The sequence below is a fragment of the Triticum urartu genome, chromosome 4A (genome assembly GCF_056163025.1).
Source record: "Triticum urartu cultivar PI428250 chromosome 4A, HENAU_Tu73, whole genome shotgun sequence".
NCBI classification, from domain to species: domain Eukaryota; kingdom Viridiplantae; phylum Streptophyta; class Magnoliopsida; order Poales; family Poaceae; genus Triticum; species Triticum urartu.
In genome coordinates this window covers 99,085,075-99,157,163 of record NC_141876.1, presented here as the reverse complement: position 1 = coordinate 99,157,163, position 72,089 = coordinate 99,085,075, and the positions used below count along the sequence as shown (strand labels likewise).

Here is a 72,089-nt window from a genome sequence, read left to right as displayed (position 1 = left end):
CGGTGCATCAAGGACATAATTCTTCTGTGCAGCAATGAGTATAAACCTCAGATCACGAATCCAATCCGCATCATTGCTACTAACATCTTTCAACTTAGTTTTCTCTAGGAACATATCAAAAATAAAACAGGGGAGCTAAACGCGAGCTATTGATCTACAACATAGATATGCTAATACTACCAGGACTAAGTTCATGATAAATTTAAGTTCAATTAATCATATTACTTAAGAACTCCCACTTAGAAAGACATCCCTCTAATCTTCTAAGTGATCACGTGATCCAAATCAACTAAACCATAACCGATCATCACGTGAAATGGAGTAGTTTTCAATGGTGAATATCACTATGTTGATCATATTTACTATATGATTCACGCTCGACCTTTCGGTCTCAGTGTTCCGAGGCCATATCTGCATATGCTAGGCTCGTCAAGTTTAACCTGAGTATTTTGCGTGTGCAAAACTGGCTTGCGCCCATTGTAGATGGACATAGAGCTTATCACACCCGATCATCACGTGGTGTCTGGGCACGACGAACTTTGGCAACGGTGCATACTCAGGGAGAACACTTTTTATCTTGAAATTTAGTGAGAGATCATCTTATAATGCTACCATCAATCAAAGCAAGATAAGATGCATAAAAGATAAACATCACATGCGATCAAAATGTGTGACATGATATGGCCATCATCATCATCTTGTGCCTTTGATCTCCATCTCCAAAGCATCATCATGATTTCCATCGTCACCGGCATGACACCATGATCTCCATCATCTTGATCTATATCAATGTGTCATCACATGGTCGTCTCACCTACTATTACTCTTGCAACTATTGCTATCACATGGCGATAAAGTAAAGCAATTATTTGGCGCTTGCATCTTATGCAATAAAGAGACAACCATAAGGCTTCTGCCAGTTGCCGATAAATTCAACAAAACATGATCATCTTATACAACAACTTATATCTCATCACGTCTTGACCGTATCACATCACAACATGCCCTGCAAAAACAAGTTAGACGTCCTCTACTTTGTTGTTGCAAGTTTTACGTGGCTGCTACGGGCTTTAGCAAGAACCTTTCTTACCTACGCATAAAAACCAGAACGATAGTTTGTCAAGTTGGTGTTGTTTTAACCTTCGCAAGGACCGGGCGTAGCAACACTCGGTTCAACTAAAGTTGGAGAAACTGACACCCGCTAGTCACCTGTGTGCATAGCACGGCAGTAAAACCAGTCTCGCGTAAGCGTACGCGTAATGTCGGTCCAGGCCGCTTCATCCAACAATACCGCCGAACCAAAGTGTGACATGCTGGTAAGCAGTATGACTTATATCGCCCATAACTCACTTGTGTTCTACTCATGCATATTACATCAACGCATAAAACCTAGCTCGGATGCCACTGTTGGGGAACGTAGTAATTTCAAAAAAATTCCTACGCACACGCAAGATCATGGTGATGCATAGCGACGAGAGGGTAGCGTGTTGTCCATGTACCCTCGTAGACCGAAAGCGGAAGCGTTAGCACAACACGGTTGATGTAGTCGTATGTCTTCACGATCCAACCGATCAAGTACCGAACGCACGACACCTCCGAGTTTTGCACACGTTCAACTCGATGACGTCCCTCGAACTCCGATCCAGCCGAGTGTTGAGGGAGAGTTTCGTCAGCACGACGGCATGGTGACGATGATGATGTTCTACCAACGCAGGGCTTCGCCTAAGCACCGCTACGATATGATCGAGGTGGATTATGGTGGAGGGGGGCACCGCACACGGCTAAGAGATCAAGAGATCAATTGTTGTGTCTTTGGGGTGCCCCCTGCCCCCGTATATAAAGGAGTGGAGGAGGGGGAGGGCCGGCCCTCTCTATGGCGCGCCCTAGGGGAGTCCTACTCCCACCAGGAGTAGGAATCACCCTTTCCTAGTAGAACTAGGAGCCCTTCCAATTAGTAGGAGTAGGAGGGAAGGAAAGGGAAGGGAAAAGGAGAAGGAAGGAAGGGGGCGCCCGCCTCCCTAGTCCAGTTTGGACCAGCCCATGGGGAGGGGTGCGGCCACCCTTTGAGGCCTTTCTCTCCTTTCCCGTATGGCCCATTAAGGCCCAATACGAATTCCCGTAACTCCTCGGTACTCCTGAAAATACCCGAATCACTCGAAACCTTTCCGATGTCCGAATATAGTCATCCAATATATCGATCTTTACGTCTCGACCATTTCGAGACTTCTCGTCATGTCCCCGATCTCATCTGGGACTCCGAACTCCTTCGGTACATCAAAACACATAAACTCATAATATAACCATCATCGAACTTTAAGCGTGTGGACCCTACGGGTTCGAGAACTATATAGACATGACCGAGACATGTCTCCGGTCAATAACCAATAGCGGAACCTGGATGCTCATATTGGCTCCTACATATTCTATGAAGATCTTTATCGGTCAAACCACATAACAACATACGTTGTTCCCTTTGTCATTGGTATGTTACTTGCCCGAGATTCGATCATCGGTATCTCAATACCTAGTTCAATATTGTTACCGGCAAGTCTCTTTACTCGTTCCGTAACACATCATCCCGCAACTAACTCATTAGTTGCAATGCTTGCAAGGCTTATAGTGATGTGCATTACCGAGTGGGCCCAGAGATACCTCTCCGACAATCGGAGTGACAAATCCTAATCTCGAAAACATGAGTTGCATAATCTCATAGTCATAAGAACATGTATAAGTCATGAAGAAAGCAATAGCAACAAACTAAACGATCAAGTGCTATGCTAACGGAATGGGTCAAGTCAATCACATCATTCTCTAATGATGTGACCCCGTTAATCAAATGACAGCTCATGTCTATGGCTAGGAAAGTTAACCATCTTTGATTCAACGAGCTAGTCAAGTAGAGGCATACTAGTGACATACTGTTTGTCTATGTATTCACACATGTATTATGTTTCCGGTTAATACAATTCTAGCATGAATAATAAACATTTATCATGATATAAGGAAATAAATAATAACTTTATTATTGCTTCTAGGGAATATTTCCTTCACTAACTTAGCTAAAATGGATCATTTTGGAGCTAACTTAGTTAAAATGGATCGTTTTGGTGCTAACTTAGGTAAAATGGATCATTTTGGAGCTAACCTAGGTAAAATGGATCATTTTGGAGCTAACTTAGGTAAAATGGATCATTATTGAGCTAACATGGGTAATTATGCCATTTTTCAGTTAATTAAGCATATTATGCCATTTTTGACATAAGTAAGCTAAGTATAGGTCATTATTGAGCTAACCTAGGTAACTAAGCATATTAGAGCTAACTTAGCATATTAGAGCTAACTTAGGTCATTTTGGAGCTAACTTAGGTAAAATTGATCATTTTAGAGCTAAGTAAGCTTATTATGTCATTTTGGAGGAAAATAAGCTAAGTATATGACATTTATGAGGTTACCAAGGTTGTTATGCCATTTTTTATCTAAGTAAGCTAATTATGCCATTTTTGACACAAGTAAGCTAAGTGTATGTCATTATTGACTAAAGCTAGGTAACTAAGCATATTAGAGCTAACTTAGGTTATTTTGGAGGGAACAAAGCTAAGTATAGATCATTTTAGAGCTAACATAGGTAAAATGGATCATTTTGGAGGTAAGTAAGCTTATTATGTCATTTGGAGGAAAATAAGCTAAGTCTAGGTCATTATGGTAAGCATATTGCAGGAAATAAAGCTAAGTCTAGGTTATTATGCATTTGTTAAGCAAAACACTAGAGAAAACTTACCCTCATCACGGAGGTGAAGCACCGGGGTTGCTCGTGCCAGTACCACCTGGAGAAGGATCGTGCGATGCTTGTCTGGAATTACGCTACACCAATGATCATTTGCAATGTCTCGTTAGCATGATGGAACTCAAATGTTAAGATTGGTAACTAATGACCATTCAAATGAAACTTACCATGATCCCCGGAGTAATGACTGGCATCGGTGGAGGGGTATGACCGGTCTTCTCGCACAGAGATTACACATTTGGTTTGACGAGTTAGTCATACTAGTTAGCAATGAAACAAACATTAAGTGCATGATTTGGCTAATATGTAGAAGAAACTTACCACGAGGAGCTCATACATGGCCCGGTTCTGCATGTCATTCCGTGCCCTCTCCTCCTCCAACATCCTAGCAGTCCTCTCCTACAACTCCCGCTCCTTCTCCGCCGCCTGCTGGTCCCTCTTCGCCAGAAGCGCCTGGGTTCTATCTCTCTCTCTCGCTCTCTCTGAAGAGTAGCCTGCAACACCACTCCTCATTAGCATTGTAATCATTGATGACCGCACATACAATGTAATGGAGGAAAGATAGTTGAGTCCGTATAACTAACCTCGAAGGCGAGCTCGATTGGCCGTTGACGAGGCCTTATCTCAGGAGCGGCACTCGACTAGCGCGCCTTGATCTCTGGGAGAGTGCTAGGATAATGGATAAGTCCATCACCAATGGCTATCGAGCCATGGGACCTCTCGCCACCAGATATCATCACCAGCTTTGGATCAATGGGACCCTTGCTTGTGTTAAAGTCCTGCCCTTTCCTCGCCTTCCCCTCATCTCTGTACTTCACAAGCTTGTTGTGTGAGGAGATGTTGGTGAAGTTCTCTGGATGATCGAGGTCAGACTCAGAGAATGCCTTGACCTTCTTGTACGAGGCAGTATGGGCCATGGCATAGAGGTCGTACACGTCTGGCACCTCCGCCTTATTGTGTCACGCCTGAAAGAGAGGAACATATTAAATTAGTAATAAAAGGGTTCAAGCTAGCATGAAGAATGAATTGCATGAATCATGAAGCAAACCACATACCTAGTTCTGCCCGAACAGATATAAGTTGGCGCTGCCTTGATGGTGTGGCACACCTTCCATTGGGGCACACCGGCCCTTGCCATTGTTGTGGAGGGCTAACCATTGGTCTGAGCACCACTCACCCACCAACGCCTCCCAACAATCCATCTGATCCGCACATCATCTCAGGGGCACCTAAGTTAGTAAAGAGAAACTTGAGCGCTACGCCTACGAATCAAATCAAGGAAACTAAGTACAAGGCCTTAAGAATAGGTAATTATCATCATGTACTCCTCCTTCTTGAGAAACTTCTCGTGGCACGCCGACTTGATCTTCTTAATACCACGCGAGGTGTAGTAGTCTCGAACAGCCTACACCCAAGCCTCGTGCTGTAAGTTTTGTAGTAGGCATTTGCACTCGGCATCGATAACCTGTGTTACGGCCTCCTCGTATCCCTCCTCACACCTATAGAAGGTCTGCAATCAAACGAGACAACATTGATTAGTATAATAACTAGCTATTTGAATATTTTTAATTGTGTAAAGGAGAAATTACCCAAAAATTTCTGATCACCATATCTGCCCTCGTGTGGCACAAGACACCGTCGATCATCTCCTCAGGCGGGGCTGGGGCGGCCAAGTAGTGCTCCCAGCTCAATCCTATCTATGGAAGCTGACCCTCACCGGGCAACATGACAAACCCCAGGAAGTTTTGCCAGCAAAGCACACCAAGGCCATTGTTGGGCCTGCGGACATCCAAAGCATGGTCCCAATCCTTGCAGTATGACAAGGCCAACGCATTGGATATATTTGAAGAAAAGTGAAGGCAAAAGGTACAAAAAGAGTAAATGCACTTACCTATCCCTATGAGGGAAAATCAACCACCTTTGCTCGCGGGTCGCCGGCACGGGCGGGAACCGTGTACAACCACGCTGATAGACGGTGGCCCCCTCAACATCCTCGCCCTCGCTATCAGCCGGATCCCCGCCACCATCAGCATGGCCACTCGGCCCCTCAGGCGGATTCGGCTAGGTACCCCATCCGGATGTCTCCTGGGACGTACCCTGGTCCACAGTCTCGTGGGCCGAAGGCCCGTTGACCCGAAGCTCATGGATCGGAGTCCATGTAGCCTCCTCCTCATAGGTGTCCACCCTACCAGTCTTGTGCTCGGGTGAATTTGCTGGGGGTGGCGGCGAGGAAGGCATAGGAGCATGCCTCTCTCCTACGGCCACGTCCTCCCCAACCTCCTCTCTTCTTCCCTCCCCGACCTCCTCTCCCGGTGGGCAACGACACCGACGAAGAAGCGCCCACCAGTGTCTGCATACTGTCGAGCAACACTCTCTAGAGAGACTGGGGTGGAATGGAAGTACCCCTCCCACCATGCGCCGATGAAGGAGCCTCGGAGCGGTCCGGGCCTGCGCCCACCATCTTTCAACAACTGCCACGACAAAGAGTAAATGAAATTAGTACAACATAAAAAATTTAATACCGACATGAATAATAATATGTATATAACTTAAGTGTATCATCATCAAGTACAACATAAAAAATGAATACCTAACATGAACTTATAATATATATAAATATATGTATATAATACAAATTGAATACCTGACATGAACTAATAATAATCTTGATCGTCTATATATGCTCCGAGATCAATAAATGCATCATCATCATCACTATCATGAATAACGTGCTCATCGGGTTCAGCAGCATCAACATGTTGAAGGCCACCTTTATGTAATTGGTCAAGCATTGACAGGTCATCCACAACAGTAACCTCTTCTTGTTCCAGCTCTTCTTGTTCCGGCTCAGGGGTGAAGTCGGATTCACTGTCGCTGTCTACTTCAATGTTCTGGGGTGAAGTAGAGCGGTTCTTGTCGGTGTCAAAACCGGCGGATCTCAGGTAGGGGTCCCAAACTATGCGTCTAAGGTTGATGGTAACAGGAGACAGGGAACACAAAGTTTTACCCAGGTTCGGGCCCTCTTGATGGAGGTAATACCCTACGTCCTGCTTGATTGATTTTGATGAATATGAGTATTACAAGAGTTGATCTACCACGAGATCGTAATGGCTAAACCCTAGAAGTCTTGCTTGTATGACTAAGGTATTGAGTATATCCTTTCCAGACTACACCCTCCGGTTTATATAGACACCGGGGGGATCTAGGGTTACATAGAGTCGGTTACATAAGATGGAATCTTCATTGTTGTTCGCCAAGCTTGCCTTCCATGCCAAGGAGAGTCTCATCCGGACACGGGTACAGTCTTCGATCTTCATATCTTCACAGCCCATCAGTCCGGCCATAGATAACAGGTCGGAAGCCCGAGGACCCCTTAGTCGAGGTCTCCCTCAGTAGCCCCTGAACCTGGCTTCAATGACAAGGTATCCGACGCGTAGTGCTGTCTTCAGCATTGCAAGGCGGGTTCCTCCTTCCGAACTTCCAAATAGTCTCCAGAAGAATTGATCATGTCCGGACCTGTAACACACACCGCACACAACCACAGAGAGAATATAATAACACACAAGTCCAATCTGCCGACAACTTTAGTAATGCGACGTCACACCTGTCCGGTCATAATTTCGAACCATTTTTCACCCCACATTTTGAGACGCGGTTGTCATTGGCATGTATTTATCGAAGCAGATATTGTGTCCCCTTATTACGGGATTCTCATCAATACGGGCGTGGGTAACCCAACCGCGCCGTTTACACAGCCCTTGGGAGCAGGCGAATTTTAAGGCGAATGGGGGGCGTTCGATATTAACCGCCCTTATAAGGAGATAAGATTCCCCTTTCTTCTCCCATGCTTTCTTCCTGCCTCTCCGTTCTTGAGCTCCAACGCCCAAGTTCTCATTTCCCTGTCTCAAGAAAGCACTCAACCATGTCCAGATCCAGAGGTCAAGGAAAATGGATGGCCTCCTCTGCTAAGGAGGAGGACATCATCGAGCTTCGGGCGGCCAGGTTCCTAGCGAAAGAAATCGCCCACCGTCTTCCAGCCTAGGGACAAATCATCCCCACACCAAAGCACAACGAGAGGGTAGTGTTCATCCCTCATTTCCTCCACGGCCTAGGGTTTCCACTCCACCCCTTCGTCTGCGGGATAATGTTCTACTACGGGATAGACTTCCATGATCTATCCCTGAACTCCTTCCTCAATATCTCAGTGTTCATTGTTGTGTGCGAGGCCTTCCTTCGCATCCAACCCCACTTAGGGCTGTGGCTCAAAACCTTCAATGTGAAGCCCAAGGTGGTCGACGGACAGCACGCAGAGTGCGGGGGCGCCATGGTGAGCAAGCTCACCAATGTCTCTTGGCCAAAAGGCACATTCGTGGAATCTGTCAGGGAATGGCAGAAGCTATGGTTCTACATCACCAAACCCCGCGATGCCACTTGGGCAGCGGCGGCCGAATTCAACTCCGGCGCCCCCGTGCGACTCACCTCCTGGGTCGAGAAGAGCCCAAACTGGTGTTTGTCGGATGAGCTGACTGTGCTGCAAACGCGTATCCAAAGTATGATTGATAAGGACATCAAGCTTGTCGACATAATCCAAGTGATGTTGGTGCGCTGAATCCTTCCCTGCCAGAGCCGAAGCTGCCCTCTATGGGATTTCAACCCAAAGAAACACCATACCATGGTGAGGCTTTTCAAAACGACTCACGAAGATGCCTGGAAGTTGCTTTTCAAGGGCAACGAGATACCGCCAGCCACTGGCTCGGACCGGGGTCACGAAATGAATCACCCTCCCAACGAGGTATGTTGTTTTCAACACATCCCTTACTTGCTTGTTTCAAGGATAATATCTAAGCTTCCATTACCATTGCTTTTTCAGTACTGGTTGAAGAAGGCGAAGCAGATCCGGTGTCCGGCTCCCTTGCCCGAGGAGCCAGTCATCCCGCGCTTAGCAAAGATGCTGGAGCCGACACCTTAGAAGGCACCAGAGAAGAAGGACACAGGAAAGGTCATGGGGGCCCGGAGCGGTCCTCGCCACAAGGGTACCTCAGACGCGATGTCCGAAGACAAGGCCCATTCCCCCGCCGCCGAAGACGACGCGGATGAGGAGGAGGAGAGCGACTCTCCCCCTGATGGGGGAGGAAGAAGAGGGCGGCCTCCACAACTCTGGAGGCGGAGGCGCCCAAAAGGGGGAAGGGCTCCCTCGCGGATAACGCCCCCATGCTAAGCCTCGGGCCACATCGTAAGTACTAATACCTTATCCGCCTGTGAAGTTTCCCCTCCTCATTGTATTGAGATGATTGGTTATGTTATTGTAGTCTGGTCCACAATATCCCTCCGCGATCCTCGTCAGGAGGCTCGATGGATTCCAAGGCGATGGCTAGCGACTCCCCGCCAGCCACACACTCCCCCAAGACTAGGGATGATGTGGAGGTGCTATCCCGAAGGACTATTCCCGGCGGGGGAGAGGCTCAGGAGGCGCCCGAAGGCAAAACCTCCATCGCCGGACACCAAGGGGAATCAATTCCCCCGGAGACTGGCGGGGAGGGCCATATACAATTCGGCCCTCAACTGGACTCCATTCCGAAGACCGAGGTGGCTCCGGAATCCAGCATGCACCCTCCTACGAAAGAAGGGGGGATGCCTATTCCCCGGTGGCCCCTATCCAACCAGGGGCACCGGATAGTCTCCTGGGAGCTCTGCGAGGCGCTTCTATTATGGAGGAGCACCGTGTCCTTATGGGCACGATGATTGAAAGGGGCCAATCCGCCAAGAGTGGACTAACTGAGGCATGCGGCAACCTGCTAACAGGTTTTGAGGTAAGTGACACCAAAAGGAGAGAATCCCAATGTAGACAGTAGCGCCTGAGACACTGTCCGGTGTTCAGAAAGAAAAAACCAGACAGAGGATCAATCTCCTACGCCAGGAAACTAACTAAATTTTTCTGAAATACAGGCGTCGTTGCTGGCCGCGGCCTCGCATACTGTCGAAGTCTCCGAATTGAAGCAGAAACTGGCGGAGGCCGAGGGAGAGCTGAACCAAGTGAAGAAGCAGCTCGAGAAGAAGCAAGGTAAGCAATAACCTGTTATATATTCGAAAAGAAGAAAATGATATGCGATGACCAAAATGCCATGATTTGTATAGAAGCGACGACCGAGGTTGAGGCCCTGAGAAAGGCCCTGGCCGAAGCCGAGGGGAAGGCTGTCCAACAGCAAGCCGCCTGTAAGAAGCTCAAGGCCCGGGTGGGCGAGGTCCAGCAGGAGCTCCAGGACATGGTGAAGAAGTGTGAAGCCTTGGAGCGCGAGGCGTCGGTTCGAGAGGCCGAACTTACCAAAGCTTGTCAGAGCACAGAGGTTGCACGGAATGAGGCCCGGGACGCTCTCCAGGAGATCCAGGAGGCAAAGAAGATCACAGCGGGTAAGGAGTTTAACATGCAAAGAAAGTATGCTGAGAGGAAGTACCTTTTACTAACCCGGATTCGGAGTTGCCCAGGGGCTTTTGTGGATCTGCCGTGAAGTGTATCCGATGCTGCGGAGTTCTTCCGAGCCAGGGAAGGGGATTCTCCGGAGAAGCTTTTCTGGTCGCAGTATGCTGTGTCAGAACATCCGGTGGCCTTTGCTGATCAACTGAAACAGTTGATCGAGCTGCACAGGATGGCCGAACTGTCCATGAAGGATTTAATAATCCGACTATGGCCAGCCGAAGCTATACCTAGCAGTTATTTTGGCCTCGTGAAGCGGGTGGTGGAGGCTTGTCCGTGGATAGACATCGTCAAGCGATCAGTCTGCATTAAGGGTGCCCGCATGGCCTTCACTCGTTGCAAGATGTGGTGGGCGAAGATGGATGCCGTCGAGGTTGCCCGGGGGCCGCCGGAGGGCAAGGAGCACCGCACACCCGAGGGATATTTTGCGGATGTCCTGGAGGGATCTCGACTTGTAGCAACGCGGTGCGGGAAGGATGTTATTCTCGAATAAATACATTCATATTTTTCCTTGTATGATGAAAACAAAGTGGTTGTGTAATATAATTTTTATTATGTTTTAATTGTATCCTCATGTGCGGCCGTGTTGTATGAAATCTGAGGGTTCGCCAGTCGTTGGCTTCTGCTGTCATGTAGGTAGTACGGAGGTGTTCATTATGGTATCTAAACAATCTTGATCCAATTATATGGTCCTTGAAGGAGTTGTTTAGCGCAACGAACCAGGCAACTAGACTATACGGCATGAACACCCTCACTTATCCATAGGAGTTTTATAATAAAGCACAGGCACATCCCCTGGTATACGAACCAGGGTGCTGTCAGCGTCTGATTGGGAAGTATCGATCCTTCGTGTAATGCGGAAAAATCTCCAACGATTTGTGACCTCCGAACAGCTAACCGGTTCTCGCTGCATCATGACAGTCAGTTTTCGGCTTTCTCTACTGAGGTGCTCATCCGGTTTAGACCAGGGCACAATCACAGTAGTTCTCCCTTTACTACCCTAGCCGATGTAGCGGAACGTAGGATAGTAAGCACAGGAGCCGGGCAACCCAACTATTGACCAAAGACATGATTCGGAGTCAATGCATATAATGCTAAATTCAAGGTGCCGAACTATACTTACAAGAAGTGTTCGGACTTTTGTTGCTGTAATGTGGGGTGCTATAAAGCCCCTGGCAAACATCAAAATGTACCAAAGTGTATGGGTGCTACCTGATGGGGTTATCCACAGGGAAACTAAAAAAATAAAGCAAAGAGAGAAAGAAAACAGAAAAGATGGAAAGGTAAAAAACCGGGGTCCTACAGCTCTAGCTACAAACTGTTTTCACTGTAATGTAATTAGTACGTCAAGGGGCATTGATACAAGTAGTGCAATAAGCAACAGGCTATTTAACATGCAGAAACCTGGGAAGAGCTGCATGTTGATCCTGGAAGACAGGTAGAGTTATCATTAACGGAATCACCTAAAAAGTCCCCATATGTCTGTGCTCCTCGCCATCTTGGTGTGTTTATCCTTCAAGAGGACTGATAACCAGACCACCGGATGGGGTCTGTGGGATTAAAACCTGAAATAAAACAAGCAAAAGTGAAAGTATATGTGTATCTGATGTCGGTTGAGCCATGTCGTGGATCACAAGCTAGCTATTCCTCCGTCGATGCCCATGGAATTTTGAGTGCATAGTTATGTATGCGCGGCACGCAGGCCACCGCTTGATCGGGACTGAGAAGGAGGCTGGATTGCTAGTCGAGCTCCTGATGAGCCGAGCTCTCCTGCTGCAGAGTAGTCCGGATCCTCTTAAGGGTGTCCGAGGGCTCGGCGGCCGAATGAAGGTTCTGCTTGAGAAGGCTGCTTTGTACTTCTGCTGCTAGGGTAGCTGTGTGCTCTTCTGTACGGAGAGATCGTTCCGTATTGCCATTGACTGTTACGACGCCGCGTGGGCCGGGCATCTTGAGCTTGAGATAAGCATAGTGTGGCACTGCGTTGAATTGAGCAAACGCAGTTCATCCAAGCAGTGCATGATAGCCACTATGGAATGGGACGATATCAAAGACTAACTCCTCTCTTCGGAATGACTCCTTCAAAGGTGGTCTTTGTAGGCTTGATCCTTGAAGGGTTAATGCCCATTTTTCGCACTATATCCTGATAGAGCAGATTGAGGATGCTACCGCCATCCATGAGGACACGAGTCAGGTGGAACCCATCAATTATTGGGTCTAAGACCAGTGCGGCTGAGCCTCCGTGAAGGATGCTGGTCGGGTGATCCCGACAATCAAAGGTGATCGGGCATGACGACCATGGATAGACAACATGTGTGCGCTAGACGGGCACACACATTCTAATTAAAAGAAGCGTGCGCGATGGTAATAACGAGCGCGCACGGTTGTTGGAACAAGAGTGTGCTGACATTGCCTATTGCAGTGCACCCTATGGTGCAAACGCCACGTACGCGGCCGCGAAGGCGTATGTGCCCACGTTATGCCTTTCGGGAATAGCGCCGCACTTATAACCATCAGTAAATTTTGAGCATGCGTCCCGTCACATTCCAAATTGCAAACCTGTTCACAACGATCAAAATCGAAACAGTTTCCCACTTAGGGGCGTATACTACTACTCGGTTATAAATACTACTACTCCAAGATGACTGCACATTCCTCCTCAACTCCTCATCCACAAAAACAAAGTCATTCATCATCGTTCCCTTTGCGTCTGCCATGGCCAGCGTGAGTTTTGGGTCGAGAGATTGCCACCAGGGAGATGCGAGCATGGAAGCGGAAGCACGAGAGATGTGCCGCCTCGCCGCGAACGCAGCCGGCATGTCCCGCCGTGCGGCCGTAGCAGCACATTGGTCCCGCCGCGCCGCCGAAACAGCACGCAGATCCCGCCGCGCCGTCGATGCGGCAGACTGGTCCAGCCGCGCCGCGGAAGTAGAAGAGATGTCCCGCCATGCCACGAATGCAGCAGAGATGTCCTCCCACGCGCGGCAGCCTGGGAAAATGTCTCGCGGGCAGGCGAGGACTCTTACAGGCGCATGCATGCGATCGTCCATAGCCAGATGGATCAGATCTCTGGTTGGGCGAGGTTGTAGGACGACATGAAAGCCTCTTTTTCCAGCGTCATCCAACAACTAAATGAGAGCAATGCGAAGCTCTGGGCCGAGCGTGACCTGCTGAGGTCGAAAATTGTCGGAAGTGTGGAGCAGCAGGAGGAGACCGCTGCCTTGTTGAAGAGGACCGATGTCATCGTCGAGAAACTTATGGACGAGAATGCCATGCTGCGCATCGAGCGCAGAAGTTTGGTCGAGGAATACGTGGATGCTCTCAAGCAGTATCTTGAGGACAAGAAATAGCTCATCGCCGCTCACTGCGGAGACTAGTTCCCGTGGCCTGCAGCAACATAGAGATCAATGAGGCAGATCGTTGTCTTCCTTCTTCTTTTTCCCTTGTGTATTTTGGGCGTTGCCGCATGTGGCTTTTTAATTATGTTCCTAAATATGTAAGACACTTATTATCCACTGTCATTGTCCTTATATTCATCATGCTTGCTATAAGTCGCAGTCGATGCTATATAGGTCTGTCAGATCTTACATCAAGATCCGTGCAAAACTTTCTTTTCAGATTTTCATTTTTCTCTCTTAAATCTCAGTCCAGTGAGACACATAGCCACGCCGTAGAATAGGGGCTCGGGCGCCATTAACAGAGACGTTGGGAGGGAGGTGCGCGATGGGAAGCGGTCAAAGGGCTCTCCTCTCGATGAGCACGTGCAGGGGTCTGATCGCATGCCTCCTGTACTCAAATAGCTACCCCGCACGTCACCTCCTAGCCAATAAAAAAAGGGACGCGTGGCTGCACGTAAACGGTAAGTAGAACGCCCACGGTTTCAATAATACTTGTGTTTCCGATTTGTAACGTGACAACACTTGTTCCAAAATGACATTGTTGATTGTTAATGTGTGCGCCTTTACAAATCAGATAGACAAATTACCACAGCATGTTGGTGCCATGTCATGACACCATGCCAAGTTTCATGATTTGCAGGCGTGTTTTGGATTTACAGGAATTAAAAAACCAAGTTTCTCAATCTTTCGGGCTGAGCCACGACACCCAGATGTTTGAATTTCATTCCCATTTCTTGCATGGGACCTAAAAATTCACCCAAGGACACACATGTGATTTTTGAAACAACTTTGGTGCACTGGAGCATATGATTGTAGTTCAAATTTGAATTATGCACATTAAATGCGCAAAAACTCAATTAATGTATAAAAAAGGCCAAACGAACCCGGAATAATTCCAAAATTTAGCACGATACTTCTATTTGGTCTAATCTGCCTGTGTAAAAAAACTAAGGCGGGAGAAGGCAGTGTACGTATCTCGTTTCGCACACGGAGGTGACACGTCCCCTCTCGAAACCAGAAGCCTTCTTGAGGGAAGCTTTGGTTTGCAAGAAGCTTACACCAAAGCTTGTCCCAATTCGGCCAAAAAAAATTACCGCAGCATGTTGGTGCCATGTCATGACACCATGCCAAGTTTCATGATTTTCAGGCGTGTTTTGGATTTACAGGAATTAAAAAACCAAGTTTCTCAATCTTTCCGGCCGAGACACGACGCCCAGATGTTTGAATTTCATTCCCATTTCTTGCATGGGACATATAAATTCACCCAAAGATACACATGTGATTTTTCAACAAACTTTGATGCATTGAGGATGTGCTTGTAGTTCAAATTTGAATTATGCACATTAAATGCCCAGGAACTCAATTAATGCATAAAAATGCCAAACGAACCCGGAATATTTCCACATTTAAACACAACACTCATGTACTAGTTGCATGTTCACTGTACGTAAATGTTCTAGCAATTCAAACACCATCCTTTCCCTCTATAACACCATTTTGTCTTTCAAAACAGAATAAAAAATCAAGTATACCACAAACAGTTTACTAGAAATAATCATGTGGGATGTGATATAAAATATCTTGGCGCACCGTCTTGTCTGGCTTACGCAGGAAGCTTCGTCGTCTACAGTCCACCGCCCCCGCTTGAACCACACTTGCGCAATGGTTTCTCGTAGCACCGAGCGAAATTTTTTTGCCACCGCGGAAATATTATCTCCCCGCCCCTCCCTCCTACCAAAAGCCACATTTCCATGTTTGTCGTGGTTTTGTCATGGTAGATGTCCTAGTGTAAGGACTTAGTCGCGAGGCCAACACATATATGTGGTAGCTTGAAGGGGTTGAGCGGAATCGAGAGACGCAACACACAAGACGAGGATTTAGACAACTTCGGGCCCCGGGAAACATCATCCGGTAATAACCCTACATGCTGTTTGTGGTTAGGTCTCATTATGATTATGAGGGACTCACCGTAAGCCGGCTCTCCTCTTTGTGTCTAGCCCTAGATATTGTTTTTTGTTGCCTGTCCCTATTGGGGAGCCCTGCCCCTCCTTATATAAGTTAGAGGGGCGGGTTACATGTGGAGTCCTATTAGGATTAGGACTAGTCTACCTTCTAATACAAACCAGATACAAGTCCAGGTCTTAACTCCTTGTAAGATAAATGTTCCTCACGCCTTTACTCGTAAACCGGCCCACCATAACATGAGCCAGCCTTCTGGGCCTTGGGCCTTGTCATCCATCTGAAATACGCGTCGGGTCACCAATGAGTCTTTAGGCTCGTGAATCATCATACCAGTGAACCGCCAGACACGTAAGTCGCCAATCCTCTGGCGGGTTACCAATGAAACACCATGTCCAGCCGGGTTATACTTCCGGCCGGTTTACGCCGCGGGGTATATCCCCGACATTAGCCCCCAAGTTTAGCTTGGATTTATCCATGTTAAACTTATGCTGCAAAATAAATACAAGAACAAATTTGACAGGTTGTGCTCCGGGTTAAGAATTCTTGTAAACCGGCACCTCATCATCCTTAAGTCCTTGTCATTTCCTCCTTCTAGGAAATCCAAGTCAATAGACCAGATTCATAATCAATTTGCTTGTAAAATAAATATTATAAATAAAGAATCCATTTGAGTCGGCCTTCAATGCTCTAACTTGACAAAAATATTTGGTCTTCAAATATTCAACTGATATTCAGCTGGCTTGAAAATGTAGCACTTGCCAAGCTATAATTTCCCAAATCGGCGGGTTATATAAAAACTGATAATTCTGGGTCATGATTGTTGGCAACGCCGGTTCATGATTATTGATGACACCGGATTATGATTGTTGTAGACACCGGGTCAATCTGGTTTATTCAAAACTGAGAATTTGAAGATTTTTCTCCCTTATATCCATATTACCTGTAGCCCCCAAGTCTTGAGCAGAACAAAGTGATGGCTTAAGACTTGCTTCAATATAAATACTGCCACTTAAGAAGAAATCCATGTTGTTCATCCCAGTCACTTAGTAAAAACTGAACACTCCATATTATATAGCCCCCAAGTGCCGGGTTGTCATGCTTGCAGCAACCTGGGACTTGTAATTGACTGATGCTCACAAAACTTCAACCAGTGTAGCCCCCAAGGGCCGGGTCATTATGCAATAATGAGCAGGGACTTTATAAATATAATCATGCTTCATTGAAAATAACATCATATGATGTAACTCCACCATGGGGCTTGAACCCACGTCCACAAGGTTAAGAGCTTTGTGTTTTACCAACTGAGCAGTGGACCCTTGAATATAACGGATTAAGACTTGTGCACCTTGAATCATTGATAGGAGCAATTGGTAGCCCCCAAGGGTCGGCTCATTACAATGTGATGAGTCGGGTCTTCAATAAGGTGAGCAAATAAGTGCTGGGTCGTAAGCCTACAGGGACTCAGGACTATTCCTTCAACTGTAGAATAAATTATATCTATTTATAAGATAATAGCCATTGCGCTTAAAGCGACTTTGAAAACCTCAATCATAATGATGTTTATTGATAACCATAAAAAAATCCAGCCATGTTTTGCTATTTGAAGATTTGAATAATATAATCCGGTTTAAAAATCACAATCATTCAACATCATCATGAAAATCCAGCCAATTTTGGCTATGAAAGATATGAATATCTTACCAGTTGATAAGTAAATCCGGAGTTTAAATACTCGGTGGCTCTTGGCCGATGGCGACTTAATGCGCATTCATTATAAGCCAGAATTTTTATAACCCGTCGGCTGATAGCCTTTGAGAAAATCCAAAATGGATAACCCTTTTGAAGCATTAATTTTGGTGATGAGCTTGAATTTATATGTCATAATTCTACAAATCCTGCTCAAAGTGTAAATAACATATGCCCTGGCGACTTAACGTCGAAAGCCAGGGTGGGTAGCCACCTGAATGCATTCTTATCTTGCACACAAGTAGATCACAAGAATCCTTGGCGGTTTACCGCAGGGCAGGTCATAATGCCCATATAAATAGCCAGGGTTTATAACCAAGGCTGTTATTTGAAAATAATCAAATATGAAAAAAGATGATACCTGTGACAGTGAATCACACAGTTGATTTTATCAACTTTTGTAGCAAGGGCGATAACCTCAATCTTGAGTATTGATAACTCCTCCCATATTTTGCCGGTTTATGATAAAACTGTACCGGGTTGTAATAAACACCGGATTATACTTATAATACTGGCGACTTGTTAGTCAAAACCAGACCGGGTCAATAAGCACCGGATTATAACTGATTATGTACTGACAACTAGTTTAGTTGAAAGCTAAGCCCGGTTAATGAACGCCGGTATATCCATGCATATATGATACATGCTATGATGATGTAATGATGATGCAACGTATGATGCAATATATGATGATGTATATGTATGATCAAGAGGGTGTAAGCTATGGTTCGGATACGACCAGAGCCCCCATGTAGTCATAATTGTGGCATTGCGCCGATCAAAAGGTGTCACTATGGTTCGAATACGACCAAGCCCCCAAGTGATTTCCCTGGTGCCCTTATGCCTATCAAGAGGTGTAACTATGGTTCGAACCCATAGCCCCCAAACGATTTTCCTGGTGGCCTTATGCCTATCAAGAGGTGTAGCTATGGTTCGGATACGACCAAGCCCCCAAGTGATTTTCCTGGTGCCCTTATGCTTATCAAGAGGGTATAAGCTATGGTTCGGATACGACCAGAGCCCCAAGTGATTTCCCTGGTGGCTTTAAGCCTATCAAGAGGTGTGACTATGGTTCGAACATAGCCCCCAAGTGATATTGTGAGTTGTGCTCAAGGGATACCCATGTTTGAGCTCTGCTGTGCAGCAGACTCTCTTTGGCCCCTTATGATAATATTGGCTTGATAGCCAGATCAAGAGGTGTAGCTATGGTTCGAATACGACCAAGCCCCCAAGTGATATTGTAGAAAGCTTTGATAAGATGAATCAATGGGTAAACCGAACGCCGCTTTATAAGCAGAAGCCCCCATGTGATCAATAATGTGACAGGACAATAAGGCGGGATACCCATGTTTGAACCATGCATCATGGCAACAGGTCCTCTTAATCAACCTTTAACTTGTTTGCAAGAGATAAATTCTTCTTGAACCGGATATTGAGAGCTTCAAAGCTTTGTGGGAGACATCTTTCCCTTGAACCGGATTTTAAACCGGAATCTTCATTTTCAGCCAGAAGTTTTCTGAAGGCCTTTAAACTTGAACTTGCGAGAAGTTAATTCCTTTTTGAACCGAACATTGTTAAACCGGATTTGAGTGCTTCAGAGCTTTGTGGGAGAATAGATTTCCCTTGAACCGGATTGTAAACCAGATATTGAGAGCTTTAGTGAGACTGACTTCCCTTGAGCCGGATTTTAAACCGGAGTCATTTCTGATGACCCGGAACTTCTTCATTGAGCCGGGATTTTGTAACTGTCATATACTTTCTAAACCAGAAATTTTTTGATGGCCTTTAAATTTTCATCAATATAACAGTAGCCTCCGGGACCGGATTATCTTTCCCTCCATCGTCCCGAGGTTCTTAATTTTGCTGAAAATGACAAGATTTGTTGAGTCATGTCATCGTAGCCCCCGAGTCTCAAAGGTGACTCGAGGAGTTAGTTTGAGACTCTCCATATTTGACCATGATATAAACCGGCATAACTTGTATATCATTGGTGTTGATAGCACGATGTGAATCCACAGAAGGTTGAGGTGACTGCGGCAGGTTATAAATGATCCCATATGAGCCATGTCAGCAACTCGGTCAATGGTTCCTTCCAACTGGTGATTTGAAATTAACCAAACTGTAGTGGCAGCGACTTGTGCGCCTGCCCATTGAGCCACCTAGTGCAGACGGCGGTTGATAGTATATGATAATTTGCCTTCATTTTATTGAAAAAAAACCGGGCTACCCAAGCTGTGACTTGCTCAAACAGCTCATGCAGATAGGTGCGGCCCGGTATGTTGATGTAGACCAGGCCGCGAGAGACAGACGACAAAGACGACCGCAACATCAGAGGCCACTCGGACAGATGACTCGGCCGCGGCATTGTAAGCCGGTGCGGACGCGCGATAAAACCACATAGATGGGCGGTTTTGCCTCGTCATGTTGATGTAAACTGGGCCGCAGAGGCGGCGGCTTGCATATATATGTTCATTGTGCATTATGGCATGGTCAGATGACGGCGCATCATAATAGTGGCGTGAGTCATACATCCATGACCCTAACATTTGCAGTGAACAATTGTCCGGCATAAAAATACACAAACCAAAGTAATTGTTCTTTGAAAAAAATGAATATATATGCAAAAAAATATACTTAGAGGGATGTCACCAGATTCGCCGGGACAACAGATGAATTGGTCGCGGTGTTGTAAGCCGGCGCGGTCGAGCAAGTCAGGTGCGGCCACAACATTTGTGAGCCGGTGCAGACACACAAGTCGGCCGCAGGTGTAGACGAATGAGTCGACCTCGTTTGACATAAACCGGGGCGGCGACTTGCACGTGTATCATCAAGCAGCGTAATCCACGCAAACAGTAATGCAGATGTCACTGGCTCACACTCCATACTCGGGGTCTTGACGACACCTTTATAGTGAATAATTGTCCTGCATATAATAACACCGTAGGACAGAGTAGTTGCTCTCACAAGAATTAATAAGTATCAATAAAAATAAATTAGACAGATATCACGTGGTAAATTTGGACGCCAGATGATTTTCATGTGATGTATTGTCCATGAGAATGTCTTTTGACTATTGCGACTGGTTGTACTGTTTGATCAACCAACAAAATCCAAACCACCAGTAACCTTCACGTAAGCAGATTTCTCCAAAATCAATCAGTACATGTGTACTAGTACTTGATGATGTGCCCAACGCTTCCACTAGTATTTGACCCAGACAGTTTTTGTTTGATGGGAATGGATCACATGTGGACTAGTATTTGACCCAGACAGTTTTTGTTTGATGGGAATGGATCACATGTGGAGTAGTAGCATCAGCCTGCCGGTCAGGTATACGTGCGGCGCTACGGCTGAAATTTAAGAGCTGCGGCAGAGGAGGCGCTGGCGACTCGGCGAGGCGGGCCACAGTGACGGCGGCTCGATGCAGTTGCGACTTAAGAGGCGGCCGCCCGGCTGACGGACTTGGAGACAGGTTTTGAGACAAGGCGGCTTGCAGGAGCTGCAGGAGTGGAAACTGCGGTGACCTGACGCAACCGGCCGGCTCCGTGGCGGCGACTCACGGCCGAAACGAAGGGTGTGTTGCTCCGGGGCCATAGTGAGGTGCAGCGGTCGGCAGTTTAGCCACGGCGGACCGACCACGGCGTGCGGCAGCTGAGGCGGCTGCGTTTAACTGAGGCATGCCAGAGCCGGCAAGGCTCCGAGGACACGGACGAGGCTGGCAAGGACTCGCAACGGTTCAACAACTTAGAGGCAAGGCCGTAAGCAGCCAGACCGGTGTGATGCAGTAGTGGCGAAGACTTGGCCGGGGCGGCTCGAGGAGGCCCCTGGCGGGTCGCAGCGCCAGCGGGGCATCGCAGCCACGAGTCGGCGCACTGTGGGTGAAGAGGCGCGGTGAGGACCGGTCACGAACTGACGATGGCGACTGAGGTGGCAGAGACGGCGAGGCGTAGCTAAACCGTCAGCGAGTTGGAGAGGCGCCGGTGTAGCGGGGCCGCAACGACCGGCGTTAGTCAGAAAACACGCCCGGCGATGGCGGTTTAGACATGAAAACAGAAACCGAAACTCAGTCCGTGGCCTCATCCAAGCTTGGTGTTGACTTGTCAACCCGATTAGGTGTTGGAATCATGTATGTTCACGTAAGGCAAATCATGCTATTTTCCTTCCTTTTTGACTTCTATCCGTGATGGGCTCTTGTTTTTAAACTAGGGTCCCGATAACTGCCACATGTGTGGTGTATCGAATAGTTGTGTCACACGCCTTGTGTAGCATGGACAGTAACCAGCCCACACACCTACGTGTGGGCAAAACAATTAATGCCCACACACATCTTTTTTCCCTCCTGAACCCTCTCACACGCGTGCGTGTGGACGAAGTTGATAACGCCCACACGCCCGTATGTCAGGCCTCGTACCCTTTTGGTCCCGCACGCGACGCGTGACGCCCACCGCGCGCCCGTAGTTGCCATGGTCCAGACCCTCGTCCATGTTCGTTTATCTACAGTTGCCATGTCGCTGAACTACGGTTGTCATGTCGGACAACTGCAGTTGCCATGGTTGCTCAACTGCAGTTGCCATGTATGGTCTGATCTAATGTATTTGTCATGATTTCATAACTTTAGAAGTTGCCACATACTAACACTAGGCAGTTGAGAGAGTTGTCATGTGCTCACAAGCATGCTAGGGCAGTTGCCATGTAAAAAGGAAGAGTTGCCATCTGCTTGCGTGCACGTTAGGGCAGTTGCCATGTACGTGCACGTTGGGGCAGTTGCCATGTATCATGCAAAAACACATGTCAACTCGGTAAAAGACAGTTGCCATCTGCTTACGTGCACACTAGGAAGTTGCCGTGTACCCTACAAAAACACATGGCAACTCGGGTAAAAAAAGAGAGTTGCCACCTGCTTATAAAGCACACTAGAGGCAGTTGCCATGTGCGCTGCAAAAACACATGGCAACTAGCAGCTTACGTGTGGGAGAGGAGACAGGCGTATGGGCGAGATGACAAATGCCCACACACCAGCCCTTGTGCGTGACTGAAAACTGGTGTGTGGGTGAACTACTAAACGCCCACACACCGGCCCTCCGTATGGTAAAACGGATGTGTGGGCGAACTATGTCACACATCACACACACTCCTACGTGGCACAGAAAATCAGCCAGATTGTGTCAAGATTCGTGTATATAGTACTAGACGATGATGAATGTGTGTGGTCGAGATGGTCAACGCCCACACGTGTAGGCGTTAACATTTCCGTTAAACTATTCCTTGAACATTGCAAAACCAAGTTGCACTCTGACTTGACGTACTGCCATACGGAAACCGACCAGCGTTGTCGATTGATTCGGCTAGCGGCGAAATATCTGGTTAAATTTGGCGTGGAACGATTGGACTCGTGAGCTGGCTGGAATCGACGATCGCCATTGTTTGCTCCTTTCAATACCTCTGGTGTTCCCTTGTCGCTAAAACAATGACCAAATACAATTTTCTCCAGAACCGCTCCAGTAATGTTGTTTTGTTGATCGAGTGGATATACGAATATTGGCGATTTCGCCAAAGCAGATCTTTGCCTCAGTTTGCAGGGCGGCCGTTTAAACGAATATCTCGTCTCTAGATACGACAGCTTGTCGGCTCACGTCCACGCACAACCCTAATTTCTCTAAAACTCCAATTTCACGGACTGCAATTTTGGACTGATAAACTCAAAGCTGATGCAGGTCCTTCAAAACCGGTCTATCTTAATCCGGAAAATTACGACCTTCTTGATCTTTGAGAAAAGATCCCTCCAAAAACTTATCACCATCGTGCGCCAGGCCCTATGATGGGCGCCAATTGTTGTGGTTTTGTCACGACAGATGTCCTAGTGTAAGGATTTAGTCGCGAGGCCAACGCATATATGTGGTAGCTTGAAGGGGTTGAGCGGAATCGAGAGACGCAACACACAAGACGAGGATTTAGGCAGCTTCGGGCCCCGGGAAACATTATCCGGTAATAACCCTACATGTTGTTTGTGGCTAGGTCTCATTATGATTATGAGGGACTCGCCGTAAGCCGGCTCTCCTCTTTGTGTCTAGCCCTAGATATTGTTTCTTGTTGCTTGTCCCTAATGGGAGCCCTGCCCCTCCTTATATAAGTTAGAGGGGCGGGTTACATGTGGAGTCCTATTAGGATTAGGACTAGTCTACCTTCTAATACAAACCGGATACAAGTCCATGTCTTAACTCCTTGTAAGATAAATGTTCCTCACGCCTTTACTCGTAAACCGGCCCACCATAACATGAGCCAGCCTTCTGGGCCTTGGGCCTTGTCATCCATCTGAAACACGCGCCGGGTCACCAATGAGTCTTTAGGCTCATGAATCGTCATACCAGTGAACCGCCAGACACGTAAGTCGCCAATCCTCTGGCGGGTTACCAATGAAACGCCATGTCCAGCCGGGTTATATTTCCGACTGGTTTATGCCGCGGGGTATATCCCCGACAATGTTCCTCCTTGCTTTCCAGGTTCAAACCTTCACTGCTGCTTACTGGCAGCTCAGCCTCCTCGCCGGCAAGCCTTCTTCTTGCAGCGCTGCTTCCTCGCCGGCTACCCTTCTTCTTGCAGCGCCGCCTCCTCGCTGGTGACCCTTCTTCTTACAGCGCCGCCTCCTCGCCGATGACCCTTCTTCTTGCTGCGTGGCCTCCTCTCCGCTGACCCTTCTTCTTGCTGCGCGGATGTCGGCGTTCTGGGAACGGGGGTCCCCAGACTTGCCTGCCTGCGGCCTGCGGCGTGGCTCAAGTGGGGGCCCAGCGCGGCCCATCTTCATCAGCTCAAACTCAAGACCCTCGCTTGGGGCCAAGCCTTTCAGGGCGGACGACAGGAAGCTTCCTCAGAGGCGGCCTCGTCAGGCAGGCTTGCGAGGAGGCGGAGAGATCAAGGAGGGGTACCTCGTGAGGAACCCGTGATGCAAGCCATGACGATCGAGACTAGGCGGGCACCGGCCTGCGCAGTGTCCTTGTTTCCCCTTTGGTGCAAAGGGGGCAAGCGCAGGCCAAGGCATCAGGCAAAGGTTACCATTCTGGTGCAACAAGACCAAGACCAACAGAGCGGCAGGACGGAGGTCACCGTGAAGCCCAAGACGGTGTCATCACCAGTGCTTTTGGCAGCCGAAGGCCACCTTTGGTCAGGATAACTTGTACTATATGTTCCCCTTCAAAATGGCCAATTGTTGGCGCCCTTCCCGCTCATTATTTGGGGAGAGGCCCAGGGCCTCTATAAATAGAGCTAGCCACCATAGAGTAAGGGGGGTCAATCGAGAAGGAGGGACCTAAAAAGAGAGATAGAGAGAGAGAGGCGACTGAACTCGCCCAAGCAGTTCATCGCACTAGCTCAAGAACACCTCTCGCGAGGCTGTTCTTCCCTTGTACTGTTCATCATCAGCCCCTGAGGTAATCCACCACACCACACACTGGAGTAGGGTATTACACCACAAAAGTGGCCCGAACCAGTATAAACCTTGTGTCCCTTGTGTTGTTCGTTGTTTCCAGTTTAGATCATGCGAGGAGAATGGACGTAGATCGGTAGGGGAGAGATCTCCGCGCGCACCCCAGTGTTCGAACCTCAAGGGTCTGTCGGAACCCGAAATCCGACAGCGCCTCCTCGCCGCCAACCCTTCTTCTTGCTGCGCGGCCTCATTGTCGGTGTCAAAACCGGCGGATCTCGGGTAGGGGGTCCCGAACTTTGCATCTAGGATCGATGGTAATAGGAGACGAGGGACACGATGTTTACCCAGGTTCAGGCCCTCTCTATGGAAGTAATACCCTATGTCTTGCTTGATTGATATTGATGAATATGAGTGTTACAAGAGTTGATCTACCACGAGATCGTAATGGCTAAACCCTAGAAGTCTAGCCTATGAGGGTATGGTAATGAGTATATGTGGTGTCCTTTCCGGACTATCCCCTTCGGTTTATATAGACACCAAGGGGATCTAGGGTTTACATGGAGTTGGTTACATAAGATGGAATCTTCAGTCGCCAAGCTTGCCGTCCACGCCAAGTAGAGTCCAATCCGGACACGGTGCAGTCTTCGGCCTTTATGTCTTCACAGCCCATTAGTCCGGCCCATGGATAACAGGCCGGACGCCCAAGGACCCCTTAGTCCAGGACTCCCTCAGTAGCCCTTGAACCTGGCATTCAATGACAAGGAGTCCGGCGCGCTGATTGTCTTCGGCATTCCAAGGCGGGTTCCCCTTTCTCCAAACTCCAAGATAGTCTTCCGATGCAATGATAGTATCCTGACCTGTTACGCACACCACACACAACCGCAGAGAGAATATAATATTTGCACGAATCTAATATGTTGACAGCCCTTTTTTAACACGACATCACGTCTGTCCGGTTATAATTTCGAACCGTTTTTCTTCTACCATCCCACACTTCAAGACCCGGTTGCTATTGGCACGTCTTGTCGAAACAGAGATCGTGCCCCGCTTATTCCGGGATTCTTATCAATGCGGGCATGGGTAACTCAACCGTGTCGTTTATACAGCCCTAGGCAACAGGCGAATCCTAAGGCGAGTGAGGAGGCGTTTAATATTTGCTGCCTTTATAAGGGGATAAGGATTCCCTCTTCCTCTCCTCACACTCTCTCTGTCTCTGCCTTTCCGATCTCAAGCTCCAGCGCCCAAGTCCTCATCTCCTTTCCACTCAAGCAACCATGTCCGTATCTGGTGGTCAGGGCAAGTGGATGATCTCCTCCGTCAAGGAGGAGGACATTACTAAGATCCGGGCGGCCGGATATTTGGCGAAGGAGATCGCCCATCGTCTGCCAGCCGAGGGACAAGTCGTCCCCACGCCGGAGCCCACAAAGAGGGTGGTATTCATCCGCCATTTCTTCCGCAGGCTAGGGTTTCCACTCCACCCTTTCGTCCGCGGGCTGATGTACTACTACGGGATAGATTTCCATGATCTATCCCCGAATTCCTTCCTCAACATCTCGGCATTTATCGTTGTGTGCGAGGCTTTCCTCCGCATCCATCCCCACTTCGGCTATGGCTCAAAGTCTTCAACATGAAGCCGAAGGTGGTGGATGGCTAGCATGCGGAGTGTGGAGGGGCCATGGTGAGCAAACTATCAATCGTCTCCTAGCCCAAAGGCACCTTTGTGGAGACAATAAAGGAATGGAAGAAGCAGTGGTTCTACATTACAGAACCTCGCGGCACCACCTGGGCCGCAACTGCCGAATTCCGCCCCAGTGCTCCCATGCGACTCACCTCCTGGGTCGAGAAGAGTCCGGACTGGTGTTCACCTGACGAGCTGATAGCGCTGCAGACGTGCGTTCAAAGCATGGTGACCTAGGACATCAAGCTCGTTGACGTTATCCAGGTGATGCTAATCCGCCGGATTCTTCCATGTCAGCGCCGAAGCCGCCCTTTATGGGAGTTCAATTCGAAGAAGCACCAGACCCTGAAAAGGCTCTTTGATACTTCTCATGAAGGGGCCTGGAAGTTGCTCTTTAAGGGCAACGAGAAGCCACCGGCCACGGACTTAGACCGTGGTCACAATTGTAACCGCCCCGCCAGCGAGGTATGTTACTTTTGACGTACTCCCAACTTAAATGTTTCGAGGATGATGTCTGAGATCTTAGTATTGCTCTCTCGGGACTGGGTGGAGAGGGCGAAGCGGATCCAGTGTCCGACTCTGTTGCCCGAAGAACCAGTCATCCTGCGCTTGGCAAAGATGCTGGTACCGGCGCCCTATACGGCGCCGGAGAAGAAGGCCAAGAAGAAAGCCAAGGGGGCCAAGAGTGGCCCACGTCGCAAGGGCACTTCGGACGCGACATCTGAAGACGACGAGGCCCATTCCTCTGTCCCTGAGGACAACAATGAGGAAGAGGAGGAGGAGGGAAACAACCCTCCTCCCGAGGAGAAGAAGACGAAGAGGGTGGCCTCGGCACATCTGGAGGCGAAGGCGCCCAAAAAGGGGAAGGGCGCCCCAGCGGTCGACACCGCGTGGGACGTTGATAGTAGCCAGGAACATCGCCCCCGTACTAGGCCCCATGCCACATCGTAAGTGACATGGCTTATTCATGCGCACATCCAGCCCTTTCTTTTTATTGTTCTAACATGGTTAATCCACACTATTGCAGTCCGGCCCGTGACCTTATCCAGCGATCCTCATCTTGAGGTTCGTTGGCTCCGTCGGAGATGGCGAGCATGTCGCCACTGCCTGCTTACTCCCCTGGGGCCAGGGATGACACCGAAGTGTTATCCCGGAGGACCTCTCCAAGGGGAGGAGCCCAGGACGTTGTCCGGGAGGCGCCACAAGGCGGGACCTCCACTGCCGGACACATGGGGGAGTCAATCCCCATGGAGACTGGCGGAGAGGGCCGTATCCAGTTCGGCCCTCAGCCGAATACGATTCCGGAGACCAATATGGCTCTGGAGTTGGGCGAGCAGCCCCCTTTGAAGGAGGGGGTGTGTCGCCTCCACCGGTGGCTCCTGTCCATGCAGGGGCGCCAAATGACCTGATGGGGGCCTTACGAAGCGCCTTCGTCATGGAAGAGCACCATATCCTTATGGGTGCGGTGATCAAGAAGGTTCGGTCTGCCAAGAGCGGACTGAATGAAGCCTGTAGCAGCCTGTTAACAGGTTTTGAGGTAAGAAAGAGAGAAACCCCGTATAGTCCATAGCCCCTGAGACGTTGTCTGGTGTTCAGCGAGGAGAACCGGACAGGGGATCAATCCTTAATTATAAGAGGCTGACTGAATATGTATCGATAAGCAGGCGACCCTGTTGGCCGCGACCTCACATGCTACCGAGGTCTCCGAGCTGAAGCGGAGCCTGGAGCGGACCGAGAACGAGCTCGGCGAGGTTAAGGTTCGGCTCCAGGAGAAGCAAGGTGAGGAACGACTTGCTATATGTTCAGGAAAGGATAAGCGTTGTATATTGACAGCGGTATTGTGATATGTGCAGAAGCCGTGACCGAGGTCGAGGCCCTGAGGAAGGCCCTGGGCGAGGCTGGGGAGCAGGCTGTCCATTAGCAAGCTGCCCGTAAGAAGCTAAATGCCCAGGTCAAAGAAGTCTACCAGGAGCTCCAAGATGCGGTGAAAAAATGCGAGGCCTTGGAGCATGATGCGTCAGTTCTAGGGACCGAACTCGCCAAGGCTCGTCAGAGCATGGAGACTGCACGGAATGAGGCCCAGGCCGCCCTCTAGGAGATCCAGGAGGCTAAGAAGATCACAGCGGGTAAGGCATTTAAGATGCAAAGCAAGTATGCGGAGAAGCAATACCTTTTACTAACCCGGGTTCGGAGTTCCCCAGGGGCTTTTGCGGATTTGCCACGTAGTGTATCAGACGCCGTGGAGTTTTATCGAGCCAAAGGAGGGGGTTCTTCGGAGAGGCTCTTCTGGTCGCAGTATGCGGCACCAGAGCATCCCGTGTCCTTCACGGATCAGCTGAAACAGCTGGTGGAGCTGCATAGGGTGGCCGAACTAGCCATTAAGGATTTGACAATCTGGCAGCGGCCAGCCGAAGCTATGCCTAGCAGCTACTTCGGACTCGTGAGGCGGATGGTGAACGCCTGTCCTCGACTGGACGTCATCAAGCACTCCGTCTGTATTGAAGGTGCCCGTATGGCTTTCGCTTGCTGCAAGATGTGGTGGGCGAAGATGAACGCTGTTGAAGTCGCCAGCGGGCCGCCGGAAGGCAAGGAGCACCGCACACCCGAGTGATATTTTGAGGATGTCGTAGAAGGGTCTCGACTTGTGGCGGTGCAATGTTCGCGGGACATTGTATTTGAATAAATGTATTCACGTTGCCTTTGTATCATGGGAACAAAGCCAGTTTTTGTGAAGTAATTTTATTATGCTTTGAATTGTTTCCTCCTGTGCGGCCCTGTTGTGTGTAATCTGAGGGTTGGCCAGTCGTCGGCTTTTGCCCTCATGTAGATAGTACGGAGGTGTTCGGGATGGAATCTAAACAATCTTGCTCCAATTACATGGTCCTTTGAAGGAGTTGTTTAGCGCAACGAACAAGGCAATCATACTTTATGGCTTTAACGCCCTCACTTAGCCATAGGAGTTCTTTAATAAAGCATGGGCGCAGCCCCTGGTTTAAGCCAGACTATTGTTAGCATCTGATCAAGAAGTGCTGATCTCTTGCGTAACATGGAAAAAATCTCCAACGATTTGTAACCCTCGAGTAGCTAACCGGCTCTCGCCACATCATGACAGTCCGTTTTTGTCTTTCTCTACTGAGGTGCTCATCTGGTCAAAGCCAGGGCACAATCGCAATAGTTCTCCCTTTACTACCCTAGCCAATGGAGCGGAACATACGGTAGCAAGCATAGGAGCCGGGCAACCCAATTATTCACCAAAGACATGATTCAGAGCCAATGCATATAATGCTAAATTCGGGGTGTCGAACTTATATATAAGAAGTGTTCAGACTGCGCTATCGTATTGTGGGGCGATAGGTAGCCCATGGCGAGTATGAAACGTAAAAGAGTGTCGATGCAGCAAATAGGAAGATCAAAACAAAACAAGGTAAGAAGCGAAAACCACATGAACTGGGCCATGAACCATTTTTATTATAACTGGATGGATACGTCAAGGCGTATCTTGTATAGATGGTGTGAGAAGTATCCGACCGTTTAACATGCCGGAATCAATAGGGCGCAGTGTGTGGGTCCTGAGAAATAAGTATGAATACCGCTAAGAAGAACGTATAAAGGTTACCCTACACACCTATGTTGCTTGCCTTCGTTGTATTTCAGTCCTTCTAAAGGACTTGACATCATGCCCGCGGAAAGAGGTGCCTGAAACAAGAAAAAGAAGTAAAAGTATGTGTGTCCGGGATCGGTCTAGCCAAATTGTAGACCCCGGGTTATCTCGTGCCTCCGTCGGTGTCCATGGAATTTTGAGTGCATAATTGTGTACGCGTGGTGCGAATGCCACTACCTCATTGGGGCTGGGATGGAGGCCAAATTGCTAATCGAGCTCTTGACGGGCCGTGTTGTCTTGTTGCAGTGTAGTCCAGGCCCTCTTGATGGTGTCCAAGGGCTCGGCAGCTGGATTATGATGTTGCTTGATAAGGCCGCTCTGTACTTCTGCTGCTAGGGCGGCGGTTTGCTCCTCCGTTCGGAGGGAGCGTTCCATATTGCCATTGACTGTTATGACGCCGCGTGGACCGGGCATCTTGAGCTTGAGATAAGCATAGTGTGGCACTGCGTTAAATCTAGCAAACGCGGTTCGTCCGAGCAGTGTGTGGTAGCCGCTGCAGAAGGGGACGATATCGAAGATTAACTCTTCGCTTCGGAAGTTGTCCGGAGAACCGAAGACCACCTCCATCGTGATTGAGCCCGTACAACGGGCGTCTACACCTGGTATGACTCCTTTAAAGGTAGTCTTTATTGGTTTGATTCATGAGGGATTAATGCCCATCTTCCGTACTGTATCCTGATACAGCAGGTTGAGGCTGCTTCCGCCATCCATCAGGACTCGTGTTAGGTGGAATCCGTCGATGATTGGGTCCAGGACCTGTGCGGCTAAACCGCCGTGACGGATACTAGTCGGATGATCTCGTCGATCGAAGGTGATCGGAAATGACGACCACAGATTGAACTTTGGGGCGACCGGCTCTACCGTGTAGATGTCCCCGAGTGCTCGTTTGCGCTCCTTTCTGGGGATGTGCGTGGCGTATATCATGTTCACCATTTTGACTTGGGGGGGGGTGGGATTTATTCTGTCCCCCGGTGTTCGGCTGCCGGGGCTCTTCATCCTTGTCCTTACTTTGTGATTCCTATTCTTTGTTTTCGGCATTTAACTTGCCAGCCTGCTTGAAGACCCAACAATCCCTGTTGGTATGATTGGCTTGCTTATCCGGGGTGCCATGAATTTGGCACGGACGGTCGAGTATGTGGTCTAGGCTGGAAGGTCCTTCGTTGTTTCTTTTGTAGGGTTTCTTCCGTTGGCCGGACTTGGATCCACTGAATCTGGCGTTGACTGTGGTGTCTTCGGTGTTGTCGCCATTGCTTCTGCATTTGTGTCTATTGCACCGGAGCTTCCCGGTGTTGTTCTTGGCCTCGGTGGGGCCTGCCTCGCTGGCTATGTTTTTGCTACGAGCCAGCCAGCTGTCCTCGCCTGCGCAAAAGCGGGTCATGAGTGCCGTAAGGGCTGCCATTGACTTTGTCTTTTCTTGTCCGAGGTGGCGTGCTAGCCATTCGTCACGGATGCTGTGCTTGAAGGCTGCTAGGGCCTCGGCGTCCGTACAGTCAATGATCTGGTTCTTTTTGGTTAGGAACCTAGTCCAGAATTTTCTGGCTGATTCTTCGGGTTGTTGAACTATGTGACTTAGGTCATCGGCATCTGGTGGCCGGACGTAAGTTCCTTGGAAGTTGTCGAGGAAAGCCTCTTCCAAGTCCTCCCAGCTGCCGATGGAGTTCTCGGGCAGGCTATTTAACCAGTGTCGAGCTGGTCCTTTGAGCTTTAATGGGAGGTATTTGATTGCGTGGAGGTCGTCTCCTTGGGCCATGTGGATGTGGAGGATGAAATCCTCGATCCATACTGCAGGATCGGTTGTGTCGTTGTATGATTCGATATTGACGGGCTTTAACCCCTCAGGGAATTCATAATCCAGTACTTCATCTGTGAAGCAGAGCGGGTGTGCGGCGCCTCTATATCGGGTCGCATCGTGGCGGAGCTCTGAAGGAGTCCGTCTGCGGCATTCGGCCCGAGCGTGATTAGGTTTGTCACGTCCGAATAGGTAGCCGTCGTCGTGCCTCAAGGCACGTCCTCGTGATCCGTAGATCGATCTTGTGTGTCCTGCTCTACAATCCAGGGTCTGTCGGAGGTCGTACATATGACTCCGGACTCTTCCGTCCTTATTTTGACGGGGTGGTGGGGCGGTCTGCTGTTCGGCTTGAGTTGCCGCTTTATCCCGACCGCGGGGTGGCCGTTCCGCCGCCCTGTCCCGACCACGTGGTGGTCGATCCGCATTGCGCGAGGGAGATATGTGCTCCGGCGCCTCCTCATCGAATTGAGGTAGCAGTCTGCGTTTCGGGTAGCTCTTGGCTAGGCGGTTGAGGCCATATTCCTTGGCTGTCAGGACATCAGTCCATCTGTCGACGAGCAGCTTGAAGCTGTTGTTGTTTATTTTTCAGGCTCCTTGCAGTGGCTATGAGCTGAAGCTTAAAGCGCTCCTGCTCGAGAGGATCCTCAGGCACGATGAAGTCTTTGTTGCCAAGGCTTGTCTCCTCCTCGGAGGGTGGACGGTAACTATCATCCTCCGAGTCATCTTCTATGGCTTGTTCGTCAGGGTTGTCTTGCCTGCTGTCGTGTTCCTGTTCGGATGTGGCCCCGACAGGGTTTTCTTTGTTTTCTGCGTCGCCTGGAGTACTATTTTCTCTAGTGCCAGTGTTGCCGTCCTTTCAGCGGCGGGGCTTGGGGCGGCGCTTGGGCCGCCGGTGCTTGGACTGTGTCTCGGAGGTTTTATTAGTATCTGGCTCTTCTTTGTCGTTGCCAGATCCTTTAGGTGTATCAACCATGTACACGTCATATGAAGAGGTAGCCGTCCAACGTCCGGAGAATGGCGGGTTTTGGCCTTGCTCCTTGTCAGCATCGTCGTCCATACCGTCGATGTCTTTGGAGCCATGGTCAAGCATGTCGGTTAAGTCATCGATGGTGGCTATGAAGTGGGTGGCGGGTGGGAAGCAAAATTCCTCATCATCCGTCTGTAGCTTGAACCAGACATAGTTCGGTTGTGAGTCCTTCTCCAAGGACAGATTCTTTAAAGATTCTAGCACGTCACCCATAGGTGAGTGCTGGAAAACGTCAGCGGCGCTGAACTCGCAGATCGATAGCCGATCTAGCTCGGTGTCCGCGGGCGTACACAGTCCGGAACTTATAGCCAGAGACGAGTCCGAAGTTCCGTTAAAGTGAATATTGCAGGGTGTCGAGTCCATGTGTGGCTCCAACGCCGCGGACTCCACGGCCTCAGATGGCTCGATCTGCTTCGGTTCTAAGGTTGTTGCAGCCGCAGGAACCATCTCCTGGGTGTGATCCGATGACAAATTTAAGTCACGTTCATCGGGATGAGGGGGAGCGATCGCCGCGGGCTCAAATCCCTTGAAGATCCAGTCTCCATGGATATCCGCGACGTAGTTCAAGCTACCGAATCCGGCCTGATGGCCAGGGGCGTAGCTGTCAATCCACTCCAGATGGCCAAGCGAGTTGGCCCATAGTACGGAGCCGCCGAATATGAAGATCTGTCCGGGGAGGAGTATTCCTCCTTGGACAGTGTCATTATTGATGATTGAAGGGGGCATCGAACCTTTTGTCGATGGCACAGTGGAACTCTCAATGAAAGCACCAATGTCAGTGTCAAAACTGGCGGATCTCGGGTAGGGGGTCCCGAACTGTGCGTCTAGGGTCGATGGTAACAGGAGACGAGGGACACGATGTTTACCCAGGTTCGGGACCTCTCTATGGAGGTAATAACCTATGTCCTGTTTGATTGATATTGATGAATATGAGTGTTACAAGAGTTGATCTACCACGAGATCGTAATGGCTAAACCCTAGTAGTCTAGCCTATCTGGGTATGGTAGTGAGTATATGTGGTGTCCTTTCCAGACTATCCCCTTTGGTTTATATAGACACCAAGGGGATCTAGGGTTTACATGGAGTCGGTTACATAAGAAGGAATCTTCGATCGCCAAGCTTGCCGTCCACGCCAAGTAGAGTCCAATCCGGACACGGTGCAGTCTTCGGCCTTTATGTCTTCACAGCTCATGAGTCCGGCCCATGGAAGGCCGGACGCCCGAGGACCCCTTAGTCTAGGACTCCGTCACTCGTCGATATGGTCAGGTAATCCACACCCCACCCACACCATCCTCCTCCTTTCCCATCCCACATGCCCCGACCGACGGCGCGACACCTTCCACCGAAATCACTGCCCCCCTCCTCCAATTAAGCGCCGCCCACAGCCATTTTGCACGCAGTATAGCGTGGAGCTCAGTAGCATGCGGCCGCACGCACGCACGAGGTCGCTATGGCTGCCATGCGTGTCGACCGCCAGATCTTGGAGGAGCACCTCGTCTTCGAGGCCACCGTCGACACCGCCACACGGTTGTCTACTTTAAAATACAGTTCGTGTTGTTTTCTTGATGCCACCGCTAGTGCCTTCTAGTGATTTGTCCTCCGTAATGTTAATATGCAATCTGATGTTCAGTTAATAGTTTGGTCCTCAGAAATGTAATGTTCCGTTAACACTTTGGTTCAACAATTGCTACATTTCGTAGTACTGTTCTCAAGCATTCTTTGTTTTGTTAGCTGTCTTATCTTCTAGTACATGTTTCCATTCTGCAATGTCATGCTCAGTTAACTATTTCGGTTCATTTGGTCTGCTGTCCATTTAACTGTCTGGTTCAGTTCTGCAATTTGATTTCCGTTTGTTGTGGGACAATTTTCTATTGTTATGCATGTGACACCAATAGAATTTGGTTGTACTCAATACATATTCTACTGATAGTATGGCAACTCTCACTTAACCTGATCAAGATCTTCCTTATGTGTGTTGTAGGGAAACAATGGGAGACACTGTGGTTTACCATCGAGTTTTGTTCAAGCAGGGTCCTTTGGCTAATAGCACATTACTGTGCAGTTGCAGGAATCATTCTAATATTTAGGTTTCTTACAATTTGGTCTTGCACATGTAGGTCCTGCTGTCAGAGGCTTAGACCCACTGTTCGACCCATTTTTCATATGTGGAAATGAGATGTCCATGAATATCAGTCAATTCAAGAAACTCGGAAAGATTGTTAGGATGAAGAAACTTGCGACGAATAACAACAAGATCTTTGTTTGCACAATGAAGAAGACATCAGTCAACTATAGGATGGTTCCAACTCTTTTACCTTGTTTTTACCCCTTGCGCCATTTCAAAATTTACAACAACAATTTATGCATAGCTTTGTTTTCAGTACTTTTCAAAGCAGTTCACCAATGATTACCTCTCAAACCACCTGCATGGTCAAGAGGCGAGGAAGGTATTCATTCAACACCCATGGTACAATATTGAAGTCTTGCTGAAGAGGATGAAGGTTGGGCGGGCAATTATCCATAGCCACTGGCCTAAAGTTGCAAGGTCATTCAACATCACTAAAGGCTCAATATTTGCCTTGCACTTCTGCAGTTTCCCAGATGAAATTCATCTGTCTATTTACCGTGTATGATGCTACTTTCCAAAGGTTTTTGATGCTGCATGTGAAACTTGGTGCTGTTGTGTAATGGCGTAACTGAGTGCCAAAGCTATCTGATGTAATTCGATTATGAAATCCTAGTTGCTTTTATACGGATATGAAATATCTGGCGTGTTTTATAAGAAATATCACTTTGATTAGTACATGGATTATCAATAATAGGCTAATTACCCTACTTATTGGGGTTTTCTATTACAGATGGTTACTCAGACAGCACCATGGGCGATGAACTCAAACAACCCGCATGGTTTCTAGAAAGTAGGCTTGTTCGATCAACTAACAATCACACACGGCTTCCAGCAGCGAACAGTTTGCGTTAGGCCACCTTGCACAAACGTTTCCACACAAAGAACTATGTGTGATATACATACGTACGGAAATGTTTTTCTAGGATTCACCGTGTGGGATGTACATACCTGATGACCCACAAGTATAGGGGATCTATCATAGTCCTTTCGATAAGTAAGTGTGTCGAACCCAACGAGGAGCAGAAAGAAATGACAAGCAATTTTCAGTAAGGTATTCTATGCAAGCACTGAAATTATCGATAACAGATAGTTTTGTGATAAGGTAATTCGTAATGAGTAACAAGTAACAAAAGTAAACAAGGTGCAGCAAGGTGGCCCAATCCTTTTTGTAGCAAAGGACAAGCTTGGAAAAACTCTTATATAAAGGAAAGCGCTCCCGAGGAAACATGGGAATTATCGTCAAACTACTTTTCATCGTGCTCATATGATTCACGTTCGTTACTTTGATAATTTGATATGTGTGTGGACCGGTGCTTGGGTACTGCCCTTCCTTGGACAAGTATCCCACTTGTGATTAAACCCTCTCGCAAGCATCCGCAACTACAAAAGAAGAATTAAGGTAAACCTAACCATAGCATGAAACATGTGGATCCAAATCAGCCCCTCACGAAGCAACGCATAAACTAGGGTTTAAGCTTCTGTCACTCTAGCAACCCATCATCTACTTATTACTTCCCAATGCCTTCCCCTAGGCCCAAACAATGGTGAAGTGTCATGTAGTCGAGGTTCACATAACACCACTAGAGGAAATACAACATACATCTCATAAAAATATGGAACGAATACCAAATTCACATGACTACTTATAGCAAGACTTCTCCCATGTCCTCAGGAACAAACATAACTACTCACAAATCATATTCATGTTCATAATCAGAGGGTATTAATATGCATAAAGGATCTGAACATATAATCTTCCACCGAATAAACCAACTGGCATCAACTACAAGGAGTAATCAACACTACTAGCAACCCATAGGTACCAATCTGAGGTTTTGAAACTAAGATCGGATACAAGAGATGAACTAGGTTTTGAGAGGAGATGGTGCTGGTGAATATGTTGATGGAGATTGACCCCCTCCCGATGAGAGGATCGATGATGATGACGATGGTGACGATTTCCCCCTTCCGGAGGGATGTTTCCCCTGCAGAACAGCTTCGCCGGAGCCCTAGATTGGTTCCACCAAGGTTCCGCCTCGAGACGGCGGTGCTTCATCCTGAAAGCTTCCTTCTTGTTTTTTCTAGGGCAAAAGACACTATATATCAGTAGATGGGCATGGGGGGCCTTCCAGGTGGCCCATGAGGCAGGGGGCGCGCCCAGGGGGGTAGGGCGCGCCCCCACCCTCGTGGACGGTGGCTGCCCCCCTCTGGTGCTTTCTTCGCCCAATATTTTTAATATATTCCAAAACTAACTTTCGTAGAGTTTCAGGACTTTTGGAGTTGTGCAGAATGAGTCTCTAATATTTTCTCCTTTTCCAGCCCAGAATTCCAGCTGCCGACATTCTCCCTCTTCATGTAAACCTTGTAAAATTAGAGATAAAAGGCATAAGTATTGTGACATAATGTGTAATAACAACCCATAATGCAATAAATATTGATATAAAAGCATGATGCAAAATGGACGTATCAACTCCCCCAAGCTTAGACCTTGCTTGTCCTCAAGCGGAAGCCGATATCGAAAAATATGTCCACATGTTTAGAGATAGAGGTGTCGATAAAATAAAATACGGACATGAGGGCATCATGATCATTCTTAGAAAAACAACATATATATATAGTCATATGGTTTCTTATGCTAAAGTAACAATCTATTCACAATGTCGAGTATGAATCAGAAACTTCATTGAAAACCAACAAACTATGACCTCAGTCATTGAAGCAATTGAAATTTATCATAACATCAAAAAGAGTCAATATAAGAGCTTTTCAGCAAGTCCACATACTCAACTATCATTTAGTCTTTCACAATTGCTAACACTCACGCAATACTTATGGGTATGAAGTTTTAATCGGACACAGAGAAATATAGGGGCTTATAGTTTTGCCTCCAAACCTTTTACCTCAAGGGTAACGTCAACAATAATGCTTTATGAAAACCCACATCCAATTGGATATATGTATCAGGATCTTTCCAACACATAGTGCTTGCCAAAGGATAAAGTGTAAAAAGGAAAGGTGCAGATCACCATGACTCTTGTATAAGGTATAAGACAAAAATAAAAGATAGGCCCTTCACGGAGGGAAGCAGAGGTTGTCATCTGCTTTTATGGTTGGATGCACAAAATCTTAATGCAAAAGAACGTCACTTTATATTGCCACTTGTGATAGGGACCTTTATTATGCAGTCCAGCGCTTTTATTTCTTCCATATCACAAGCTCGTATAAAGCTTATTTTCTCCACCCTAATAGATCATACATATTTAGAGAGCAATTTTTATTTCTTGCAACAATGACAACTTGCTTGAAGGATCTTACTCAATCCATAGGTAGATATGGTGGACTCTCATGGCAAAATTGGATTTAAGGATATTTGGAAGCACAAGTAGTATCTCTACTTGATGCAAATGATTTGGCTAGCAGGAGGGGGAAAGGCAAGCTCAACATGTTGGATGATCCATGACAATATAATTTATTTCGGATATAAGAAAACATAACCCATTACGTTGTCTTCCTTGTCCAACATCAAATTTTTAGCATGTCATATTTTAATGAGTGCTCACAATCATAAAATATGTCCAAGATAGTATATTTATATGTGAAAACCTCTCTTTGTTTATTACTTCCTATTAATTGCAACGATGACCAAAACTATGTTTGCAACTCTCAACAACTTTTATTCATCATACTCTTTATATGTGAAGTCATTACTCCCCATAAGATCAATATGATCTCTTTATTTCTTTTATTTCTTTATCTTCTTTTTTCTTTTATTCCCTCAAGATCATAGCAAGATAACCAAGCCCTTGACTCAACACTAATTGTAACGCCCTCGATGCGGCTATAGCTCCCACGTGTCGAGGCACGACTTAGAGACATAACCGCATTGAAAGCAATGTCGCAAGTCAGGCAATCATTACAACAACCCATGTAATATATAATAAAAGGGGGAAGAACATAGTTGGCTTACACTCGCCACGTCACATCAAAGTACATAACTAACATCCATCAGACAAACACTCATGGCCCGACTACGGTGCCAAAATAGAAAAGACCCCCAACATGCGACAAGGCCCTGAATCGATAACCCCAACTAGGCACCACTACTGATCATCCGAAAAAGACACGTAGTATCGCTGAGAGTCCTCGTCGAACTCCCACTTGAGCTCGTAATCGTCAACTGGAGCAGAAACACCTGAACCTGCATCTGGAGTTGTAGTATCTGTGAGCCACAGGGACTCAGCAATCTCACACCCACGCGATCAAGACTATTTAAGCTTATAGGACAGGTACGGCAATATAAGTGGAGCTGCAGCAAGCGACTAGCATATATGGTGGCTAACTTATACGCAAATGAGAGCGAGAAGAGAAGGAGAAGCACGAGCGAGAAGCTAAAGGAACATCCTGCGCAATCATAACTCCAACACCGTGTCCACTTCCCGGACTCCGCCGAGAAGGGGCCATCACGGTAAAACACACGGTTGATTCATTTTAATTAAGTTTAGTTAAAGTTATCTACAACCGGACATTAACAAATTCCCATCTGCCCATAACCGCGGGCACGTCTTTCGAAAGATCAATCCCTGCAGGGGAGTCCCAACTTAGCCCATAATAAGCTCTCACGGTCAACGAAGGAATAGACCTCCACCCAAGACACACCGACCAGACTCGGTATCTCGGTACAACAAGATGATTCGACAGGTTAAAACAAGTCCAGCAACACCGCCCGAATGTGCCGACAAATCCCGATAGGAGCTGCACATATCTCTTTCTCAGGGCACACTCAGATGAGCAATCCGTACAACTAAAACCAGCCCTTGAGTTTCCCCGAGGTGGCGCTGCACAGGGCTCTAGTTCGGACCAACACTCAGAGGAGCACTGGCCTGTGGGGGGCTAAAATAAAGATGACCCTCGGGCTCCGGAAACCCAAGGGAAAAGGGGGTAGGCGGGAAATGATAAAACCAATGTTGGGCATTGCTGGAAAAGCTTTAATCAAGGCGAACTATCAAGGGGTTCCCATTATAGCCCAACCGCGTAAGGGACGCAACAATCCGGGAACATAACACCGATATGACGGAAACTAGGGTGGCAAGAGTGGAACAAAACACTAGGCGAGAGGCCGAGCCTTCCACCCTTTACCAAGTATATAGATGCATTAAGATAACATAGCAATATAATGATATCCCAACAAGTAAATAAATGTTCCAACAAGGAACGGCTCCAATCTTCACCTGCAACTAACAACGCTATAAGAAGGGCTGAGCAAAGCGGTAACATAGCCAATCAACGGTTTGCTAGGACAATGATAGGTTAGAGGTTCAATCATGCAATTGGGAGGCTGACAAGCAAGTGGTAGGCATCGTAGCAGTGGCAAAGCAAAAGAGCGAGCAACTAGCATAGCAAAGATAGTAGTGATTTCGAGGGTATGATCATCTTGTCTGCAAAGCTGTCAGAGTTGACTGGATCCTCAAAAGCACACTCAACGGGCTCCTCGTTAGCAAACTCGTCTCCCGGCTCTACCCAACAACACAAACAAGCAACAAGAATACACTCAACCACGTGCAAGGACAAGCAATAAGATGCAAAGATGATATGCGATGCGGGATGCGATGCGGGATGCAAAATACAAGACGTTACAGAAAATGCATGAACCTGGCCTCAACTTGGATGACCAAGTAGGCCACTGGATAGAGGGGAAGAAATCACCTGAAAACGATATAAAGATCATAGGAATCGGAGCTACGGTTTGGAAATGGCGAGCGTTTTACGAAACGAACCGATCTGCGATATACAGCAAGTAGGCTCCTAAATGCAACGAAATGAACATGCTACAGCCACCAAACATGAAAAAAATACATGGAAGTGATGTACAAAAGATGGTTAACAAAACACTAGCACTGAGCCATAGGCAAATTCATCCATTAAGAGGTTCAAACAAGCATGGCAAAAATGAATATGCAAAACAGATTCCAGACTTAGTGAAATTAACACTAGCCTGAAATTTCAGATCACGAAGCCCTCTTCGGAGCAGCAAAACAACATGATACAAAACCTGAACATGACAAGTAAGAACATGGCATGGAGCTACTCAACAAGCTTAACAAATCACCCAAAGTGACCTGGGGCCAAAAGGGTTCACAAAATACTCTACCGAGCTCACGAACATAGCTCGAACACAATCAGTTTTCAGACTTAGTGAAAACTGAGACATGCAGAAATTTAACTCACGAAGGCATGTAAACGAGCTCGATGCACTCACTACGGTGCAAGTCATGGCAAGGAGAGCATATAACCAGCAAGAAGGCACAATATGCTAGCTACACATGGCAAGAACAAAGGCATAGCATGCATGGAACACTAACGGTAGCATCGGCAAAATCGCAAACAAGTTGACGATCTGCCCAGATTAATAACGAAGCAAAAGTTGAGCTCGATTGAGTCAACCTAGAGCACTCCACATATGCAAACAAAGACATGGATGGATAGAGAATAACATAAATATCAAAACACCCTTACTGATCATCCTCAAAAGAGGCACGGATCACTAGGAAACAAGCTGGACATATAGCATCATGAACTAAAATATCCCAGACTTAGTGAAAATCACTAAGTCCATGAAATCAGCAATCTCAGGTACCTCTCTTCGCAAGCTTGCACAAGACAACACACACATCCTAAAAATTCTTGGGTGGCACCTCTGGAAAGAAGACAAAATGCTTAAAAATTCATCCCAAAGGGGCACAGGCATATCATGCACGAATTAAACATGGCAAAAATGACAAAAGTGCATGATGAACTAACGGATCTGCAATTTAACTCACGAAGCCTCCTTCTAACAGCATTTTGGGCAACAAGATGACCTCAATTGCAAATGATGCAATGGAATGAAATTATGTACATGTCGAGATGAAGATTTTGATATATCATATGCCCAAAACGGAGCTACGGTTGCGGAGATACGAGCAGTCAAAGAATGCATAAAAAATCTGGGAGTTAGGGTTTCAGGGGAGAGGGGGTCAACCCAGATCTAGATCCAGCGCACGGATCCCGAGGCGGCGCCGGAGTACTGTTCACGCAGGAGCTCCTGTAGCTCGCCGGCGAGGGGGCCGTGGCCGTGGCGGCTGCCGGCGACGAGGAGGCGGCGGAGGGGCGCGGCGCCGGCCGGGCGTCGGTGGTGGCGGCCGCGGGCGGCGAGGAGGCCGGCGGAGGGGCGGCGAGTGGTGGCGGGGCGGCGGCCCACGGCGGCGCCGGGCGCCGAAGACGAGGAGGGAGGCGGCGCTGGCGGCGGGAGGCACCAGGCGGTGGGGCGAGGCGGCTGGGCCGCGGGGGCTTCCCGCGGGTTTGGCGGGCCGGCGGCGGCGAAGCGGTCCCCCGGGCCACGTGGCGGCGGGGTGGAGCGGACGATGTCCGGCGCGGGCCGGACACGTCCGTCGGCGGCGGAGGAAGGAGATCTGTTTTTTTTTCGGAGGAGGACGGGGAGAAATCTGAGATCCGAATGGAGGGGTGTTTAAATAGGCATAAGTGGAGCTAGGAGAGTCCAAATGAGGTGCGGTTTTCGCCCATGCGATCGTGATCGAACGCTCTAGGACATGGAGCAGAGTTTGGTGGGTTTTGGGACAAATTTGGGGGGTGTTGGGCTGCAACACACACGAGGCCTTTTCGGTCCCTCGGTTAACCGTTGGAGTATCAAACGAAGTCCAAATGACCCGAAACTTGACAGGCGGTCTACCGGTAGTAAACCAAGGCCGCATGGCAAGTCTCGGTCCAGTCCGGAAATGTTTGAACCCCACACACAAAAGAAAGCTAGAAATGGCCACCGGAGGAGAACGAAGTGCCGGAATGCAAAACGGACAATGGGGAAATGCTCGAATGCATGAGATGAACATGTATGCAAATGCAATGCACGAGTTGACATGATAAGAGATGCACGAAAAAGAAAAACAACACACGGAGACAAAGACCCGAACCCGAGAAATAAATATAACTTAGTGTCGGAGACGGCAAGAGTTGGATACAAATATGGAAAGTATATCTGGGGCGTTACAACACTCCACCACTACGAAAAGATCTCGTCCCGAGATCTAGGACTGAAAGAACTCCGGGTACTCAGAACGGAGGTGATCCTCGCGTTCCCAGGTAGCTTCACGATCGGAATGGTGTGACCACTTGACTTTGAGAAATTTGATTGACTTGTTGCGAGTTCTGCGTTTAGTCTCTTCAAGAATGGCAACTGGGTGCTCACGGTAAGAGAGATCTTCTTGGAGCTCAATGTCCTCGAAGTTGATTGTGCGGTCAGGAGTCTTGAAGCACTTTCGGAGTTGGGAGACATGGAACACATCATGAACATTGGCAAAGTTTGAAGGAAGCTCGAGCTGATAGGCGAGGTCGCCTCTCTTGCTATCAATCTTGAAAGGCCCGACATATCTGGGGGCAAGCTTCCCTTTGATACCGAAGCGACGAGTACCTTTCATAGGAGAGACGCAGAGGTAAACATGGTCTCCGATCTCAAAAGCCAGATCACGGTGCTTACTATCATAGTAGCTCTTCTGGCGGGATTGGGCTGCTTTGAGGTTATCACGAATGACCTTGCACATTTCTTCTGCCTCTGTGATCAGGTCATTACCCAGCAGCTGACGTTCACCGGTTTCAGACCAGTTGAGAGGGGTACGGCACTTCCTGCCATATAGAATTTCAAAGGGGGCCTTGCCCGAACTTGCTTGAAAGCTGTTGTTGTATGAGAATTCAGCATAAGGAAGACAGTCCTCCCACTTCATGCCGAAAGAAATTATGCAAGCCCTGAGCATGTCTTCGAGAATCTGGTTGACACGCTCGACTTGACCGCTCGTTTGAGGATGGAAAGCAGTGCTGAAGCGGATGCTGGTGCCCATGGCCTTCTGAAAAGAATCCCAAAACTTGGAGGTAAAGATGCTGCCACGGTCTGAAGATATCACTTGAGGAATACCGTGCAGAGAGACAATGCGAGAGGTATAGAGTTCCGCCAATTGAGCTGCAGTGATCGACTCTTTGATAGGCAGAAAGTGAGCCACTTTGGTGAGCTTGTCGATGACGACGAATATAGCATCATTGCCACGCTTGGACTTTGGAAACCCAGTCACGAAGTCCATTTCGATGTGGTCAAACTTCCATTCTGGAATGGAAAGAGGTTGGAGGAGACCTGCTGGCCTTTGGTGTTCTGCCTTCACTCTTCTGCAGACATCACACTCATTCACGAATCGAGCGATCTCGCGCTTCATTCGAGTCCACCAATAAGTTTGCTTCAGATCCTAATACATCTTCGTACTACCAGGGTGGATGGAGAGGAGAGAGTTGTGAGCCTCGTTCATGATCACTTTACGAAGTTCACCTTTGGGCACAACAATTCGATCCTCAAAGAAGAGAGTGTCCTTGTCATCAAGTCGGTAACACTTGTACTTGGACTGACTCTTTGCAATACCAATCTTCACCTTTTTCACCATAGCATCAAGAAGCCGGGCTTGGCGAATCTGGTCTTCCAAGGTAGGAGAAACTTGAAGGTTGGCGAGGAAACCTTGAGGAACAATTTGAAGATTCAGCTTGCAGAAAGCTTCACAAAGCTCGGGTTGATAGGGCTTGAGAATCAGACTGTTGCAATATGCTTTTCTGCTCAAAGCGTCAGCAATCACATTAGCCTTGCCTGGAGTATACTCAATACTCGGATTGTACTCTTGAATCATTTCGACCCATCGAGTTTGCCTGAGGTTGAGATTAGGCTGAGTGAAGATGTACTTGAGGCTCTTGTGATCAGTGAAAATGTCCACTTTCCTTCCCAATAGAAGATGTCTCCAAGTCAACAAAGCGTGCACAACTGCCGCCAACTCGAGATCATGAGTGGGGTAGTTCTTCTCATTAGGCTTCAACTGGCGAGAGGTATAAGCAACAACTTTCTTCTCTTGCATCAGTACAACACCGAGACCTTGGAGAGAGGCATCACAAAAGACCTCGTACGGCTTGGTTTCATCAGGCGGAGTCAGAACTGGAGCAGTGATCAACTTCTCTTTCAAAGTGTTGAAAGCAATATCACACTCCGGAGACCAAACGTACTTGACGTGCTTCTGAAGGAGATTTGAGAGAGGCTTGGCGATCTTAGAAAAGTTTTCAACGAATCTTCTGCAATAGCTTGCGAGACCGAGGAAACTGCGGAGTTGCTTCACATTCTGTGGAGGTTCCCAATTCACAATTGCGGACACCTTCTCAGGATTCACGGAAATGCCCTTGGCAGAGATGATATGACCAAGATAAAGAACTTCATCGAGCCAAAATTCACACTTGGAGAACTTGGCGTAGAACTGATGTTCCCTGAGCTTGTCAAGAACCAAACGCAAGTGCTTGGCATGATCTTCCTTGTTCTTCGAGAAAACCAGAATGTCGTCGAGATAGACCAAAACGAAGTCATTGGTGTAGGGGTTGAAGATGAAGTTCATCATGCGAGAGAACGTTGGAGGAGCGTTGGCGAGGCCAAAAGACATGACGGTGTATTCATATGAACCAAAACTTGTCCTGAACGCCGTCTTGGGAATATCTTGCTCACGAATACGAATCTGATGATAACCCATACGGAGATCAAGCTTGGAGAATACTTGGGCACCCTTGAGTTGTTCGAACAGCTCATCGATGTTGGGAAGTGGGTATTTGTTCTTGATGGTCTTCTTGTTCACTGGACGGTAATCAACACAAAGTCGACTCGATCCATCCTTCTTCTTCACAAAAAGAACACCACAACCCCACGGAGAAGTACTAGGCCGGATGAGACCCAATCTTTCTTGCTCATCGAGTTGTTTCTTCAACTCCTTCAACTCTTCGAGGCCGAGCTTGTAGGGACGTTTGCACACAGGTTCCGTACCGGGCTCAAGTTCAATAACAAATTCAACCGGCCGGTTTGGAGGCATCCCTGGGAGTTCTTCTGGAAAAACGTCTTGATACTCGCAAACGACTGGAATTTGAGAGATGGCATCCAATTCACCCTTCTCATTGAGAGAAAACAGACGGATGGTATTATCCCGAGCGGCAAAGACAATTACATCCTCAGACGAATGAGTCAATTGAATCTGCCTGGCAGCACAATCGAGGTGAGCCTTGTGTTTAGAGAGCCAGTCCATCCCAAGAATAAGATCAATGTCAGAATTGCCAAGAACCACCGGAGAAGAGAGAAACTTGCAGTCGCCCAAAGTGATAGTAACATCCGGAACACACACTCGAGATGTCAAGAGGCTGGCCGGAGAGTCAATAGACAACGGTCTCGGCAACATTTGAGTAACAAAATCATGCTTGGAAGCAAAAGGTCTCGAGATGAAACAATGCGATGCACCAGTGTCAAAAAGAACTTTTGCAGGAATATCATTAACAGGAAGGTTACCCATGATCACATCTGAAGAATCCTCTGCCTGAGCTGCATTCACCATATTGACCTTGGCATGCTTGGGATTGTGCTTGACCATAGCTGTACTTGCCGATCTGACAGGAGGAGGAGGAGGAAGACGCCTCTGGTTGGTACACTTGTTGGCATAGTGACCCTTCTGTTGGCACTTGTTGCACGTGACCTCTGAAAGCGGACGGTGATACGGAGCACTCGGTCTTGGAGCTTGAGACGAAGACTTGTTCTGAAAGCCTGGGTTGGGTGGGTGGGAGGAACCACTGCCACCTTTACTCTTCTGCTGATACGGCTGACGGAACGAAGGAGGAGGAAGCCAATACTTCTGCTGCTTGGCCACTTGAGTGGAGGAAGACGGAGTAACATCTCTGGCACGCTTCCTGGAAGCATCACACCTCAACTGAGCAGCCTCTTGTTTCAGTGCCATGTTGTAGAACTCATCGTATCCCAACGGCTCGAAGAGGACAAGAGCGAGCTGAATTTCCTCACGAAGACCACCTCTGAACTGATAGATCATGCTCTTCTCATCAGGAACATCCTGCTTGGCAAAACGGGCGAGCTTCTGGAACAACTTGTTGTAGTCATAGACAGACAAAGAGCCTTGCTTCAGATTGCGGAATTCCTGATGCTTACTTTCAACCACACTTTGAGGAATGTGATGAGCGCGGAAATCTTGACGGAAATCATCCCAAGTGATCACACGTCCACCTCTGGAATCCTTGTACTGCTGAAACCACTCTGCAGCCTGATCTTTGAGCTGGAAAGAAGCGAACTTGATGAAATCTTCAGGCCTGACGTTGCTGCATTCAAAATGCTTGCCCAGATCCACTAGCCAACCGTCAGCATCGGTAGCCTCAACACAATTGCTGAACGTCTTTGGACTATTTGCGAGGAACTGGTTCAGAGTAGCAAAGTGGTACTGATTGCTGCCTTGATTCCCTTGACTGCCTTGATTGCGCTCTTGGAGGATTTGCATGATCAACTGTGTGTTTGCATTAGTAGCGGCCATCACAGCTTGCCATGCTTCCGGAGGAGGCGGAGGTGGAGGCGGGTCAGGATTCGGAGTCGTGCGCGTTGGAGGAGCCATCCTGAACAGGTTGACCACCATTAGCACACAAATAGACAAATATTGAAGCTGAATCCAACGGAATGAAAATTGCAACATAAAGTCTTCACATCCGAACAAAATGAACGAATGCACTTCTCTTGAAGTGGTCACATATTCCTAAATTGCGAAGCCACGAAGAATCAGGTAGAAGGGGTACAACAACGAGGGATGGAATCAACATATGACGTCGAAGCAAAACGAATGCCACAACTCGAAATAAAACCGAGGGTTGGCTTGCGGAATAAGCCGGAACAAATACATGATAGAAATTTCGTCCGAAGTTTTCGTGGTGGGACCTACACGGGCTCGATCGTACAGCACCATCATGTACAAGGCAGTGCACATGACATACGAAGCGTCCCCGAGTCAGCATAGCCATGGACTCTTTAAGACACAACGAGACCACTGTAAAATCGACCGTGAATAGGCGAACCACTAGACGTCGAACCCCAATTTCATATCATACATCTATCGGAAAGATATCCTAAGGCTACTTGAATTCCCACCAATGAAATTCCCGAAATTTTCCTGGTTATGCAATCAGGTGTTGGGGATACAGGGGAGCATAATATCTCACTCAAGCTAGCAATCCTACATCCAGCTGTATCCATCCTTCAACACATAACCAAGAAACCTTCGGAAACCATCTATCTCAACCTTCGAAAAGCATCTGTTATACAAGTTATGGCGATACTCCCAAACTCTCGCCCCAGTACTGGGTGGCGTCGAGGTTATCTCACCAACGAACTGCATAAAGGAGATTTTCGATGTCGCGCACATATCTCAAGCATACCAGAATTGCAACGATAAAATTGTGACGACAACACCTCGGAGCTCAACTCCCCGGGACACTGCCACAACCCCTAAAGACAGGAGGCACCAAGAACAATGTTCTCGTCACAAAACCATCGGAACAAAACCAAGATACTCGCGTGATCCTAATTTTTTTTGTGTGAAATTTGAGAAGAGAAGAGTCAAAACTCTACGTCAGGATGCCTTACCAGAGCGATGAGGAGGCTGGAAAGTAAAAAGAATTCCTAAGATCTCCGATATATAATTCCTAAGGACTCAAAACATTTTTCTAGACACAACTCGGCTGCTAAAAACGATCAAGCAATGGGGGCTCCTAAGGTCGGGGAAGGCTCTGATTACCAACTTGTAACGCCCTCGATGCGGCTATAGCTCCCATGTGTCGAGGCACGACTTAGAGACATAACCGCATTGAAAGCAATGTCGCAAGTCAGGCAATCATTACAACAACCCATGTAATATATAATAAAAGGGGGAAGAACATAGTTGGCTTACACTCGCCACGTCACATCAAAGTACATAAATAACATCCATCAGACAAACACTCATGGCCCGACTACGGTGCCAAAATAGAAAAGACCCCCAACATGCGACAAGACCCTGAATCGATAACCCCAACTAGGCACCACTACTGATCATCCGGAAAAGACACGTAGTATCGCTGAGAGTCCTCGTCGAACTCCCACTTGAGCTCGTAATCGTCAACTGGAGCAGAAACACCTGAACCTGCATCTGGAGTTGTAGTATCTGTGAGCCACAGGGACTCAGCAATCTCACACCCACGCGATCAAGACTATTTAAGCTTATAGGACAGGTACGGCAATATAAGTGGAGCTGCATCAAGCGACTAGCATATATGGTGGCTAACTTATACGCAAATGAGAGCGAGAAGAGAAGGCGAAGCACGAGCGAGAAGCTAAAGGAACATCCTGCGCAAGCATAACTCCAACACCGTGTCCACTTCCCGGACTCCGCCGAGAAGGGGCCATCACGGTAACACACACGGTTGATTCATTTTAATTAAGTTTAGTTAAAGTTATCTACAACCGGACATTAACAAATTCCCATCTTCCCATAACCGCGGGCACGGCTTTCGAAAGATCAATCCCTGCAGGGGAGTCCCAACTTAGCCCATAACAAGCTCTCATGGTCAACGAAGGAATAGACCTCCACCCAAGACACACCGATCAGACTCGGTATCTCGGTACAACAAGATGATTCGACAGGTTAAAACAAGTCCAGCAACACCGCCCGAATGTGCCGACAAATCCCGATAGGAGCTGCACATATCTCTTTCTCAGGGCACACTCAGATGAGCAGTCCGTACAAATAAAACCAGCCCTTGAGTTTCCCCGAGGTGGCGCTGCACAGGGCTCTAGTTCGGACCAACACTCAGAGGAGCACTGGCCCGTGGGGGGCTAAAATAAAGATGACCCTCGAGCTCCGGAAACCCAAGGGAAAAGGGGGTAGGCGGAAAATGATAAAACCAATGTTGGGCATTGCTGGAAAAGCTTTAATCAAGGCGAACTATCAAGGGGTTCCCATTATAGCCCAACCGCGTAAGGGACGCAACAATCCGGGAACATAAAACCGATATGACGGAAACTAGGGCGGCAAGAGTGGAACAAAACACTAGGCGAGAGGCCGAGCCTTCCACCCTTTACCAAGTATATAGATGCATTAAGATAACATAGCAATATAATGATATCCCAACAAGTAAATAAATGTTCCAACAAGGAACGGCTCCAATCTTCACCTGCAACTAACAACGCTATAAGAAGGGCTGAGCAAAGCGGTAACATAGCCAATCAACGGTTTGCTAGGAATATGGTAGGTTAGAGGTTCAATCATGCAATTGGGAGGCTGACAAGCAAGTGGTAGGCATCGTAGCAGTGGCAAAGCAAAAGAGCGAGCAAACTAGCATAGCAAAGATAGTAGTGATTTCGAGGGTATGATCATCTTGCCTGCAAAGCTGTCAGAGTTGACTGGATCCTCAAAAGCACACTCAACGGGCTCCTCGTTAGCAAACTCGTCTCCCGGCTCTACCCAACAACACAAACAAGCAACAAGAATACACTCAACCACGTGCAAGGACAAGCAATAAGATGCAAAGATGATATGCGATGCGGGATGCAAAATACAAGACATTACAGAAATTGCATGAACCTGGCCTCAACTTGGATGACCAAGTGGGCCACTGGATAGAGGGGAAGAAATCACCTGAAAACGATATAAAGATCATAGGAATCGGAGCTACGGTTTGGAAATGGCGAGCGTTATACGAAACGAACCGATCTGCGATATACAGCAAGTAGGCTCCTAAATGCAACGAAATGAACATGCTACAGCCACCAAACATGAAAACAAAATACATGGAAGTGATGTACAGAAGATGGTTAACAAAACACTAGCACTGAGCCATAGGCAAATTCATCCATTAAGAGGTTCAAACAAGCATGGCAAAAATGAATATGCAAAACAGATTCCAGACTTAGTGAAATTAACACTAGCCTGAAATTTCAGATCACGAAGCCCTCTTCGGAGCAGCAAAACAACATGATACAAAACCTGAACATGACAAGTAAGAACATGGCATGGAGCTACTCAACAAGCTTAACAAATCACCCAAAGTGACCTGGGGCCAAAAGGGTTCACAAAATACTCTACCGAGCTCACGAACATAGCTCGAACACAATCAGTTTTCAGACTTAGTGAAAACTGAGACATGCAGAAATTTAACTCACGAAGGCATGTAAACGAGCTCGATGCACTCACTACGGTGCAAGTCATGGCAAGGAGAGCATATAACCAGCAAGAAGGCACAATATGCTAGCTACACATGGCAAGAACAAAGGCATAGCATGCATGGAACACTAACGGTAGCATCGGCAAAATCGCAAACAAGTTGACGATCTGCCCAGATTAACAACGAAGCAAAAGTTGAGCTCGATTGAGTCAACCTAGAGCACTCCATATATGCAAACAAAGACACGGATGGATAGAGCATAACATAAATATCAAAACTCCCTTACTGATCATCCTCAAAAGTGGCACGGATCACTATGAAACAAGCTGGACATATAGCATCATGAACTAAAATATCCCAGACTTAGTGAAAATCACTAAGTCCATGAAATCAGCAATCTCAGGTACCTCTCTTCGCAAGCTTGCACAAGAAAACACACACATCCTAAAAATTCTTGGGTGGCACCTCTGGAAAGAAGACAAAATGCTTAACAATTCATCCCAAAGGGGCACAGGCATATCATGCACGAATTAAACATGGCAAAAATGACAAAAGTGCATGATGAACTAACGGATCTGCAATTTAACTCACGAAGCCTCCTTCTAACAGCATTTTGGGCAACAAGATGACCTCAATTGCAAATGATGCAATGGAATGAAATGATGTACATGTCGAGATGAAGATTTTGATATATCATATGCCCAAAACGGAGCTACGGTTGCGGACATACGAGCAGTCAAAGAATGCATAAAAAATCTGGGAGTTAGGGTTTCGGGGGAGAAGGGGTCAACCCAGATCTAGATCCAGCGCACGAATCCCGAGGCGGCGCCGGAGTACAGTTCACGCCGGAGCTCCTGTAGCTCGCTGGCGAGGGGGCCGTGGCCGTGGCGGCTGCCGGCGACGAGGAGGCGGCGAGGAGGCGGCGGAGGGGCGCGGCGCCGGCCGGGCGTCGGTGGTGGCGGCCGCGGGCGGCGAGGAGGCCGGCGGAGGGGCGGCGAGCGGTGGCGGGGCGGCGGCCCACGGCGGCGCCGGGCGCCGGAGACGAGGAGGGAGGCGGCGCTGGCGGCGGGAGGCACCAGGCGGCGGGGCGAGGCGGCTGGGCCGCGGGGGCTTCCCGCGGGTCTGGCGGGCCGGCGGCGGCGAAGCGGTCCCCCGGGCCACGTGGCGGCGGCTGAGTGGCGGCGGGGTGGAGCGGACGCTGTCCGGCGCGGGCTGGACACGTCCGTCGGCGGCGGAGGAAGGAGATTTGTTTTTTTTTCGGAGGAGGACGGGGAGAAATCTGAGATCCGAATGGAGGGGTGTTTAAATAGGCATAAGTGGAGCTAGGAGAGTCCAAATGAGGTGCGGTTTTCGCCCACGCGATCGTGATCGAACGCTCTAGGACATGGAGCAGAGTTTGGTGGGTTTTGGGACAAATTTGGGGGGTGTTGGGCTGCAACACACACGAGGCCTTTTCGGTCCCTCGGTTAACCGTTGGAGTATCAAACGAAGTCCAAATGACCCGAAACTTGACAGGCGGTCTACCGGTAGTAAACCAAGGCCGCATGGCAAGTCTCGGTCCAGTCCGGAAATGTTTGAACCCCACACACAAAAGAAAGCTACAAATGGCCACCGGAGGAGAACGAAGCGCCGGAATGCAAAACGGACAACGGGGAAATGCTCGAATGCATGAGATGAACATGTATGCAAATGCAATGCACGAGATGACATGATAAGAGATGCACGAAAAAGAAAAACAACACACGGAGAGAAAGACCCGAACCCGAGAAATAAATATAACTTAGCGCCGGAGACGGCAAGAGTTGGATACAAATATGGGAAGTATATCTGGGGCGTTACACTAATCTTTATTATATATAGCTCATGGACTCGATTACATAGAAGGATCATAAAGCAAAACTCAATACTAGATCATATTAAAAATTCATTCTACTAGATCAAGATATAACCAAAAGGATTGAACTAAGAAAAGCGGTAAAGATAGGAGTGTGATGGTGATACGATACCGGGGCACCTCCCCCAAGCTTGGCAGTTGCCGAGGGGAGTTCCCATACCCATGTGTTTATGTCTCTTTCTTCGGAGGTGGTGATGATGGAGTTGTTGATGAAGTCGTGTCACACATCAAGCGTAGGAGATTCTCCGATTTGCGAATAATGCCCTTTAGTGCGGTGATGTATTCTTTGCAACAAAATATGTTCACGAGTGAGATACTTGTTTTGCACCCGAACTATTTCAATCATCTTTAAAGCTTCTATTCAAGTAGGAGTAAGATGGTTATAGTGAGGTTGAAGGATGTCTTCTTCTTCTTCCACCATGGCCTTCTTGATCCTATCACCCTTGTTTATCTCCCCAAGTTCTTCTCTTTTCATCTCCATCTTCATTAGCCAAGCATCGTCGCCCGCGTTGTCGGAGGAGGGGGATGACATGATGCCTGGCCTTGAAAACTCTGGCAGAAAACAGCTCCGAACAAAACATGAGATATTTGTGTGGTACGGTGGTCAAAATCTTTGAGAGATTATATAATGAATTTTTACAGACTACAAGAAGTATCGTGCAAGAAAACGGAATCCGGAGGGCACATGAGGTTCCCACAAGGCAGGGGGTGCGCCCAAGGGGGTAGGGCGCGTCCTCCACCCTCGTGGATGCCTCGTGTCCTTCCCGGACTACTTTTGTATCCTTTTGTCATGCCATCTTTTAACTTTTTCTTTAAATAGTTTGGCATTCTCATAGGCCTGGGTTCTCCACTCATCAAGAGAGGTGATGTCAAATAGTCTCTTCTCATCGGCAAGTTTGAAATCATAATTGAGCTCTTTAATGGCCCAATATGCCTTATATTCTAGTTTGAGAGGTAAGTGACATGCTTTTGCATAAACCATTTTATACGGAGACATACCCATAGGATTTTTATATGCAGTTCTATAGGCCCATAATGCATCATCAAGTTTCTTGGACCAATTCTTTCTAGATCTATTAACAATCTTTTGCAAAATTAACTTAAGCTCTCTATTACTCAGTTCTACTTGACTACTAGACTGCAGGTGGTATGGAGATGCAATTCTATGATTAACATCATACTTAGCACGCATTTTACAAAAAGCACAATGAATAAAATGTGAACCACCATCAGTCATTAAATATCTAGGGACTCCAAATCTCGGAAAAATAACTTCTTTAAGCATCTTAATAGAGGTGTTATGATCAACACTACTAGTTGGAATAGTTTCTACCCACTAAGTAACATAATCAACAGCAACAAAAATGTGTGTATACCCATTAGAGGAAGGAAACAGTCCCATATAATCAAACCCCAAACATTAAATGGTTCAATAACAAGTGAATAGTTGATAGGCATTTCTTGACGTCTACTAATATTATCAATTCTTTGACATTCATCACAAGAAAAGACAAACTTACGGGCATCCTTGAAAAGAGTAGGCCAATAAAAACCGGATTGCAATGCCTTATGTGCAGTTCTATCTCCAGCGTGGTGTCCTCCATAAGCCCCGGAGTGACACTTGCGTAGGATATGTTCATGTTCATGCTCAGGTACTCAACGTCTAATAACACCACCTACTCCTTATTTATAAAGGTGTGGGTCATCCCAGAAGTAATGTCTTAAATCATGGAAAAACCTTTTCTTTTGCTGGTATGTGAAACTAGGTGGTATAAATTTAGCAACAATGTAATTAGCATAATCAACATACCATGAAGCAGTACGAGAAGCATTTATGACAGCTAATTGTTCATGAGGAAAGCTATCATCAATAGGTAGTGGGTCATCAAGAACATTCTCTAACCTAGATAAGTTGTCTGCAACAGGGTTCTCATCTCCCTTTCTATCTATAATATGTAAATCAAATTCTTGTAGCAAGAGAACCCATCTAATAAGTCTAGGTTTAGCATCTTTCTTTTCCATAAGGTATTTAATAGCAGAATGTCAGTGTGAACAGTTGCTTTAGAATCAACAATATAAGGTCTGAACTTATCACAAGCAAATACAACTGCTAAAAATTCCTTTTCAGTAGTAGCATAATTTCTCTGGGCACTGTCTAGAGTTCTACTAGCATATCGGATGACATTTAATTTCTTATCAACTCTTTGTCCTAGAAGAACACCTACAACATAATCACTAGCATCACACATAATCTCAAAGGGTAAATTCCAATCAGGTGGCTGAACAATAGATGCAGAAATCAAGACTTTCTTAAGTATTTCAAATGCTTCTACACAATCATCATCAAAGACAAAAGGAACATCTTTTTGTAAGAGATTAGTCAGAGTCCTAGAAAATTTTGAGAAGTCTTTAATTAACCTCCTATAAAAACCGGCATGACCAAGGAAACATCTTGTACCTTTAATGTCCTTAGGACACGGCATATTTTCAATAGCATCAACCTTTGCTTTATCAACTTCAATACCTCTTTCAGAATTTTAATGCCCCAAGGCAATAACTTCATTAACCATAAAGTGGCACTTCTCCCAATTCAAGACAAGATTAGTTTCTTCACATCTCTGCAAAACTCGATCAAGGTTGCTTAAGCAATCATCAAAAGAAGTTCCATACACGGAGAAATCATCCATGAAAACTTCAACAATCTTTTCACAAAAGTCAGAGAATATAGCAGTCATACATCTTTGAAAGGTAGCAGGTGCATTACATAAACCAAAAGGCATACGTCTATAAGAGAAGGTACCGAAAGGGCAAGTAAAAGTGGTCTTTTCCTGATCCTCTTTTGACACAAGTATTTGAGAGAAACCAGAATAACCATCTAGAAAGCAAAAATGTGTATGTTTGGATAATATTTCTAGCATTTTATCAATAAAAGGTAAAGGATAATGATCCTTTCTAGTAGCTTTATTTAATTTACGGAAATCAATTACCATTCTATAACCTGTAAAAATTATTTGTGGGATTAATTCATCTTTATCATTACGAACAACAGTAATACCTCCCTTCTTAGGGACACAATGGGCATGACTTACCCACAGGCTATCAGCAATGAGATAAATTATACCTACCTCCAGAAGCTTTAATATCTCATTTCTTACCACTTCTTTCATCTTAGAATTTAACCGTCGTTGGCGATCAACAACCGGTTTAGTGTCTTTTTCCAATTTTATTTTGTGCTGCCATAGAGTGGGACTAATGCCCTTAAGATCATCAAGAGTATATCCAATAGCAGCATGGTGCTTCTTCAGAGTTTTCAAGAATTTCTCTTCTTCCTGCTCTCAAAGGTTAGCACTAATAATAACATGATATATCTTCTTTTCATCAAGATAAGCATATTTAAGAGTATCAGGTAATGGTTTAAGATCAAACAGGGGATCACACTTGGGTGGAGGAGGATCCCCTAGAATTTCAACAAGCAAGTTGTGCATCAAAATAGGTCCATGTTTAAAGAATACTTCATCTATTTCCCTTCTTTCATTCATAAACATATCATTTTCATGTTCTAGCAAATATTGTTCTAAAGGATCATTAGGAGGCACGGCAATAGAAGCAAGACCAATAATTTCATCTTTACTAGGCAATTCTTTATCATGGGGTTGTCTACGAAATTTAGCAAAATTAAAATCATGAGACATATCCCCTAAACCAACAGAAACAATATCCTTTTTGCAGTCTATCTTGGCATTAAGAGTATTCAAGAAGGGTCTACCAAATATAATGGCACAAAAGTCATCTTGTGGGGAACCAAGAACAAGGAAGTCAGTAGGATATTTAACTTTCCCACACAAGACTTCAACATCTCTAACAATCCCAACTGGTGAAATAGTATCTCTACTGGCAAGCTTAATTGTAACATCTATATCTTCTATCTCAGCAGTTGCAATATCATGCATAATTTCTTTGTATAAGGAATGAGGTATTGCACTCGCGCTAGCACCCATATCACATAAGCCATGATAGCAATGATCTCCTACTTTAATAGAAACAATAGGCATGCCTACAACAGGTCTATGTTTATTTTTAGTATCGGGTCTAGCAATTGTAGCAGCTTCATCACAGAAGTAAATTACATGCCCATCAATATTATTGACCAAGAGATCTTTAACCATAGCAATACTAGGTTCAACTTTAGTTTTCTCAGAGGGTGTAGGTGTTCTAGCATTACTCTTACGAACCACGGTTGAAGCTTTAGCATGATCCTTTATTCTAACAAGAAAAGGTGGTTTCTCAATATAAGCGGTAGGAACAATAAGATCAACATTATAAGTGATAGTCTTTTCTTCAACTTTAATAGGTTCAACTACTTTTACTTCAATGGGAGGATGATATTCAAACCACTTCTCCTTAGGGAGATCGACATGATAGCAAACGATTCACAGAAAGAAGCTACTATCTCGGAGTCAAGTCCATATTTAGTGCTAAATTCACGAAAAGCATCAGTATCCATAAAGATTTAACACAATCAAACTTAGGTGTTATACCTGACTCCTTACCTTCGTCGAGTCCCCAATCTTCAGAGTTGCGTTTAATTCTTTCCAATAAATCCCATTTGAATTCAATAGTCTTCATCATAAAAGAGCCAGTACAAGAAGTATCGAGCATGGAGCACTTATTGAGAGAAAGCCGAGCATAAAATTTTTGAATAATAATTTCTCTTGAGAGCTCATGATTGGGGCATGAATATAACATTGACTTAAGCCTCCCCCAAGCTTGAGTGATACTTTCTCCTTCGTGAGGGCAAAAATTATATATATAATTACGATCACGATGAACCAGATGCATAGGATAAAACTTCTGATGAAATTCCAATTTCAATCGGTTGTAGTTCCATGATCCAATGTCAACACATAGCCTAAACCATGTCAAGGCCTTTCCCTTCAAAGATAAAGGGAAGACCTTCTTCTTGATAACATCCTGAGGCATACCTACAAGCTTAAATCATCCACAAACTTCATCCACATAGATTAGGTGCATATCGGGATGTAATGTTCCATCTCCTGTAAAAGGATTAGCTAGCAGTTTCTCTATCGTACCCGAAGGAATTTCAAAGTAAGCATTTTTAGTAGGTTCAGTAGGTTGAGGAGCAACTCTTTGCTCTACTGGTCGGGGTGAAGATATCCCGAACAAGCCCCTCAAAGGATTATTTTCCATAGTAACAAGTGATAGTAAATTTCAGCACACTATATAAATTTTTCCTTACCAAATTCCACTTACCAAAGGCGCTTCACTCCCTGGCAACGACGCCAGAAAAGAGTCTTGATGACCCACGAGTATAGGGGATCTATCGTAGTCCTTTCGATAAGTAAGAGTGTCAAACCCAACGAGGAGTAGAAGGAAATGACAAGCAATTTTTAGTAAGTTATTCTTTGCAAGCACTAAAATTATCGGTAACAGTTAGTGTTGTGATAAGGTAATTTGTAACGAGTAACAAGTAACAAAAGTAAACAAGATGCAGCAAGGTGGCCCAATCCTTTTTGTAGCAAAGGACAAGCCTGGACAAACTCTTATATAAAGGAAAGCACTCCCGAGGACACATGGGAATTATCGTCAAGCTAGTTTTCATCATGCTCATATGATTCACGTTCGTTACTTTGATAATTTGATATGTGGGTGGACCGGTGCTTGGGTACTGCCCTTCCTTGGACAAGTATCCCACTTGTGATTAACCCCTCTCGCAAGCATCCGCAACTACGAAAGAAGAATTAAGGTAAACCTAACCATAGCATGAAACATGTGGATCCAAATCAGCCACTCATGAAGCAACGCATAAACTAGGGTTTAAACTTCTGTCACTCTAGCAACCCATCATCTACTTATTACTTCCCAATGCCTTCCCCTAGGCCCAAAAAATGGTGAAGTGTCATGTAGTCGATGTTCACATTACACCATTAGAGGAAAGGCAACATACATCTCATAAAAATATGGAACGAATACCAAATTCACATGACTACTTATAGCAAGACTTCTCCCACGTCCTCGGGAACAAACGTAACTACTCACAAATCATATTCATATTCATAATCAGAGGGGTATTAATATGCGTAAAGGATCTGAACATATAATCTTCCACCGAATAAACCAACTAGCATCAACTACAAGGAGTAATCATCACTACTAGCAACCCACAAGTACCAATCTGAGGTTTTGAAACAAAGATCGGATACAAGAGATGAACTAGGGTTTGAGAGGAGATGGTGCTTGTGAAGATGTTGATGGAGATTGACCCCCTCCCGATGAGAGGATCGATGGTCATGACGATGGTGATGATTGCCCCCTCCCGGAGGGATGTTTCCCCGGCAGAATAGCATCGCCGGAGCCCTAGATTGGTTCCGCCAAGGTTCCGCCTCGATATGGCGGCGCTTCATCCTGAAAGCTTACTTCTTACTTTTCCAGGGTAAAGACACCGTATGTCAGAAGATGGGTGAGGGAGTCCTGTATTAGGGGGTGTTCGGGTAGCCGGACTATACCTTTAGCCGGACTCCTGGACTATGAAGATACAAGATTGAAGACTTCGTCCCGTGTCCGGATGGGACTTTCCTTGGCGTGGAAGGCAAGCTTGGCGATGCGGATATTCAAGATCTCCTACCATTGTAACCGACTCTGTGTAACCCTAACCCTATCCGGTGTCTATATAAACCGGAGGGTTGTAGTCCGTAGGCAATCAACTCCATACACAACAATCATACCATAGGCTAGCTTCTAGGGTTTAGCCTCCTTGATCTCGTGGTAGATCTACTCTTGTACTACCCATATCATCAATATTAATCAAGCAGGAGTAGGGTTTTACCTCCATCGAGAGGGCCCGAACCTGGGTAAAAAACACCGTGTTCCCTGCCTCCTGTTACCATCCGGCCTAGACGCACAGTTCGGGACCCCCTACCCGAGATCCGCCGGTTTTGACACCAACATTGGTGCTTTCATTGAGAGTTCCTCTGTGTCGTCACCTTTAGGCCTGATGGCTCCTTTGATCATCAACAATGAGGCGGTCCAGGGTGAGACTTTTCTCCCCAGACAGATCTTCGTCTTCGGCGGCTTCGCTCTGCAGGCCAATTCGCTCGGCCACCTGGAGCAGATCGAAAGCTACGCCCCTGGCCATCAAGTCAGGTTTGGAAGCTTAAACTACACGGCTGACATCCACGGAGACTTGATCTTCGACGGGCTCGAGCCACGGCCAAGCGCGCCGCACTATCTCGAGGGGCATGATCTAGCTCTGCCCCTGGACAGTGTCCTGGAGGTCGCACACGCATTGGTTCCGACCCCTAATGCGGAGCCTATTGCGCCAATTGAGGATGCGCGGTTGGACGTCACCTCGGGGGCTGCGATCCCGAAAGCGATCGAGCCGAACGCTAGCCCCGCACTCTGCATGACCCGTGACTCCGAGGATCCGGACTCCTCCCCGGAATCCGAACCCCCCGCGCCCCTGCCAATCGAATCCGATTGGGCGCCGATAATGGTGTTCACCGCCGCAGACATCTTTCAGCACTTGCCTTGTGGCGATATCCTGAACTCTCTCAAGTCTCTCTCCTTATCAGGAGAGCCCTGGCCGAACTACGGTCAGCGGGGATGGGATACGGACGATGAAGAAATTCAAAACCCACCCACCACCCACTTGGTAGCCACTGTCGACAATTTAAACGACGTGCTCAACTTCAACTCCGGAGACATCGACAGCATGGATGACGATGCAGGAGATACCTACGAACCAACGCCCATAGGGCATTGGACAGCCACCTCATCTCACGATGTGTACATGGTGGATACCCCTAAAGGAAGCGACAACGAGGAAAAAGGGGATGGGACGGGAGATCGACCCCCCGAAAAGCAATCAAAGCGTCGGCGTAAACGCCGACCCAAGCCCCGCCTCGACAAAAACCCAGCCATAGAGCAGGACGAGCCGGTAGATGACGAGCAGGCCTTAGAGCAACCGTCCGAACAGGGCAACACGGATAGAGAAACCAAACATCCCTCCTCTGGTGAAAACGACATTCCGGACGACCTCACGCCGAATAAACCTATGGAGCAGAAGAATCTCCACGAGAGGCTCGTTGCAACTGCACGCAGCCTAAAAAAGCAGAAGCGGAAGCTAAAAACAGCGGAAGATGCACTCCGTATTAGGTGGAGAAAAGTAATCAATACCACAGATAAGTACGGCGACAGTCGCCGCACTAAAAGCTATCCGAAAAGAAAGGTACTGCATGAATTCGACGAAGAGGCCCTAGAGCCCTCGCATTCAAAAAATGAAAAAGCCACACGGTCGGATAGATGACCCCATAAAGCGGCAAGCGGCGCCGCACCTAAATCGGCAGGCGACCCACTTAAGGATTCGCATCATGGCCCAGTCAGGTCCATTTATGGGCCAAGAAAGCAAGCTCTCGTAAGCAACGCTATGAAGCCATCATCAGAATCCGGCATACCCAAATACAGGGGCGCCGCACACCCCCTATGTTTCACCGATGAGGTCCTGGACTATGAATTCCCGGAGGGATTCAAACCTGTAAACATAGAGGCATATGATGGAACAACAGACCCTGGAGTTTGGATCGAGGATTATATCCTCCACATACACATGGCTAGAGGAGATGATCTCCACGCCATAAAATACCTACCCCTTAAGCTTAAAGGGCCAGCCCGGCATTGGCTTAAAAGCCTTCCCGAAAACAAAATTGGAAGTTGGGAAGAGCTCAAGGATGCTTTCCGAGCAAACTTTCAAGGGACCTATGTCCGCCCTCCGGATGCAGACGATCTTAGTCACATAACTCAACAACCCGGAGAATCAGCTCAGCAGTTCTAGAATAGATTCCTCACTAAAAAGAATCAGATAGTTGACTGTCCGGACGCTGAAGCCTTAGCAACTTTCAGGCATAACGTCTGAGACGAATGGCTCGCCAGACACCTCGGCCAAGAAAAGCCAAGAATAATGGCCGCACTAACAAGCCTCATGACCCGCTTTTGTGCAGGAGAGGACAGCTGGTTGGCAAGGTGCAGCCCCAGCGACCCAAGTACATCCGAAACTAGGGATGGAAACGGAAAACCGCGACGCAACAAGGACCGTCGCTGGACTAAGGAAAAAAATCCGAAGAGCACGGCTGTCAATGCCGGATTCAAAGGCTCACGATGAAATCAGGAAAAATCGCCCCCCAGGATAACAGGGACGATCCATCCAACCTAAATAAAATCCTGGACAGGATATGTCAGATACACAGTACTCCCGGGAAGCCTGCTAACCATACCCACAGAGACTGTTGGGTTTTCAAACAATCCGACAGACTCAATGCCGAACACAAGGGGCTCGACACACCAAGCAAAGACGAGGATGAACCCCAAAAGCAGAGCACCAGGAAACAAAAGAACTTCCCACAAGAAGTAAAAACAGTGAACTCACTTCACATAACAAAACGTGCGGCGCCCGTAAAGGTACGCACCACACGGCCCATCCCCAAAGGGTCCTGCCACTGGTTGTCAAAACCGATCATCTTCGATCAGCTAGATTATTCTAGGAATATCAAGAATGTAGGCTGGGCTGCCTTGATACTCGATCCAATAATTGGCGGACTCCAGTTTTCAAATGTCCTTATGGACGGCGGGAGTGGACTAAACCTGATATATCAGGATACAATCCAGCACATGGGGATAAACCCAGCAAGAATCCACCGCAGCAAAACCTCCTTTCAAGGGGTAATACCTGGTCCGGACACCCATTGTACGGGTTTTCTCTGGCTCACAGTCACATTCGGCTCTGCCAATAACCTCCGCCGCGAAAAGCTGACCTTCCATATCGTCCCGTTCTCAAGTCGCTATCAAGCACTACTGGGACGCGAAGCTTTCGCTCGCTTTAACGCAATACCGCATTATGCATCTCTTACGCTTAAGATGCCCAGTCCACGAGGCATCATCTCTTTGAAGGGGAAGCACTAAAGTGCGCCTCCCCAAGCAGAGGACTGTGCGGCCGCTTTGACAGCCCCACAGCAAAATGGCCTCACCGGCCAAAAAACTTCGAAATAGGTCATTCAAGACCACGAACGCGGATAGACGAGTTCGGTGCAAAATCATCATTGATGCAGGCCTAGAAGCCATATACCCCCGCACTAGGGGCTCCACGCATATACAATAAGAGACAATAAAGCTCAAACATATATATCTTACTTTATACTTTTCTTATTTTAAACTTTTTCGGCACGACCCGTTTTCAACTCAGTTCCTCTCTTTTACAGATGAACGTCGTGCGGCGCCCGTCCAGGATACGGCACAACGGAGACACAGGCGCAGACGTGCAGTAGGGACCCGTCCTAAAGGATTATTTTCAGATTAAGACCCTGCGTAAACCTTTTTTACTGTCTCTTGTTGCTACACATCCCCTGGTTTTTTTCTTTCTAATATAACCAAGGAGGAGGCTGGCGTCTTGGCATGTGGCCACGTCAGAATTTTTGCACGTACCTGGACACTAGGGGCTTTTTTAATAAAGAGTGTTGTTTCGCCCGCACTCATAAAGACCGAACACCTTAGGGAGTGTTCGGCGTCGCGAGTTTTGGCATTATATGCATCAGCTCCGAATCATGTCTTTGGTCAAATGTTGGGTTGCCCGGCTCCTGAGTTCGGCTACCTTACGTTCCGCTCTATCGGCTAAGGTAGCACCAGGAGAACTACTGCGATTGTGCCCCCGGTTCGGCCGGGCGAGCACCTCAGTAGAGAAAGCCGAAAACTGACTGTCATGATGTAGCGTGAGACTGGTCAGCCACTCGATGACCTATCGGAATCTATCGGATTCCTCCGCTTTAACGAAGGGCCGCTTCCCGGTCAGGCACATACGCGCCCCGAATTCGGACGAGCGCAGTTGCCACCAAGGAGCTACCTAAAGAGTCTCATTGGCAAACTCCTATGGCTAAGTGAAAGTGTTAAAGCATTATAGTCCAGTTGCCTGGCCCGCTGCGCTATCACCTCCTTTGTAGGACCAAGACGTTGGGTTAAGTGTGAAAATGCGTCTTCTGCGAGCACCCCCGCACTATGTGCGTGGGGGCTGAAGCCAACGACTGCCATCTTTCAGATTATATATATATATATCTTAAAACAGCCGCACAGGAGGTGTTCCCAATACTTGGAGGCACAAGTATAAAAAAGGCCACTACAGTTTATCAAAATATTACTTTATAAATACATATGCTATCATAACATAGCATCTTTCGGGCACTGCATCTCTATTACACGAGCGCCTTCAAGAACTTCCTGAAAATAGTGCTCGGAGGATACTCGGCTTTTGTCCGAATCTCGGGACGCAACAACGGTGGTCTCCATCTCTGCCCAGTATGTCTTAACACGGGCAAGAGCCATCCTAGCGCCCTCTATGCATGCTGACCTCTTCATTGCATTTATACACGGCACCGCGTCAAGGAATTGCTGCACCAAGCTGAAATAACTCTTCGGCTCCGATCTCCCAGGCCACAGATGACCCATGACGTACTTCATGGCGAGTCCGGACAATCTATTCAGCTCGGCCCATTGAGCCAGGCGATCGTCCACTGCCAGTGGACGCTCTGGATTGTGGAACTGTGACCAGAAAAGCTTTTCCACTTCGCGATCTTTTAGATCTCGAAAGTGTTCGGTCGCATCAGCAGCACTTGCTGCCAAATCCAGATAGGTGTCCTCCACACTCCACATCCGGTCCAACGGAGCAAACTTCGGATCACAAAACTTCCTCCGCAGCATAAAGGGATTTCCAGCCGCAATCTGTTCGGCCTGACGCAGCTCCTCTTTTGCAGCTCTCATCGTAGAGCGAGCGTCCTTGGCATCAGCAACGGCCTTCTCTAAGTCCGTCTGTCTCGCCCGGTCTTCTTTCTCAAGAAGTTTGCAACGGTCTGCAGCGCTCTTTAACTTCCCGGACAACTCGGCCATCTCTTCTTTGCTTCGGCAGTGAGCAGCCTGTTCGGCTCTCAGCTCTTCAAGGGCCTTCTCGGCAGCCGCATCGCTTTTTCTGGCTTGCTCCTTAGCTCGGGCAAGTTCTGCCCTAAGATTCTCCACGGCGGCCGTACCATCTGCGTCAAGCACACACATTGTAAGACACTGGCATGAAGCTCCTCTTACCTGATGCTGCCCGAAGAATTACATACCTTGAGCCTCATCAAGCCGCTTGTTGACAAGCGCGATGTCGGCATCTGCCACGTCCAGTTGCCGCTTTAGTTCGGCCACATCATCAGTTCGGCTTGATTCTGGACACCTCGCCACCTACATTGAAAGGCGACATCTTAGACCTGGGATTATGATCCTCTGCGTGCCGTCATTTCTTGACAACGCGCAGAGTCTCAGGGGCTACTATCTACACAGGGCGCATCTTACTTATGCGCAACTGACAAAAGTGTACATTATCTAACGTACCTCAAAACCCGTCAGTAAACTTTTGAAGGCCTCATGCAATCCGCTTTCTGCGGATGAAATCCTTTCAATCACCGTGCCCATCAATGCACGGTGCTCCTCTGAGATAGAAGCTCGCCCCAGCAGAATCTTCAGCTCCTCCGGCTGAGCACCAGACGGTGCCGGACTTGTCCTATGGCCTCTTTCGAAGGCCGAACGCGGAGAGCCTTGGGGGGCCACATAGCTATCTTCCACCCCTGCCGGATTCAGAGAAACCCTCCGTGACGACACCTCGGGGTCGCCCGCCTCGCTAGGAGGTTCGGCAGGGGGAGGCGTCCCACTCTCCATCATCTCCGGAAGAAGATCCCCCGAAGACGAGCTCTGCTGAGAAGGGCTGAGGTCCGAGCTACAAGGTAAAATTTCGGTTAAACTTCTCAGATATAAATCAAGGATTCCTCTCATCCCTCAAAAGGAAAACCTCTCTCTACTTACGGCTCGCTGGAGGGCTGATCCCCTTGAGGGCGTAGTCCGGCCGAGGAACTCCCCGGTGTTGGACCCTCTGACGAGGATTTTCTCCCCCGTTTCGAGGCCATGGTTTTCGGGTCGTCAGAGGCGGCTCTCTTCTTCCCCTTAGGAGAGGAATTGTCAATTGCTCCCTTTGGAGCAGCCTCCTTTAAGGAGGCCATAGCTTCCTTGTCCTCCCCCTCCAAAGGCATTATCTCTAGCATCCTGACCAGCACAGGATCCGACCTGGTTTCAGGAAGGGGAGCCGGACACCTAATCAGCTTGGACTTCGCTATCCACTCCTGTTTAAAAGGACGGCTATTTTAGTGGAAAGTTTATGACAATTATACGGATAGAAGGTCCGGGCACAAGGTTGCTTACTTGAGTATCCGGGCGATTGCAGCTTAGGCCTGCGTCCTCGGTTAAATCCGGACACATCTCTTGTGATCCGAAGAACAGTCTATACATCTCCGCGGGCGTTGCGCCCATAAAGTTCTAGAGAGCTCGCGGTCCCTCTGGATTAAACTCCCACAGGCGAAGGGGGCGACGTTTGTCGGGCAATATTCGGCGAATCAGCATGACCTGCGTCACCTTGACCAAGCTGAGGCCTCCTTCCAAGAGATCCTTAATTCGGCCTTGAAACAGGGGCACATCTTTGGGAAAACCCCAACCTAATCCTTTGTTGACCCATGACGCTAGCCGTGATGGGGGACCCAAGCAAAAGGTAGGAGGCGCCGCCCACTTGGCGCTCCTGGGAGCGGTGATATAGAACCATTCTCGTTGCCACAAGCCGAGCTCCTCTTGAAAGGAGCCCTCGGGCCATGGAGCATCAGCATTCTTACTTATGACAGCGCCTCCGCACTCTGCGTGCCATCCCTCGATCATCTTCGGCTCCACTCCAAAAGTCTTGAGCCATAATCCGAAGTGAGGAGTAACACGGAGGAACGCTTCGCACACAACAATGAATGAGGAAATGTGGAGGATGGACTCCGGAGCTAAGTCATGAAATTCCAGCCCGTAATAAAACAGCAGCCCCCTCACAAAGGGATCCATCGGGAAGCCTAACCCTCGAAGGAAGTGAGACATGAACACTACGCTCTCACCGGGCTGGGGACTGGGAATAGCTTGCCTTTGAGCAGGCAACCTATGCGGAATTTCGACGGTCAAGAACTTAGCCTCTCTCAACTTTAGCATGTCCTCCTCCGTGACGGAGGAGGGCATCCATCGGCCTTGAAGGTCGGAACCGGACATTGTCGAAGGTCCGAAGCGCCTAGAATCTGGAGCCTAGGGTGTTGGAACTCGAGGCGACGGGCGGTTTGAGATTGGAAAAAGGAGTAAGGCCTTGGTCTCCTTATAAGAGGTTGAATACCAGGAGCCCTCCCCGTAACCGTTTGGGACTCGCCTTTAATCGAGAAAACATGCTAACGGGCACGATTGGGTTACCCACGTCCGTATTGATGAGAATCCCGTAAAAGGGGGGCACACGATCTCTGCTTTGACGAGACGTGCCAAGAAAACTGCCTCACAAAACACGCTGAGGTGGAAAAGTGAAAACGATTCGAGTGAAGGACTTGGCCGTAGTGTGATGATGCACTGTGGAAACACGTCGGCAGATTTGATTTGTGTCAATATTATTCTCTCTATGGCAATATGTGGAAACTTATTTTGCAGAGCCGGACACTACTCTTGGTGTTTACAATCTTCTATGAAGGATTTGGAGGAGGAACCCGCCTTGCAATGCCGAAGACAATTTGCGCGCCGGACTATACCTTCAGCCGGAATCCTGGACTATGAAGATACAAGATTGAAGACTTCGTCCCGTGTCCGGATGGGACTTTCCTTGGCGTGGAAGGCAAGCTTGGCGATGCAAATATTCAAGATCTCCTACCATTGTAACCGACTCTGTGTAACCCTAACCCTATCCGGTGTCTATATAAACCGGAGGGTTGTAGTCCGTAGGCAATCAACTCCATACACAACAATCATACCATAGGCTAGCTTCTAGGGTTTAGCCTCCTTGATCTCGTGGTAGATCTAATCTTGTACTACCCATATCATCAATATTAATCAAGCAGGAGTAGGGTTTTACCTCCATCGAGAGGGCCCGAACCTGGGTAAAAAACATCGTGTTCCCTGCCTCCTGTTACCATCCGGCCTAGACGCACAGTTCGGGACCCCCTACCCGAGATCCGCCGGTTTTGACATCGACAATGGGCATCGGGGGCCTGCCAGGTGTCCCATGAGGCAGGTGGCGCGCCCGGGGGGTAGGGCGCCCCCCTCGTGGATGGTGGTTGGCCCCCCTCTGGTGCTTTCTTCGCCCAATATTTTTAATATATTCCAAAACTGACTTTCATGGAGTTTCAGGACTTTTGGAGTTGTGTGGAATAGGTCTCTAATATTTGCTCCTTTTCCAGCCTAAAATTCCAGCTGCCGGCATTCTCCCTCTTCATGTAAACCTTGTAAAATAAGAGAGAAAAGGCATAAGTATTGTGACATAATGTGTAATAACAAACCATAATGCAATAAATATCGATATAAAAGCATGATGCAAAATGGACGTATCAATACCTACGAAAATGATTTTCTGGGATTCACCGTGTGGGATGTACATACCTATGGAAATGTTTTTCTCGGATTACCATGTGGGATGTACATACCTACGGAAATAATTGGATTTCGATGCCTCGCCTGATCGCACACGGCCCCAGCCTGTGTCCCAGGAGGGCCTATCTCCGACGATTTCTGGGTCATGTGGGAAGGACCCCCCTATCGCCCACACTCACTTGGCAATGGTTCCAAATGTCGTCGTGGAAAGGGGTTAAAAACCGTTTGTATAGCACGTCATTGTACCAGTGGTATTTGGACACCGGAAGTGTTTCGGAATGCATCGGGTACGTATCGGAGTACCGGGGGGGTTACTGGAACCCCCCGGGGGAAGATATGAGCCCTATGGGCCATAGGAGGGAGGCAAGGCAGCTCACAAGGGGTGGCGCGCGCCCCCCTATGGAGGAGTTTGAATTGGACTAGGGGAGGGGGTGTGGCCCCCCTTTCCTTCTCATTCTCCTCCTCCCTCTCCTTCCCCCTTTCCCTTTCGGGTTAAAGGAAAGGGGGGGCGAATTGGACTAGGATGTCCAAGTGGGACTCCCCCCACTTGGCGTGCCCCCTAGGCCGACCTCCTCCCCTTTCCCTCCTTTCTATATGGGGACAGAGGGCACCTCTAAGGCACATCAATTGTTCTTAGCCGTGTGCGGTGCCGCCCTCCACCGTTTACTCCTCCGGTCATATTGTTGTAGTGCTTAGGCAAAGCCCTGCACGGATCACTTCACCATCACCGTCACCATGCCGTCATGCTGACGAAACTCTCCCTCGACACTTTGCTGGATCAAGAGTTCGAGGGACGTCATCGATCTGAACGTGTGCAGAACTTGGAGGTACCGTAAGTTCGGTAGTATATCGGTTGAATCGTGAAGACGTTCGACTACATCAACCGCGTTAAACTAAAGCTTATGCTTTCAGTCTACGAGAGTACGTGGACACATTCTACCTCTTGAGCATGCGTTGGTTTTCCCTTGAAGAGGAAAGGGTGATGCAACAAAGTAGCATAAGTTTTTCCCTCAGTTTTTTTAGAACAAAGGTATCAATCCAGTATGAGACTACACGCAAGTCCCTCGTACCTGCACAAACAATTAAGAACCTTGCAACCAACGCGATAAAGGGGTTCCCAGTCCCTTCACGGCCACTTGCAAAAGTGAGATCTGATAAATATAGTAAGATAAATATTTTTGGTATTTTTCTTGTATAGATTGAAAAGTAAAGATTGCAAAATAAACGATGACAGCAATTGGCACGTAGGCGGGAGAATAATATAATGGAGAATAGACCCAGGGGCCATAGGTTTCACTAGTGGCTTCTCTCAAGATAGCATAATCTATGGTGGGTGAACAAATTACTGTCGAGTAATTGATAGAAAAGAGAATAGTTATGAGAATATCTAGGCATGATGATGTATATAGGCATCACGTCCGTGACAAGTAGACCGAAACAATTCTGCATCTACTACTATTACTCCACACATCGACTGCTATCCAGCATGCATCTAGAGTATTAAGTTCATAAGAACAGAGTAATGCATTAGGCAAGATGACATGATGTAGAGGGATAGACTCAAGCAATATGATATAAACCCCATCTTTTTATCCTCGATGGCAACAATACAATACGTTTCGTTTCCCTTTCTATCACTGGGATCGAGCACCGCAAGATTGAACCCAAAGCTAAGCACTTCCCCCATTGCAAGAAAGATCAATCTAGTAGGCCAAACCAAACTAATATTTCGAAGAGACTTGGAAAGGTATTAAATCATGCATATAAGAATTCAGAGAAGAATCAAATATTGTTCATAGACAATCTTGATCATGAACCCACAATTCATCGGATCTCGACAAACACACCGCAAAAAGAATTACATCGAATAGATCTCCAAGAGAATCGAGGAGAACTTTGTATTGAGATCCAAAGAGAGAGAAGAAGCCATCTAGCTAATAAATATGGACCCGAAGGTCTGTGGTAAACTACTCACACATCATCGGAGAGGCAATGGTGTTGATGTAGAAGCCCTCCGTGATCGATCCCCCCTCCTCCGGCGGAGCGCCGGAGAACGCCCCAAGATGGGATCTCACAGGTACAGAAGGTTGCGACGGTGGAAATAGGGTTTCGTGGTGCTCTTGGATGTTTTCAGGGTATATGAGTCTATATAGGCGAAAGAAGTAGGTCAGTGGAGCTGCGAGGGGCCCACGAGGATGGGGGTGCGCCTGGCCCTCTGGGCACGCCCTCCTACCTCGTGGCCGCCTCGCTGCTTCCTTGACGTCCACTCCAAGTCTCGTGGATCACGTTTGTTCCAAAAAATATCCTCGCGAAGGATTCATTCCGTTTGGATTCCGTTTGATATTACATTTCTGCAAAACACTAAATAGGCAAGAAAATAACAATTTGCACTGGGCCTTCGGTTAATAGGTTAGTCCCAAAATAATATAAAAGTGCATAATAAATCTCCATTAACATCCAAAACAGATAATATAATAGCATGGAACAATCAAAAATTATAGATACGTTGGAGACGTATCAAGCATCCCCAAGCTTAATTCCCGCTCGTCCTCAAGTAGGTAAATGATAAAAACAGAATTTTTGATGTGGAATGCTTCATAACATAATTTTCAAAGTAATTTTCTTTATTGTGGCATGAATGTTCAGATACAAAAGATTGAAGATAAAAGTTTAATATTGACATAAAAATAATAATACTTCAAGCATACTAACTAAGCAATTATGTCTTCTCAAAATATCATGGCCAAAGGAAGTTATCCCTACAAAATCATATAGTCTGACTATGCTCTATCTTCACCACACAAAATATTTAAATCATGCGCAACCCCGATGACAAGCCAAGCAATTGTTTCATACTTTTGACGTTCTCAAACTTTTTCAATCTTCACGCAATACATGAGCGTGAGCCATGGATATAGCACTATAGGTGGAACAGAATGGTGGTTGTGGAGAAGACAAAAAGGAGAAGATAGTCTCACATCAACTAGGCGTATCAATGGGCTATGGAGATACCCATCAATAGATATCAATGTGAGTGAGTAGAGATTGCCATGCAACGGATGCACTAGAGCTATAAGTGTATAAAAGCTAAGAAAGAAACTAAGTGGGTGTGCATCCAACTTGCTTGATCACGAAGACCTAGGGCATTTTTAGGAAGCCCATCATTGGAATATACAAGCCAAGTTCTATAATGAAAAATTCCCACTAGTATATGAAAGTGAAAACATAGGAGACTCTCTATCATGAAGATCATGTTGGTACTTTGAAGCACAAGTGTGGAAAAAGAATAGTAGCATTGCCCCTTCTCTCTTTTTCTCTCATTTTTTTATTTGGGCCTTTTCTTCTCTCTTTTTATGGCCTCTTTTTTCCGCCCGAAGTCTCATCCCGACTTGTGGGGGAATCATAGTCTCCATCATCCTTTCCTCACTGGGACAATGCTCTAATAATGATGATCATCACACTTTTATTTACTTACAACTCAAGAATTACAACTCAATACTAGAACAAAAATATGAATCTATGTGAATGCCTCCGGCGGTGTACCGGGATATGCGATGA

General features: G+C 47.5%; 1 pseudogene; it reads right to left on the bottom strand.

Moving 5' to 3' along the window:
* Positions 1–11,771: 11,771 nt before the first annotated feature.
* LOC147974974 (uncharacterized) lies at positions 11,772–33,660 on the bottom strand (annotated as a pseudogene).
* Between the last annotated feature and the right edge of the window lie 38,429 nt (positions 33,661–72,089).